The sequence below is a fragment of the Clinocottus analis genome, unplaced genomic scaffold (genome assembly GCF_023055335.1).
Source record: "Clinocottus analis isolate CAN_PGR_092001 unplaced genomic scaffold, fCliAna1.0.p SCAF_1, whole genome shotgun sequence".
Lineage (NCBI taxonomy): Eukaryota > Metazoa > Chordata > Actinopteri > Perciformes > Cottidae > Clinocottus > Clinocottus analis.
Window position 1 is genome coordinate 5,352 of NW_027175820.1, and position 72,089 is coordinate 77,440.

At 47.5% G+C, this 72,089-nt stretch overlaps 1 protein-coding gene and 1 long non-coding RNA gene across 4 annotated transcripts; both read left to right on the plus strand.

Annotated features, from left to right (window-relative positions):
* Positions 1-630: 630 nt before the first annotated feature.
* On the plus strand, positions 631-17,685 carry mtss1lb (MTSS I-BAR domain containing 2b). 3 transcript variants are annotated; one of them, XM_068576006.1, is made up of 11 exons: positions 631-711; positions 1,306-1,397; positions 2,129-2,203; positions 5,628-5,785; positions 6,241-6,348; positions 6,564-6,661; positions 7,649-7,934; positions 8,062-8,136; positions 11,246-11,428; positions 12,568-12,733; positions 13,679-17,685. In XM_068576006.1, exons 1-11 carry the CDS (start codon positions 662-664, stop codon positions 14,566-14,568), a joined length of 2,181 nt encoding a protein of 726 aa, XP_068432107.1. In that variant the 5' UTR covers positions 631-661; the 3' UTR covers positions 14,569-17,685. The 3 variants fall into 3 exon arrangements, with proteins under 3 accessions (XP_068432107.1, XP_068432113.1, XP_068432119.1); XM_068576012.1 differs by having other exon boundaries at positions 7,787-7,934; XM_068576018.1 differs by having other exon boundaries at positions 7,790-7,934.
* Positions 17,686-19,817: 2,132 nt separating this feature from the next.
* Positions 19,818-22,003, plus strand: LOC137785680 (uncharacterized). Its single transcript, XR_011077528.1, has 2 exons — positions 19,818-20,640; positions 20,682-22,003. It is a non-coding gene; the product is annotated as an uncharacterized lncRNA (long non-coding RNA).
* Positions 22,004-72,089: the final 50,086 nt, after the last annotated feature.

Consider the following 72,089-nt stretch of genomic DNA (forward strand, 5'->3'; position numbering starts at 1 on the left):
GTCAGCGCTGATTATGGTTTCCACACGATGTAAACCAACCTCTGCTGGAAAGTCTCAAAGCTTGAGGCTGAAGCTCTAATCCCATCTTCTCCTTGTCCCCCCTCCACCTGCGCTGCGAGCGGCGACCGGCGAGCGCCTTGTTTGGCGTTAGCGCTCCTGCCATCAGTTAAACTGACTTTAACTCCTGCGGGTCAGCTTTTTCCACACGGACCTCCTCGGCCTTAAAATAGCTCGGTGTTTACAGTCGCAGGTTGGCGTCTGGGTCCCCGAGCGCTCGGCTCTCGCACTAACACACACTCACCAGGCGCTGCTTTATTTGGACCGGGCTGCGAGTGTGTGGAGGATCTGCGAGAGGCAGATCGGGGTCTTGTGTAAATACTGAATGTAAAAGGATACAACAAAACCCTGGGCTCTGTTTGAGGAACACAACGCTCCCACCAGCGTTTACATTACGCAGCGCACTAATAGCCGTAATGTAAATATTGATCACAGCTCCGTGTGGTTTCTGTGGAGGACAAAAGGGCCTTCGGTGTTACATGTGCAATGAGACTCTGGTAACATCTGCATGTGTGTGTGTGTGTGTGTGTGTGCTTCGTCATATGAACCTGGCTGCTTTCTTCCTCCAGGGGCGACCAGAGACATCGGCTCAGCTCTGACCAGGATGTGCATGAGGCATCGCAGCATTGAGGCCAAACTTCGCCAGTTCACCAAGTAAGACACGAGTCCTCACTTCCTTTTCTTCCTCACTCACTTCCTTTCTGCCCGTCCTTTCCTTTCCTTCGTTGACTCTCCCTCTGCAGCCTGCCAGGGTTTGAGCTTCACAGGGTGCGACGCTGCGTCACACGCCCCTCGGCTGCACGGACGCCATTAGAGAGCGTTGCTTTGTCTGAACGTAGCGCTGCGTCTGTAAGTGGAGGCGACCGTCGGCGCACAACACGCGCCGCTCTGGAAACCTCTCCGAGAGTCGGCTTTCAACCGCCGCTCGCCCGCCGCTTCATTCCCCACGCTCTCATGACTTTTCCACGGAACAGACTATTACATGATGATGATGATGATGATGATGAAGATCTACGACCGTGGTAATGACGGGTCCCTCTGAAGGCCGAGGTGTTTGTGTGTATGTGCAGTGTGTAGGGAGCGGGGCACAGCTCCAGAAACTACAACGACCAAGTGGAACAACTCTGTGTGTCGGTCTCTTTTCAACCGCACAATGAAAACATTTGTCCTGGGATCGAATTTGGAATGAAACAAAGCGGTAGTTGTCTCATAATTGTGTGTGCCTTCCCTCTTAAATCTCTCCCGCAGTGCTCTGATGGAGAGTCTGATCACTCCTCTCCAGGACAAGATTGAGGACTGGAAGAAGACCGCCAACCAGCTGGATAAGGATCACGCCAAAGGTACACACATTCATAACAAAACCTCTGCATTAGTAAGTTGGAGCGCCACGTCGGGCCGGCTGAAGAAGCTTTGAAAGACCCAACGTTGTGCGGCGCTGTGGCTAATTTATCACTGTGAAGGCCAGTTGATCCCTTAACTGTCAATCATCTGGAACAATCGCCTCCACTAAACTCAAAAGAACTATTTGCATCAAACCTCCTGACGTGTTAAAACAAAGGAAAGAATTGCATGTCGCTACAAAGACCAGTGACACAAAGGGATTGTACACAGGTTTGATTCATATGCTCATGACTTCAAGGCCTAGCCTTCCCACGCTGCAGTGTGAGAGAGGCTTCACGAGTCAATAAGTTATCCACCAGGAAGGTGCACTGGCCAAGTATTCACTGCACCAATGCAGGGTCCTGGATGACATGGCAAAACATAATCAGACAGGGCTTTCTGGGTGGAGCTCATTGTGTCTGATCCTTTGAGGTGCCGGCCTGTAGCGGCTGAAACGATCAACAAAAGACCCGACAGCGAACTCATTCATCGGACAGTCCCCATCACATGGGGGGTCAGGTCCTGCTCTCTGTACCGCAGGTCATGCTGCACGTTGTCGACGCTGTGTGGTGTTCAGTCTTCATCAGCGAGCTCTTGGTTTCACAGCTTCCCGTCGCGTTTCCACTGAAGTCAACATTATAAATGTAACGCGACGTGAGCTTCACGTCCCTGTTGCTAAACCTGTTTGCAGAGTACAAGAGGTCCCGCCATGAGATCAAGAAGAAGTCCTCTGACACCATGAAACTACAGAAGAAGGCTCGCAAAGGTAACGGGCAGCGGGCGGGGTCACAAACAAGTCACAATGTAGAGGTCAAATAGTGATGCAAGGTCACAGAGACGGCGTCACCCTCATGCTCCTTTTGATCAATGCTGCTGATAAATAGTCAAACAAACACCAACAACTCTATTCCTGGATCAGACGTTGATCTCATTGGTGATCTTTAGAAAACAGATTCACACACACACACACACACACACACACACACACACACACACACACACACAGTCTCATCTACTGAGGTCAAGAAGGCCTTCATACAGACTCGGGCAGAGGAGCCGGTGGGGTTAGACCGCCATCTAGTGGAGCTGACGTGTTCTGCAGGTCTCTTTCTCATTTGTCCACAAACACTTCGCTCAGTGATGCAGCGACCAATAATTAGCTGTCTTTCTGGGGCAGCCTCTGCTCAGTTGCCGGGCAGATTGATGCATACGTGCGAGACGTCAGTAAAGGAAAGATAAAACAATTACGTTCTCTTTTTTAATATGTTATTTCATTATTCTTTGTAAAAGACTGCAAATGATGTACTTACAATGATTATTGACTCACTTGAATGACATATTAGTAATACATGAAATGTGATCCATACATTGAATTAAACAATATTAAGTGAAGCATTTTGGGTAAACGGGTTCCTTCCCCGTTTCGGTGCTGATGCTTTTTTGTTTTTGGGTTGTTTCGCTCTAACCTGTGGCGGCCTGGCTGTCTTGAGATGGCTTCCTTGTACTAACCCTAACAATGAGTTCTGCTATGTCTGCCCCCCCTCCCTCTTCTTTTGTCTCCTTATTTTGCTTCCTTTTCCGTGGCCTTCCCTTCTCCCCCGTCCTCCCCTCCTGTTGGCATTTGCGTCCTTTAATAGAGATCCAGGGTGAGTATCGGCCTCTCGCTGCGCCTGTCATCACTTCCTCTTCCTGCCGCTCGCAGCGCTCAAGCTTCTCCTGCAGACGACCAAACGTGCATGTGTGTCTCAGTTCATCCCGCATGCCGCTGAGGAGTGGTTGCAACATTTGTGACCCTGAGGTCATGGGAAAGTTTATTTAGTGAAATGAGCTGCACCCTGCAGGTTCCCTCTAACTCCTGATTCACCTCTTTAGAAATCTGGTATTAGATTGAGGTAAATAATAACATGTTGGTGAAATGCACCACAAAAGCACACCATGAACCAACTTAACAACATTTGCAAACCTAGATTTGATCCCAGCGTCGGGTAACAGAGCCACGCAGGGCCACGTTGCAGCTGTTTGAATCCTTCATTTGACTCAGTGAAGCTGTCGAGTAAAGCCCTGCAGGCTGAATCGTGTTCTTTCACCAAGAAAAACAATGTTTTCTTGTTTGGCCTCGGCCTTGGATCCCATCTTCTATCGGCCCCATGACGGATGGGCCTCTTGGGGCAGAAGCAGCTATTTTTCTGGGGTTCGAGGCTGGAGCTGGAGTCCTGGGACAAAGTGTACAACGGGCTTGTTTTACAAGCTCATTTTAAACCAATAAAACAACAACATAACTTATTTGTTTACCTGCATTCAGCCAAAGCTCAATAAATCTCGGCCTACAAACAGAAACCAGGCCGCCGTCCCGTGTGCCTCATTCTGTGTCACTCATACTGAACAATATATATGGATGCAGACAAAATGGTGGACGTTTCTTCATGTTACATAACTCCTGGTCCACTGCAGAGCAGCACTTTATTCGATGTCTCTAAACATAAAGAGGTGCCTGAAGCCATGGATATATAACGAGGATCCTATTTTTATGCCGGCTGGTCACTCACAGGAGTTTCAGGAGTAGAAGCACGAGTCGACAACAGAAGCTCGGCTGTGAAACTGAGGGCAAGCCGTGCGTTGCAGGCGGCCATGTTGGAAGACAGAGGGTTAGGGTTAAGTGTGAACATCTGAAGTAAGAGCAAGTCCTCGAGCGATGACAGTAGGAACAAAGGTTTTGGATTCTGATTAGGGGAAAGAAAAGATTTTTAGGAATCAAGATAATTTAACATTTCAGGGTTGGGATGTGCTTTTGGGGTGAAACAACAATTATTGATGTTACCCCAAACTTTTTGAACATGCAGCTTCCATGAGCTCCATAACTGACGGAGTCTCAAGTCAAAGAAATCCAAACGCTGCTGTTTTAAAGAAGCGCCATGCACCGGCTTGCTGCCTCTGCAGCGGCTTGAGAGGTTGGAGTGGTGTTGCATGATGGAACAAGACTTCCTCCCTGACTCCTGCATGACTCCTGCATGGCTCCTGCATGACTCATGCATGACTCCTGCATGACTCCTGCATGACTCCTGCATGACTCCTGCATGGCTCCTGCATGGCTCCTGCATGACTCCTGCATGACTCCTGCATGGCTCCCGTTCTCTCCTCCATCTTTCCTGCAGACTACGTTGACCTGCGTGCATGCTGCAACAGTAGAAGAATACTTCATTCATGTCTGGCCTTTCCATCCATTGCATTCCATGTTTTCTTGATAGTAGCTGTTCTTCTCCATCGTGCACACCTACGTGCACCTTTTGTCATCGAGCGGTCGCAGTGCATTGAGGTTTTAGTGCAGAAAGACTTTGTTTGTGTCTTGGCTCTGTGCCGTCATTACCTCGTGACAGAAAGAGGAAACTCAATGTTTGATGCACGAGTCTGAGCTGAAACAGATGTATGGAGTTTACATCTGTAAGTATCCACAAGTCATGTTGTACAATTTAACTGCAGCGTCAGAAAATGTAAAATCTGCACAAAAAAAAGTATATAAACTACGTCGTCATAGTTCCTGCGTCAACACTGATTCAGAGGATAAAGGAAATAACTTTTAATAACTTCAGCGTTAGACATTATAAGTTGTAGGTCAACAAGACACAGGCACACGAGAGAGGTGGAGGAGGAGCGATGCTCGATGATGAGCTGCTGAAGGGACGCGTGAGGGAGATGGGACCCGGACCGATAGCAGGACGGGAAGACACACACACACACACACACACACACACACACACACACACACACACACACACACACACACACACACACGCACACACCTGCGTGCACACACAGGGACAATCTGGGGACATGGAGGACAAGCGGAGACAAGCTGTTTGTTGTGTGCAGGACATATGAAAATATAATATGACGTATAAATTATAACGAGTACGGAGCTGAAACATCAAACAAAGTGCCGCCGCTGACTTCCGCCTCCTTTCATAATGAATGCCAGTGGTTTGATGGAGCAGTGCATTATGGGAAAGCAGAGTTACACATCCCATCAAGTCCTCTTAATGTCACACACTCTGCACCTCCCATCCTTCTTCATACTTGACTCCCATCGACTTTTCCCTCGACCGGACTCTCTCTCTCTCTCTCTCTCTCTCTCTCTCTCTCTCTCTCTCTCTCTCTCCACCTCTAATGTGTCCCCCCCCCCCCCCCCCCCTCAGGGCGAGTGGACCTGCAGCCCCAGGTGGACAGCGCCATGCAGGATGTGACGGACTTGTGTCTGCTGATGGAGGAGACGGAGAAGCAGGCGGTGCGCCGCGCCCTGGTGGAGGAGAGGGGTCGCTTCTGCACCGTCATCGGCTTCCTGCAGCCCGTTGTGGTGAGGAGGCGACTTCCTGCTGGCCGACACACACTCACCGCCTTTTATTAACCCGCAACAAAAAAAGAATAGAAAGAGCGACAACTTCAGTGCACATGAGCTCCACCAGGAGGCGACACGCTGCAGTGGAGCTGACGGAGGGACGATTCATTATTATATCACATCAAGGTTGAAATGAAATGTAAAGTCACCTCACACCGTTTCTGCCTTGGACTTTATTCCACCAAGAAAAGGCAGAATACTGTTTAAATGACAAAAAAATGAAAATTCATATATACATACATCTTTTTTTGCTCAATTTCATCCTGAGACTTTGAGATTCTCTCTCTTGATTGACACGTCGTGTCATTAGTACCATTTAGTAACGAGTCCAGTAACATGTCCCACCTCGTCGCAGTGTTGTGTGACTCTGATCGGTCAGCGGCAAAAGAGTTGTTGCTTTTTGTTGTCGTCAGAAAGGAGAGATCGCCATGCTGGGAGAGATCACCCACCTGCAGGCCATCATCGATGACCTCACCGTGCTGACGACCGACCCCCACAAGCTGCCCCCAGCGAGTGAACAGGTGAGACACACACACACACACACACACACACACACACACACACACACACACACACACACAAGACAAAAAAAAGAACAAAAGAGAGAAAAAACATATCTCTCTCAATGAAATAAAATGAAATTCTAACTCTCTCTCTCTCTCTCTCTCTCTCTCTCTCTCTCTCTCTCTCTCTCTCTCTCTCTCTCTCTCTCTCTCTCTCTCTCTCTCTCTCTCAGGTGATTAAGGACCTGAAGGGGTCTGATTACAGCTGGTCCTATCAGACTCCTCCTTCGTCCCCGAATAGCTCCGGCTCCCGCAAGAGCAGCATGTGCAGGTACACACACACACACACACACACACACACACACACACACACACACACACACACACACACACCTCACACTCTTTCCATTGGTTTAAGAAAGAGGAGCCTTCACTGATGTGTGTGTCTGTCTGCGTGTCCGTCACCATCACCGTGTCTCACCTTCAGGAAAGAAAACCAAAGATATTATATTTTTTTGCATAAATGAGCGTCAGCGTTGTCTAAAATAATATTTACTATATAATATCTGTGAACACAGTGAACGCTACAGCAATAGATTGTAAACTAGAAGTGTATTTCTGTAGATCTCACCGTCAGTGTTTGCATGTCGTCGCCCTCGAGGCGACGCTCCACAGCATGCAGGATCACAGCCTCTAGCCTGCAGTGGTGTGTGTGTGTGTGTGTGTGTGTGTGTGTGTGTGTGTGTGTGTGTGTTCTGGATCCTCATAAGCTCACACACTCTTTGTCTCCCCTCCCGCCCTCTTCTCCCCCTTCTCCCTTCACCATGACCATCATTCTCTGTACTTGTTTCTTTCTCGCCTGTCTGTCTTTTATTTCCTCTCATCTCGTCTGTGATTGGTCGATTTGCCCTCTTTCGCTCGGTCATGTGATTTGCCCTCTTTCTCTCGGTTTCTTTGGTTACCTGGTTTCCTTTCCTCCCTCCCTTCCTCTCGGGGGTCTCTGCTTTCTAACCGTGTGCCTCTAACTGCTGAACCAACAACCTGCTGTGAACTCCTCCTGAAACTCACCTCATCACGTGGACCAATCACAACGCCCCTCCACCGCATCCTCCAATCACCACCTTCATCATCCTCGCCAAAAAACAACGACCCGTCACACAAATGTTGTGCCAACGTCCTCCTGCTACATGGAACCACACGCCCCTGTAACCATGCTCCATCCCCCTGAATACTGACGGGAATCATCACCTTCATCCTCCCCTCGCCCTCCTCACCCTCCCATCCCTCCTCCACCCCCCCCCCCCCCCCCCCCCTGCAGCAGCGTCAACAGCGCCCACAGTAGCGCCTCCCGTTCATCGGGGGGATGCGGCGGCGTCGGTGTTGGCGGAGGTGGTGGAGGCTCGCAGCCCCACTCACCCACCTCCTCCTCCTCCTCCTCCTCCTATCGCCACCGCAGCAGCCTGCCGCACCAGCCTCTGCCACCGGGGGGCATCGCCGCGCACCGCCTCAGCAGCGTCTCCTCCCACGATTCGGGCTTCGTGTCGCAGGACGCCAACATCTACTCCAAGCCGCCCTCGCCCATGCCCTCGGACATCACCAGCCAGGTAAGTGGTTTACCTGTTTAAAAATATATATATTTAAATGTGTCACACGTGATGCTCACACACACACACACACACACACACACACACACACACACACACACGTGGGTTTTCTGTTTCCCCGCTGTAGAAGTCCTCCAGCTCGGCGTCGTCAGAGGCCTCAGAAACATGCCAGTCCGTCAGCGAGTGCAGCTCCCCCACCACGGTAAGTCTCCTGCACACGAGAGCCACACAAATAGAAGAATGAGTATCAGTTAATCTACTTGGAGCTTTAATTAAATATGTATTTCATAACAGAGGCCAATAACTCTTAAAATGATAATTTATTACGTTCATACTCGATGCCGTTTGTTTTAGTTTTTCATAAGTTGAACCCCATTAGCAACAGAAGGAGGTCATTGTGATTAGGTGTAATTTGTAATTATTATTTTTTGCTCTGCAACACGATGTTATCCTCTGGATATCCTCTGGATGTCGCTTTGTGGAGCAACGCAAAGGTTGAGCAATGTATCAAAACCAGTGTTGCTGCAAATCTTTAACAGATGCCAAAACTGTAATAATTAATTTTTCTTGCCTTTAATATACAGAAAATAATACTTTTTAAACAGTAAGACCAGTGGTATGACGTAAACCAACTGGCGTTAAAGTAAATGAAGCGGTGCTGATGATGGAGACTGAAGTTGGTTCAAATATTTGAGCAAAATGAAAACATAATTTGATAATATTTGTTTTGAGAGCTATATTAAGGTTAAGTTGAGACTTTTGATTTGTGTCCAAACTCAACAGAGTTTCATTCGGGCAACAAAGGAAAATGAATTTGACGAGACGGTCGCTCGTAACGGGCCTGAAGGTCCTCCATCGCTCCGTCAGCGGCCATTAAAAGTCTGAAGCCTCTGATGTCGCTGCCGGTCAGAGGATGCCGCCATCTGTTCGGCAGCAAGTTTGCTCATCATAACAAATTGGTCTCTTAGTGATTTCAGGAATCCATTAAAACAGCTTGCAGATTCAACTTTACTCAACAACTTTTAACATTTCTTCTCACCGACACGTTTCCGTGTTTTTCCATTGCGACGTTCTGCCGGCTTCACTTTTAGTAATAAAAATACACATAAAAGACTGGACTATTGTTGAAAGAGCTGTGATGATTGTGGTGGTATGAAACCATTATGGAACAGAACGACACCACACATGCTGCTTCAAATGATCCGGTACGGGCGCCAAAGGTAGCAGGAGTCTCTGTGTTAGGACTTTAATGGCTGTGTGGAAACAGTGGGAGGCATCTGGATGTGCAGCATCGCTCCAGCAGAGAACACGCCATCGACCCGCGATGACTAAACAATGCCTCAAAGAAACGCTCCTCAGACCAGAGCTTTTTGTTGAAAACATGTATTGTTTATGCTTCTCCATAAACAATATTTTATTGCATGAATTAGACTCAGAGCGCCGCGGTTGATGAGCACGTTTAGCAACATCTTGCAGCCGCGTGCGACCCCCGTCCTCTCAGACCAGACGCTTGTTTTCTCTTCCCACCACTTCAGCTGCTCACATGAAGCCTCTCCAGAGCCGCAGGTTGCTCTTTATTCACGCTGCAGAGCGCGTCTCCTTCCCGTTTCATTATGCATCCTTTGACCAGCGAGCACATCTGTCGGCACACACAAATACAATTCAAATGACGCTCGCGAGGCAAAGTAAATATTCATATCAGATTTTTTTCCTCTTCTTCTTTTCGAGGCAGCGTCTGTCATCCGCAGCAGCTTGCACGTACGACTGCCTTCGCTTTCGTGTTGATTAACGCCCTCACAACCATCTGATGGTGTGCGGTGCATGGAGATGTGATGGGAGATGGATTCCCCCGGTTACCTTGATCACATCTTGCACCACAACAACGATGCAAACTGCTCTGCACATGAAACTAGTTGCGTGTATCTGTTTCTTTTAGGGTCTGTACGAGTAACATAATGGAAACGGCTCTTTGGAGTTTGTAAACGGCGTCCATCTCTGTGTGTGTGCGCCGAGCAGCTCGGCCTGCGACGAGCACGGAGCTAGCGGTGGCTAACCGGTCGTGGTCCGTGTCGCTTTAAGGTTCATTCATTTAACTGTAAAAAACAAATCAGCAATTAGACTGAAGATTGGGGAAAAGAAGACGCAGCAATCAGAAACTCACAGTTTACATTGAGACACTTTGGATCGCAGACAGGGCGTCACTGCTATTAAAACCAACCGCTTTGTGCTTACATCCAAAAGAAAAAGACTTCTTCAAGTCCTCTTCGTCTAGTTTAGTGCTTCAGTGATGCAGAATTACGGCACGAACCGTCAAATGAAAGGTTGTTTTAAATGCATGCTGCTTCAACGGCACCACATGGCTTCGCTAACAGAGATGAAGAGTCGCTGTGACCTGGAGGCTCTTCTAGAAACACAGACCTGCTTCTCCTCATGGTTTGGGTGCATGGACAGCAGCCACTAGTTGTATCTTCAAGGCGCTTTCCATCCTCAACCTTCTTATCTCTTCCGCTCATCAGTTTGTGTGTGTGCGTGCAGTAGGTGTGTGTGTGTGTGTGTGTGTTCTCTCGCGTTGGCGTCCGCCTCTCGGTCGTCCTCTGACGGCGTGACTGTGTCTCTCGTCCCGCAGTTTGGCTCGTCCTTCGCTACCTTCCGCCCCGCTCTCTCTCTCCCTGGCTCCACCAGGCCTCTCTCTGTCATTCTTCCTGTTGCTGGGTCCCCACCCTATAACTGCCCCCCCGGATCCAGCTCCTCCTCTCCCACATCCAAGGTTCCTATGTGGAAGGTTTGTTTCTCCATTCGCTTCCATTTCCTCAGTTGCTCTTTTTCCTCTCTTTCTGTTTCCGTTTCAAACTTTTCAGTTCATGCATGTTTTTTATTTATTTTTCGTTTTCATTTTCAATACGGATGAATTGATTCATAACCTCATTGCGTTGCTTCCTCAAGGTGTTCGTCCTCACCTGCTGTGTGTGCATGCATCCTTTCCCCCCCGGCCTCGCCGGCTCACTCGCTGGTTTTGCAATCTACCGACTGGAGATTGGCCAAAACTCAGCAGGGTGCGACCCTGACCGATCAATCTCATCCACATAAACACATTCAAACGCTCCGAAAGGCCCCAGCCCACACACACCCACGCACACACACACTCACACAGACACACACCCTTTTCCAAGCACCCCCCCCCCCCCCCCCCGTGAAGGCCACCTCTCTCTGCACTCAGATGAAGGGCTTCAAACTGCTGGATAGTGGACAAGTCTCTCCCGTTCATCCCTCCTCGCCACTTCCTGTTTCACTAACTTGACTCGCCCCTCCAGGATTGGTCCAAAGCAGGTCAGTACGAGCAGCCGGCGGCCGCGGCGGCCGTTCAGAGGAGGAAGGAACCGCTCGACAGGCTGAGGGAGAACGAGATGTCGCCGAGCTCCCAGGGACACGCCGGGCCGTCGCACCCCGATGACGCGCAGAGACACCGGATGACGCCGGCCAACATCGCCGCCAAGGTAGGAGGAGAATAACACGAGGAGATAGATGAGGACACACACCTGGAGGGACACTGGGACATTTGTAATGTCCGACATGTAGCATCGTGGGTCGAGCGGCTGCAACAGCAGAGCATCTTGGGAAAAGTTTTCTATACATAGTTACAGTGTGGTAAATAAAAATGTCCATTCTAGAAACACACCAACAGATATCAGTGCGCTTTCCGTCCTCAGGGTGCGACCCACAATGCACCTAAACCAATTAGCAGTGGAGACGCCACATGCCTGAAGAAGAAGGAGAATACAAGCACTCACTGAACGCTCAGGGTTCATGAACGTGAAATGAAATACTAATTAGTGCCTCACATGAGAGACAACATGGACATGGACAGCAGTCCCAACATTAAAGGTGTTGGAGGTGGACACAGGTGAGCTGAAGACATTATTAAGAGAAGCGGCTGCATGGAAGAGCAGCTCTGACTCGTGTGCACGACATCACACGCCTGAGAAGCTTCTCTGATTATTTTTTATTTCCTCATTGGAACTGTGATAGTAACTGAATTAAATAAACTCAGCTTTGGTTTCTTTATCAGCTTTATTATAGCGCTTTATCGCAGTGCAAAAAACTGAATAGAATCATAAATAATTATGATAAATGTATATATTTCATCCAGAGGGAGTAACCTGTGGATTATTAGCACATTTATTTCCTGTCATTGTGCTCATCGATGTCTGAGCTGAAGCATTTCTAACACATCATGTCAATGTATTTTTCTTCAATGTTGAGACGTTTATTGAATCCAGTACATGAGACATTTTAAGGATCATTAAAAAAAAAAGCAGAGCAAAATACATTTGTCAGGTTTCTGTTATTAATGTGAAGAATATTTTCCTAAATCATTTCTCCCACTTCAACAGATTGTTTATTCTCAGTACAAAGAGGTTTGAGGGACTCTCCACTGGGACATTTTGATCATATTTTCTGTTCATAATCAGTAGAAATGTTCAACATATCTCCATGAGGGATGCAGTATTGTCTCCTAACCGTCCATGTCTTGCCTCGCACAGACTCCTTGACACAGTAATAAGTCGCTCAGCGCTTCATTATCGCACCTGGTGGGCCGGCAGAGATTGAAGCGCGTTGTTCTCTCCGCCTGCAGCACGGGGAGGAGGTGTCTCCGGCCGCCAGCGACCTGGCCATGGTGCTGACCAGAGGACTGAGCATGGAGCAGCAGAAGAGCAACAGAGACTCTCTGCAGTACTCCAGCGGCTACAGCACAGAGACCACCACGCCGTCCTGCTCCGAGGACACCATCCCGTCACAAGGTGAGGCTCCAACCCGCCGTCACCTCCGTTTGGGAAGGCCCAACGTTAGCGTTCACGCTAGCTGTCTCGTGTCCATGGCAAAAGATTACAGAATTACAAAAGCACACAAGCAAACCTTAATGTACCTGCTTGGTGAGGAAATGATTAGCGCACGGTCCAAGAAACAGCAGCAGATCCAGACTGTCAATCAAGCTGAACACACGGCTGTGGGAGAGGCAGCGGGACGCTCGCGTCGTCGTGTCGTCACGCAGCAAACGTGTCCTCTCTACACAAACACTGATGGTTTAATTCCAGTGAGGACACATGCATATGTTTATGCAATGTCGACAGCAAGCAGAGAAATGATGAAGATACTAATAAGTCCATCGTTGCCGGAGTAGGATGCAGTGGTCAGAGGTCAGAGCAAACACAGTGAAGCTACGATGGAAGTTCATTTTTCAGTAGCAAGTGTTAGCTCCTGTCATGGCCTCTGAGGAAACTCTACCTCTGCTCGGTCCCTCTGCTTCCTCCTCGGGGTGAAGGTTCATTCATCACGTCTCTTCTGGCTGCATTCATCATCTTCTGTTTTGTAAAAACTCAGCAAGGCCAACCTGTCAAAGGATGATATCATGCTTTTTCTTGAAGAGAAAAATCAATGTTTACAAGCGCTGTCAACTTTTGACTTCATTCAGTTACCAAAACCCAACAAAGTGCATCACCTCTAATCCTCCGAGCAGCTTTCACACCAGAGAGTTCTCACAGAGTCCTTGATAACCGCTGAGAGGGGGCAATAACCCCATGACTTGATATTAAGTCTAATTTCATAACATTAGATGCACAATGCACAACACAATGCTTCCGTCATGAAGGATGCTCATGTGCTAATCAATACCACGACCACAGCACATCTACTCTTTCCTGTTGTGCCAGTTCTCTCCTCAATCTCTTGTGTTTTACTCCCATCAGGCTCAGACTACGACTGCTACTCAGTGAACGGTGACGCCGAAGGACCAGACGGACAGACAGAGTTCGACAAGTCCTCCACGATTCCCCGACACTCCAACATCGCCCAGAACTACCGCCGCATGATCCAGACCAAGAGGCCGGCCAGCACGGCCGGCCTCCCCAGCGGGGTTCTCGGTCCCGGGGGTCATGGGATACCGGGGCAACCCGGCGGCCCCGGTGGAGGTGGAGCGGGCACTCCGGGCACCGCCACCATACGGCGAACCCCGTCTACCAAACCGGGCGTGAGGCGCACGCTGTCCAGCGCGGGGCCCATCCCCATTCGACCGCCCATCGTGCCCGTCAAGACGCCCACAGTACCCGGGGACTCGCACTCGCCCGGCGCGGCCGGCGGCGGCGGGTACGCGGGCGGAGGCCACTCGGGCGGCGTGCCCGTGCGCGTGGGCAGCGAGGAGTGCGTGTTCTTCACCGGAGTGGAGGACGGGCACGGAGCGCTCGACTACGTGAAGGCGTCGCCGAAGCGGCACAGCCTGCCGAACACCGCGTGGGGCTCGGGGGCGGCGCTGGAGGTCTACGCCCAGCAGCACGGAGGCCTCGCGGCGGCCGCCGGCTCGGCCGCCGGCTCAGAGGAGGATCAGATGATCGCGGCCAATCGGCACAGCCTCGTGGAGAAGATCGGCGAGTTGGTGGCCAGCGCGCACGCCCTCGGGGAGGGCCAGTTCCCGTTCCCCGCCCTGCCCGACGACCCGGCCTCGCCGCCGACCGGCCCCGCCCACGCTGCGTCAGGGACGGAGGGGGCCGACGGGTCCGGTGACATGTTGACCACCATCAGGAGAGGAGTCCGCCTCCGCAAGACCGTCTCCAATGACCGCTCGGCGCCGCGGATTTTGTGATTGGAGGAGAAGCAACGAGAGGATGATACGTGTCAGCCAATAGGGAGCCAGGTGTTGGCGTGGTGCAACCCAACCGCCTAGTACATACACAGACACTTAACTACGTAGGGAGAGCTATAATATAATAGAAGACGATTAAAACAAACACAAAAAATATGTTTAAAGACACCATTAGAGTAAATGATATATAATATAATGATAATAATAACATTAATAATGTTAACTCATGCTGACAATTACAAGTTACATACTGAATATTGACAGGCTCCTAGCAGGCCACTATAACTAGTGTGTGTTGGACGCATGTTTGTCTTCTCTACACCTTCACCCAGGGCGAAAAGACTGGCAGGAAGAACATACGATTAAAAAAATAGAAAAGGCAAAAGAGAGAGAGAGAGACTGGGTTTCTGTTCGTCGACCCTTCCCCATCCTCTTCTCCAACTGACCGGCTGTCTGATCCCAGATGAAGGACTGAAGGAGGCCCTGTGGGGGGGGGGGGGAACCCCGGCTGTCTCAGCAGCAACATACTGTACTTATTACTCCACTGGAAGCGGTGGCATTAGCACGGGGAGCTAACAAGCCAGAGGGATTCTCTGGTTCATCCTAATGTAAAAAAAAAAAAAAAAAAAAGCTGTTGGCATTGAACCGTGCTAGTGCCCCTCCCCCCCTGTGTGTGTGTGTGTGTGTGTCCTGTGTGTGGGGATTCATGTGTAGGCATGTGAAAACGTAAGTGTGTGTGTGTGTGTGTGGGGGGGGGGTAGAGCTCTGCTGCAGGACAGCTGGTGACCCGACGGGGGCGGGGCTTGTGTTCTCCTCGTGTCGTACGCGTCTCTCTCGTTCCTCTCGTCGCGTCGTTTCCTCGTTGCAGCCGCACGACAAGCGAGAAGTAACCCAGGCGCATAGATATATTCATATATATTTTCTAGAACCAGAGAGAAGATGCTGAATCAGAAATGGAGCAATAAATGTGTTTTATTTTTCTTGTTTCCGAGAGGAAGAGCGATGGGAGGGAAGGGGGGAGGAGGGGGGAGGGGCAATCATCAGGCAATCATCAGGAAAGTTAAATTACACATCGACTGTGAATCCACGCCTCGTTGTTTTTGTGTTTTTGGGCGTGTGTCTCTCTCCCCGTCTCTTCCTGGAGGGGAAACGGACGACAAAAATGCTGAAAAAAAGTAACTGTAAAGCACTTTGATGGAAGCGCAGCGTGTACAGAAGCCAGCGGTGTCGCGGGACTCAGACTGAATGAGAGGGAGCGTGAAAGTGAGAGAGACGGTCGCCAACCAGGGGGAAGCAAATCATCCAGCTCGTAGAAGGAGCAACGACGGCAGAGGGACAAAGAGGAAGTGATGAAGACGAGTGTTGGAGCGATTGGTCGAATGAGAGAAGGGAAAAGAACGTAGAGCAACAGCATGTAACCCAAACATGGATTGGATGTCAGGACGAGTACTGAAGCTCTCAAAAGGAATAAAACTACACTGTACACAGACTGAAGGTTCTGTGAGACTCACCTCCACTGTATCAGGATCAACTCACGTATTCGTTGGATATAGATAAATATAAAAAGGCCGTGGGACTGGAAATGTCCAAAAACACTCTGTGTTGCAAAGTCATCACCCATCAGCTCACCTGCAGAGACCTCACCTACTGAACATGTTGGCATTACGGGAACGTCAAACCTCAAACAAAGCAGAAGAAGGTTTCTGATGAGCGCTGTCACCTGAAGCAGAACACAAACTACTTCAAACCAGCGTGGGTTCAAGTCCCCGAAAGCAAGCGTCGTTCCAGTAACGAGAGGACTGTTCAGGACGCCCGGGTGTGAGGAGCGCAAAGACGAATTTAGACTGTTGAAGCTGACCGAGAGAGGGAGGTGTGTGTGTGTGTGTGTGTGTGTGTGTGTGTGTGTGTGTGTGTGAGGAGTGAGCGTTTCACTGCCCGTTCATACAATACGTACTGTTTGTGCTCTACTTGTAAATGGGAATCAGGCGCACAGATTTAAAAAGTTTGTGAGAAAATATGACGTGGAATATATTCAGTTTCAGTATTTTTTTTCGTCTTTTTTTCATTCTGCAGTATTTTTGAATATTTAGTCTTACTTTTAATTAATTAATGTAAAAAAAAAGCAGAAGAAGAAACCTCCAGTTGAGACAACTCGCTGCGTGGCGTGGATGTCGGCGCCGTGCGGACCGAGTGAGCGTGAACGCGTCATCAACATGGCCGCAGTGACCTGAACACAGCTGGTCATCGGCGCCCTCACGAGCTCCTTTTCAAGACAATTATGTTGAGAATTAATGAAAGAAAAAGAGGAGGAATGTTTTGCAACCTGCAGACATCGTCGCCCTCCTGCCAGCACACGTTTCTTCTTTGTTGAACTTTATAAAACGGTGCTTCGGCCAGCGGGAATGTTTTTGTTTTGTTGTTTTTTTTTTTGGGGGGGGCTACTGTATGTGTGTTGTCACATGTGGATGCTGTGTGTCGTATCCGCTGAATCTGATTGGTCGAGAGGGTGGAAGGGGAGAGCAGTGGCTCCGTAACCGAAAAAAAACAAACATTTCTTGTGAGGAAATGTTCATCTGAAGAGTGTGTGAAGACGCCCATTGAGGTCCCACTGTACATGAATATAATACTCTGTCTGCTGAATGTACTGCAAGGTGAAGGTAGAGGAGGCTGTGCAGGCTGGACTCGGCCGAACCGTCAGAACTTTGTTCTTGTACAACTGAATGAAGTTGAAAACAGTAGGAAAGCAATACAGCCGCAGTGTGCATGCACGTACAGTCACCATGATGCTCCAGTGTGGGCGCCTTAAAGGAAAATACCACCGCTGGTCCGCCTCAGACGGCTCTGATTCAGACTTCAGAGGCACTTTTACGTCCGAGGAGAGCCGACCTCGCTCTCCTCGGTGTGCGTGTGTGACGAGAGGACGATGCAGCTGCTATTTTCCTTTAAAATGCTCAGTTAACAGCACAAAAGATAATCTAACGAAACAATAATGTCTTTCTTTTCTTTCTTTTTTAAAATGCTGAATTAACTGTGTACTGAACTAACCGCTCTGCTGCAGATGTGTCCGTGTGCCCTTTTGTACGAGTGTGCTTGTTTGTGGGTAGAAGCAAAGTGGGCGGGGCAAGGGGCGGGGCAGCAGGCAGTGGGCGGGGCAGGGGGCGGGGCAGCAGGCAGGGGGCGGGGCAGGGGGCGGGGCAGCGGCTGCACGGCAACACGGCAACACGGCGCTCTGTGGGAACATACATGGCCAGCTTCACATGCGTGCAGGCATGCGTGCGTACACACAAAACACACACACGTCATAGTACACACACACACACACACACACACACAGTCCTGACTAACGAGTGTGCAGCACGTCCAACTCGCACCGTAAAACGTGACATTAAACATTCATTTCAGGGTTTTCTTGAGTTAAAAGGTTGAACGTATCCCATCTGAACTCTCAGTGACGTCATTTTAAATTCTTTTCGCCGTTAGCGGCGTTGTTGGTCGAGCGGGCGACATCTGGGTTGGACCATGATGCACTTCTTTCATGTTCCAGTCACACACAGGAAGCACACTCCATTCACACTGCGCTGACCACGCTGCGTCTCCACTGCTGTTGAGTCTAGTGTTTGTACCTTGGACTCATATGCGCTCACACAGACCGTCAAGTGTTGACAGAATTGTTTGACATTTTGGGAAATACCTGCCAGCACATGGTTAGCTTAGCTTAGCATAACAAACTGGAAGCACAGGGAAACAGCTCGCTGGCTCTGTCCAAAGTTAAAGTGGCAATACACATGTTGTTGTTGTTGTTGTTTTGCTTTAACTTATCACTACAAAGTAAATGTTGATCGCACAATGTAACGGCAACACAATTATGAAACATTGGCATTTAGATCGGTTCCCTGTAGACTTTGCTTTCACTATGCAACCCTCTCTGCCCTGGGCGCCATCTTGTGGGAAAACTAAAGCTACACTTTGGGCACAAAGGAAGTGCGTCAGGAAGAGGTTAGCGCTTCAGTTGTTTAGCTGGAAGCTATCGGAAGCTAACCCGAGTCACCGGAGCGAAGACTGTGACGTCTTCGCCGCTAGCTCGCGGCGCAGTGAAGAAACTAAAGCGGGCGGGTCCACTTTGCGACAGCGACGTCGACAATAACTTGATCCTCCTCTAAAGATGAAGGCAGAGTTACTAACGTGTCGTCTATGGGATGGAGGAAGAGGAGGAGGAGGAGGAGGAGGAGGAGGAGGAGGAGGAGGAGGAGGAGGGGCAATGTCCAGAGACAAGAATCCAGGAACGGAGAAAACAAATAGCGCAGGCTAAAAAGCTAATTTTCCAAAATGTTGAGCTTTTTCTTTACTCGTGGGACAGAGACTGAAACACTCGACGTGAATCTGCCAATTAAATAACTTTCAAATGTGTGTTTCAGCACTCAAGTAGGGAGACTTTTTCTATCCTTCCCTCCTCGTTCCTCCAGCATCTCCTCCTTTTCTCACCTCCATCCGCTGGCGCCGAACACCCGGGGACGCCATCCAGCTGACATGTTGGAAAACAGCACGCGTCATGACGAGAGACCCATCGGCGCTCTCGGCCTCTCTTGAGCCTCACAGCCCATCGAAGCTGATGAAACATAACTCTGATGAAGTCTTTATTCACTGCACAGTTAATAATAGCTCCTCTCTCTCTCTCTCTCTCTCTCTCTCTCTCTCTCTCTCTCTCTCTCTCTCTCTCTCTCTCTCTCTCTCTCTCTCTCTCTCTCTCTCCCCTCCCCATGTGTCTCTGTATTTAAGGTATGAGTGTGTGTCACGGTCCAGATGTGTGTGTGTGTGTGTGTGTGTGTGTGTGTGTGTGGTAATGGCTAACGGGTGGTAGCATAATGTGTCCGTGGTGTGTTGTACACAGGAACACGAGCTTCAAGGCAGCAGATGGAGCTCTGACACTCAATCTCAGCGCTAGATTACGTTTTAATTAATTTTGATCAGGCTTTTTAAAGACATCTTTTTCTTGGCATCGCCTCACAGGAGGCTTATACTGCTTTGATGGTTTATTGGCGAGCTGCTGTCAAAGAAAGCTAAAGATGCAAATGTGAGCAGTGATTCAACATGCAGAGGGTTTGTTGCCCGCGCTGGCATCACAACCCATCCGCCGCTGTGTACCGCACGAGGTGGGGGAGACCATGAAGACCATCAAGAACATGAAGACCATGAAGACCATGAAGACCATCAAGAACATGAAGACCATGAAGACCATCAAGAACATGAAGACCATGAAGACCATCAAGAACATGAAGACCATGAAGACCGTCAAGACCATGAAGACCATGAAGACCGTCAAGACCATGAAGACCATCAAGACCATCAAGACCATCAAGACCATCAAGACCATCAAGAACATGAAGACCATCAAGACCATCAAGACCATGAAGACCCGGTCTGCTGCTCGCCTCCGTCCCATCAAACTGCAACGGCGTTTCAAGGGAAACATGTTTTCTCCCCAAGATCAAACTTTTGCGTTATTTAACTTAAATATAAGTCAATATTGACGTTCGGTTTCACGCGTTACTCAAATAGCAAAAAAACTTAGTTGACAATACAGTTTTTTTCAAGATAATGCAGTTTTTTTCAAAATTCAGCTGATCTGCTCTCAGGGAAATGATGCTCACATGTAATGGAGCATTAGTCGATAATAGGAGACTGGATCAGCAGCTGGCTGCCATTAATTATTAGTAAAACCAGACTAAACAAGACTAGACTCTATAGAACTGAAACTTTCCATGAGGAGGAGGTGATCCCGTCACACATGAAGTAGACGTTAAACACAAGATGACAACGTCAAAGTCTTGATTTAAAGCCTGAACTCTCTCTGGAGCTTCTGGCCCGATGAGCAGCCTCTTCCCTCAGGAGCTGAGTGCAGCATGGAGGATGCTCGCTAACTGCTGGCACCGCTCTGCTGAGTCCAGAACTTGCATAATAGTCGTCGCCAGCCAGTAAAACCTCGTGTCAGAGCTCCGTTCTCTTCCAACCGCAGTGAGCTTTCACTTCAGTGGACCCCGTGGCGTGGAGACCAAGGGACGGTCCAGGCAGCAGGTCCGCGTCCTGCGGAGACCAAGGGACGGTCCAGGCAGCAGGTCCGCGTCCTGCGGCGGCCAGATGCGACGCTGCCGGAGCGAAAGGTCCGCCTGCGCGTCCGGGCTGATGGACATGCGGCTGCAGCCAACTTCTGTCAGCCAAGAAACTTGTTGACCGTCCGCACCTCGGCTGAGTTTCCCTGGTTACTCAGATTCGTGGGAAACTGGCAGACTGGCTCGCTCGCAGCACGAACACACCGCCACAAACCCACGAGGAAGCGCAGCGCCGCCTTGTCGCTGGAGCGCGCGAGTTCCCTGCAAGCGCGTCCGCGCTGGAAACCTCGCGCTTACCTGCACGGCCACGTCACCTATTCAAAGCATCTTCATCGGCCCCGCGATGTGCCCGCTGGAGGACGGTGGTGAGCGGTGTTGTGGCTTTGCGTGGACGTCCAACCCACGCCTTCAGCCATCTGCCATGTGCCCAGGTTACAGGGAGTGTGTTACAGGGAGTGTGTTACAGGGAGTGTGTTACAGGGAGTGTGTGCGGCTGCATGAATGTGTGTTGCACATGGACACGTGGTTAAGACCCCTACTGTTCCTCCCTTCCTCCCACACGCAATCTGTCAATCCTTCCTGCTGTCTCATATTGAAGAAACCCAGTACACACACACACACACACACACACACACACACACACACACACACACACACACACACACACACACACACACACACACACACTCCAATGAAGCAAACAGGACAAAGGTAGATTCTCCAAAGCTTCGTGGAGTCCTCCAGGGGGATCATGACGAAACGCGTTGCAACGTCCGCAGTGGCCTCCTGGAGCCGCCGTGACCGACCCAATGTCCCGCCGTCAATACCCCACTTCTCAGTGGTGTCGTCGTCTTCTTCTTCTTCTTCTTCTTCTTCTTCTTCTTCTTCTTCTTCTTCTTCTTCTTCTTCTTCATCTTCTTCTTCTTCTTGTTCTCTGCGGCCTCAAAGTGAAGTCCACCACGAAATCTCACCAGTGAGTCGTCGACGTCAAGCCAATTCAGTTCAAAGCATCACATTGTGACAGCATCTGCTTTACGTCTGTACAAACCGATATCTTGCTCCTCCTCCTCCTCCTCCTCTTCTTCCTCCTTCTGCTCCTCCTCCTCCCCCTCCTCCTCTTCCTCCTCTTCTTCCTCTGCTCTTCTTTAATTTATTGTGACTTGAGTTCTGCGGTTGTTTGGCCTCCGTCGCTGATGATAAGGTTTTTTCTTTTTTCTGTCTTCCTTTTTGTAAAATTGACCCTTTTTTTTGTTAACTTTAGTCACTGCTAATGTAACAAAACGCACTGTGATGATTCCAGTATTAATAAAAGTTGTACTTAAACTGTGCGCTGCCGTGTGAAGCCGTCTCATTGTCAGGAGAGTCAGTCAGCGAGAGATGGACATGAGTCAGAGGAGGTGGAGGAGTCACAGAGGCGATTCATAACAGTGTCATGCTGCTATTTCACAGTCTGATTAATGTATGAGGGAGAGATCATATATGAGCTGAACTTCCATCAGCAACAATATTTACTTAAATCACTTTGAGAGTAAAAGACGACACGTCGTCTCTGCTCTGTTGTAGCAGGACTTCCAGCTAAAAATAAATCAATAATAAACTCAGAAATCAATTCATTGCTTTATTTCTGAGTACATAATCGTTTAGTGTCAAATGCTGTGAGAGATTCAGTTTCCCTGATGAGTCACACTATAATATTATCGTCATATGAATGCATAATAAGTAATAACACTGAGCTATATCTATCCTTTCAACTCATTTTCATACGTTTCCAGTTATTGGATTCTATCTTCATCTTCAAGAGGAACGGACACCAGCAGTGAAAACATTGACATCTTCTCTTCCAGAGTTTGAGAAGTTACACACAATGAACTGTTCCACCATTTCATGAGCACATGCATCTGGATTCAATCCATAACTCAACGTGAAGTTCAGCTCCTAACCTGCAGGTCGGCCCGAAACCTGAAGGTCACAGGATGATGTAACAATTTATGCAAATGTCTCTGACTTTTCTCCCATTTTCATGATGGAATACTGAATAGATTAACCCCTTCAGGTCACTAAACACTAAACTATGCATGAAGTGAACATGACTGGTTGAACTTATGCAACGCGAGACCGACAGCTGAAGGTTGGGAACAGATGTGTTCAATTATACATATATATATATATATATATATATATATATATATATATATATATATATATATATATATATGAATGATATAAATGATTACATGGGTTTATCACATTGTCGGGATGTAAAGATCATTTTAACAAATATAACACAACGTTGTGATAACAGACTGTTTAAAAGCTCGATCTAATAATCGAATAAAGAAGAATAAAGTAATAATACTATGAGAGTAAAATGTTGTAATTTGAGGAGAATAAAGTTATTTGATTCATAGAAGAAAAACTGCAAAGTCATCACCTATTGAGGGAAAAAGTGTTATTATACGAACATAACTTTAACATAAATGTTTGAGTAAAGAGTCAAAGCTCTACAAAGAAGAATCTGTGACTCTTTCTTCAGACTGAGACATCTGACGGATACTTTCTCTCCCTGGAGAACCACAAATGAAGTCAAACACCCATCACAGCCTTCATTCTCAAAATAAGCATTTCCCCTCACTGCGGCGCCGTGTCCAGGTCACTTCCTGTGACAGAGTCGTGCAGCACTCAGAGAGGTGGACGTGTTTCTCTGTGTGCTGCAAGGGGGCGCTCAAGACCTTCCACTTGCACCTGCACAAGCAAAGTCTGAGGCAGCGAGCGGCGATGCTGCCCACCGCTTTTAAACAGGCCATTTACATGCAGATATGTCAGAGCAGCAGCCAGAGTACACTTCATTTATATTTTATCTGACAGCAGGAAGATGGGTGAATGTGACAAAAACATTAATAAAATAAAAAATGAGTTAAAGGACGAACAGAATCGTTTGGATTCTCATCATTTTATATCTCGAAAATCTAACTAAAAAAAACAACAAAAAGGTCAAAGCCATCATCTTCTGAGAACCAGTGAATAGTCTCTTGGTGAACTGAAGCACATTTTTTCAGCCTGTCTTGATTAAACAACGCCGCCGGAGCGAGGACGTCTTTTCCTGAACGCCTCCCTCTTTACCCGCAGGAACCACACAAAGACTTTAATTAAGAATGTGTGGGCCACAATTAATGTGAGGGAGGTGCACTTCATTCAAACTTGCAGCAGCTTGAGACCGTAAAGCTGATGTATTGTGTGTGTGTGTGTGTGTGTGTGTGTGTGTGTGTGTGTGTGTGTGTGTGTGTTCGGCTGAAGCGATAGAGAAGGGAGTGGGAGTGTGTCTCAGCCTCTCTGTCCTCCTCACGTTGGCTCTCTAATTAAACGTTGCAGTGATGTGCCTCAGCCTCAGCACCACGAGCAGCCGGCTGCAGGATGACGCTCTGGAAGGACTCACTTGAGTCGCAGCGCGGACGAAGTGGCAGACGAAGTGGCAGACGAAGTGGCAGACAAAGTGGCAGACGAAGCTTCCCAATGCTCAGACCCTGAGCCGCCTCGTACTCAACCTCTGCACACGTTAAAGCACCGTCGAATAACGCACTTTATGACTTAAATGCATCCAAACTGCAAAATAAAATGTCTGAGTGTGAACAAAGTCCTGCAGTCAGAAGCAGATGAATGATGGTTATTATGTTTGGTGATAACAAAACATTCAATAAGCTCTTGTTGTGTGAGAGAGAGCATTCCTCACTCTTTATCTCTGGGAAGTTTTCATTTTAATTTATTTCTTCAAATATTCAACAAAGGATTTAAACACTGAATACGTGTGGACAAGGACTGCATGATGCCATATGAATATGAAAAATGCATGAAAATCAAAGAGCCATACTTAATATTTCTTCATCCATGACCACTGCACATTATCTTATCCTGCCGACGTCACTAAGCATGCTGGGAGATGTGGTTCATTTATTTACAGATGGTGTTATGTTATCAGAGGGCAAATAGACCAATTCCACCAAATATTACCTCTCATTTCACGATGTTTTATGACCACAATGGTTTACTGGCAGCTTGTGTTTTAAGTTGTCGTTCGACACCCGACACCAGCAGTGGTGCTCTGCTGTGATCCCTGAAGTCATCGTTTCTCCTGTCGTCTGAATAAATGCCCGTTGAATCACCGTCTATCGAGGAAGGAGGAAACATTCGCAGCATCACGACGTGGGCGTCCGTGGCTTCGCTCCCAGAAAAGACTCACAAGCAGCAGTGAGTGACACCTCTTCATCACCGCCGTGAGGAGGGCGGAGCTGGAGCAACAGATTCAAACCCAATCCCAACCTCCACACCGACAGATGTAAATCAGCATTATAAGGGAATTACCCACAATGCATTGCAATGTGACGGAGTACCAGCGGAAGTACGGAGACGTAAAAACAAAGGACCGTGTTGCTGGTTTTAAAGTAGCGCCGCTGGTTAATCCGGTTTATCTCCTTCAGAGATCACACCTGAGACATCTGACTCTGGGACATCAAGGCAAAGAGAGTTCATATTTACGGCTGCATTTTCTTAAAAATTTAGCTTGTGTGTAATGTATTCATGTGTTTGCTTCTTCTCTTCTGCCCACATTGTTTCCTCCAGTTTGGATTTTGCACTTTGAAGAGCGGAGTGGCTGAAATATCTGGTGGAAATAACCGTCATCATGCGCCTTTCCACTCAGCTCATTGTCCTAGAGATGGTAAGTATAGTGAAGTAGGTGTGTATAGTGTGTGTGTGTGTGTGTGTGTGTGTGTGTGTCTTTGAAGATAAAAGCCGCTTTAACGGCGTCTCTTTACCTGGCACCATACAACGACAAGTGAGGATGAAACCAGAGGAAGAGAACTTGTGAATAATGGCGGCGAGCTTTCTCCATGCGACACGCGGCGGCCATGGAACCGGTGACATCATCTGTAACGGACTCTTCACGTCGTAGTCTGAGCCTTTCCCACCGCCGTCGCATCGGTTGCGTGTGATTTCACACACAGTGTGTGTCCTAAGTCCATGAGCACAAAAAGACCGATTCACACACATCTCGCCTCACACGGTTTAGTCACACTAATGATTTTGCAATTATCAAAGCAGCACCTATTTTCCAGGTTGTTGAGCATAATTGTATTACCTGCTGCTGCGCCACAATATACAATAAAGTATTTGTATTATTAATGAGAAAAAAAACAAATACTGAAAAGACTTTTCAGAGAATTTGGGTCAGTTAACTTTATGAACCTCTGCAGCTAAAGCAACAGAGCCCGACCAGAACAAACGTAGATGTAGAAACACAGGAAAAGTCCATCAGAACTCAGGTGTTCAGTCTGGCATGTCGGGTCCACACAGAAAGATTAACATTCATAACTTAAGTTAGTAAAACAAATCTGTAGAAGGGAAGCATCTGGAATATTATTGAATATCACCCGATGCCCTGCGATGGTTTCTGAAGGCTGGACTGTGTTGCATCGTGTTGAAGTTCTGCCTCTGGAGGATTTTTATTGGTTTGTTTTTAGGTTATTTAATCAGGTTTCGTGCTTTTATTTTGTAAGGTCACTCTTCCCTTGAGCCCGACTGGTTTTCCTTCTTTGTCTTCTTGTGTTTTTTTCTCCCGCCTTGCTGAGAGTCCGGACCTTCTGCTCACCTGTTCCACGGCCCCATCAGTCCGGTCCCAGCACAGTGCTTTTGTTATTTGTCTTCATTTATGTTGGGAGTCCTGTACCAGTTGTCCTCGGCCTCCCCCTCCCCGGTCTGCTGTGTGTTTTCAAAGTAAATCGCGGCTTCGTTTCCGTGGCCTTCCTCCTCTTCTCTGCATGTGGCTCCATCTCATGCTGACCGTACCGACCGACCAATTATCAACCCAGCAGATGTTTTTGAGGATGACCTTTGTGAACTGCTATATTTCCTCGCATGCTAGCGGGGGAACAGAAGCTGGCATGACGCAGGTTTCTGCTGCGAGCCGTGTTGAGGAGGCGTTTACATGAGAGGCTTCTGGACTCAATCAACACCTCTGACTCCCAGTTGGCTAACCTCCAGCCTGCAGCCAGCTGACCTGCACCCAGTCTGCTAGCACCCAGTCTGCTAGCACCCAGTCTGCTGTAGCATCCAGTCTGCTAGCACCCAGTCTGCTAGCATCCAGTCTGCTGTAGCATCCAGTCTGCTAGCACCCAGTCTGCTAGCACCCAGTCTGCTGTAGCATCCAGTCTGCTGTAGCATCCAGTCTGCTAGCACCCAGTCTGCTAGCATCCAGTCTGCTGTAGCATCCAGTCTGCTAGCACCCAGTCTGCTAGCATCCAGTCTGCTGTAGCATCCAGTCTGCTAGCACCCAGTCTGCTAGCACCCAGTCTGCTGTAGCATCCAGTCTGCTGTAGCATCCAGTCTGCTAGCACCCAGTCTGCTAGCATCCAGTCTGCTGTAGCATCCAGTCTGCTAGCACCCAGTCTGCTAGCATCCAGTCTGCTGTAGCATCCAGACTGCTGTAGCATCCAGTCTGCTGTAGCATCCAGTCTGCTAGCACCCAGTCTGCTAGCATCCAGTCTGCTGTAGCATCCAGTCTGCTAGCAACCAGTCTGCTAGCATCCAGTCTGCTAGCATCCAGTCTGCTGTAGCATCCAGTCTGCTAGCATCCAGTCTGCTGTAGCATCCAGTCTGCTAGCATCCAGTCTGCTAGCATCCGGTCTGCTGTAGCATCCAGTCTGCTAGCATCCAGTCTGCTAGCATCTAGTCTGCTGTAGCATCCATTCTGCTAGCATCCAGTCTGCTGTAGCATCCAGTCTGCTAGCATCCAGTCTGCTGTAGCATCCAGTCTGCTAGCATCTAGTCTGCTGTAGCATCCATTCTGCTAGCATCCAGTCTGCTGTAGCATCCAGTCTGCTAGCATCTAGTCTGCTGTAGCATCCAGTCTGCTAGCATCCAGTCTGCTGTAGCACCCAGTCTGCTAGCATCTAGTCTGCTGTAGCATCCAGTCTGCTAGCATCCAGTCTGCTGTAGCACCCAGTCTGCTAGCATCCAGTCTGCTGTAGCATCCAGTCTGCTAGCATCCAGCTAGCGAGCCTCCAACCCGCTTGTCCCCAGCTTAACCTTAAAGCTGTCACTGGTCCCTCGTTAGCTTCCTCCTCTCCTTGAGTTTGGATTCTCTGTGCTCCCTTTGTCTTTGATGCTCCTCCTTTTATCCTTTGTCTGCTTTTTTTCTGAGGTCTCAGTTTGTGAGACGTTCTCCGTTAAATCATTCAAGCGGCACTAAGTGCCTACCTGGTCTGACTCGCTCCGTCCCCGCTGCCGGCGCTCCGGTTGTGACAGGAGGAACATAACCCTGAGCGAGGAAGATCACAGAGCATGTCAAACCAACTTCTGGCTCCAGGGAAAGAAACCTGCGAGGTCTGACGCCGTGGTGCAAATACAAAGTGGACATAATTACTGGGACCTCTGTATGAATGTGCAATATGTCCTGCTTTTATGTTTTGTTCATATGTAATAAGGATTTAGGAATATTTACCAAAGTAAACTAAACTATAAAACATATGACATGACAAGCAAATCTCCTGCTTTCACATATGTACGTATGCCTCATTTCAGTAACATATTTCAATGTTATTTGATCTGTATTATTGATGCGTTCTTTATTGTTGGAAGCAACGTATTGATTTAACTCATATGAGTCCACATACTCATGTCCACAAACTCGTCTTTATCTATTTCAGTTATATTAAAATGTTTACCTTAATATTTCTTTGGTTGAATACAGTATGTTTGTTCATGCTTAGTTACTGTCCACTGCATATGGATGTACTATTGTTTGCATGTGTTTTGTGCTCTTTTTTTCCAGTTGCCGACCTCAACAACCTGTCTGCTGCTTAGAGAACATGAAGTCAAGCTGGCTGTGACCTGAAGAATGCGTTTCTTATTTGAACCTTTAGCAAAGACAGAACCGTCACCACTTTATGCTGCCAGGGATTTAATCTAAAACAATTGGATTTATGAAACACATCAAATATATTGTGTGTAAGGATCCTAATCTGCAAAGTAACTTAAAGCAACTAAAACATTGTGCGGTAAAAGAAAACAAGCGCAAGTATGTATTTAAGTGCAGTTCATAAAATGTAGATATTTAGTTAACAACGCTCCTAATGACCCGTCACACAGCAGTACAAGAGGCTAAGCACACACACACACACACACACACACACACACACACACACACACACACACACACACACACACACACACAGGTGTTCTCCATTAACCTGCTAATTGGACCTCCAGTGAGGTGAAGCTTTGCTGGGAATAACGTAGACGCAGTCTAATCAGAGAGGTGAACAGGACGGACCACTACATGCTGCATGTGGACGCATGAGGAACAGGATGGACCACTACATGCTGCATGTGGACGCATGAGGAACAGGATGGACCACTACATGCTACATGTGAACGTATGAGGAACAGGACGGACCACTACATGCTGCATGTGGACGTATGAGGAACAGGACGGACCACTACATGCTGCATGTGGACGTATGAGGAACAGGACGGACCACTACATGCTGCATGTGGACGCATGAGGAACAGGACGGACCACTACATGCTGCATGTGGACGCATGAGGAACAGGACGGACCACTACATGCTGCATGTGGACGTACAGGGAACAGGAAGGACCACTACATGCTGCATGTGGACGTATGAGGAACAGGACGGACCACTACATGCTGCATGTGGACGTACGGGGAACAGGATGGACCACTACATGCTGCATGTGGACGCATGAGGAACAGGACGGACCACTACATGCTGCATGTGGACGTATGAGGAACAGGACGGACCACTACATGCTGCATGTGGACGTACGGGGAACAAGATGGACCACTACATGCTGCATGTGGACGCATGAGGAACAGGACGGACCACTACATGCTGCATGTGGACGCATGAGGAACAGGACGGACCACTACATGCTGCATGTGGACGTATGAGGAACAGGACGGACCACTACATGCTGCATGTGGACGTACGGGGAACAGGATGGACCACTACATGCTGCATGTGGACGCATGAGGAACAGGACGGACCACTACATGCTGCATGTGGACGTATGAGGAACAGGATGGACCACTACATGCTGCATGTGGACGTATGAGGAACAGGACGGACCACTACATGCTGCATGTGGACGCATGAGGAACAGGATGGACCACTACATGCTGCATGTGGACGCATGAGGAACAGGACGGACCACTACATGCTGCATGTGGACGTATGAGGAACAGGACGGACCACTACATGCTGCATGTGGACGTACGGGGAACAGGACGGACCACTACATGCTGCATGTGGACGCATGAGGAACAGGACGGACCACTACATGCTGCATGTGGACGCATGAGGAACAGGACGGACCACTACATGCTGCATGTGGACGTATGAGGAACAGGATGGACCACTACATGCTGCATGTGGACGCATGAGGAACAGGACGGACCACTACATGCTGCATGTGGACGCATGAGGAACAGGACGGACCACTACATGCTGCATGTGGACGCATGAGGAACAGGACGGACCACTACATGCTGCATGTGGACGTACGGGGAACAAGATGGACCACTACATGCTGCATGTGGACGCATGAGGAACAGGACGGACCACTACATGCTGCATGTGGACGCATGAGGAACAGGACGGACCACTACATGCTGCATGTGGACGTATGAGGAACAGGACGGACCACTACATGCTGCATGTGGACGTACGGGGAACAGGATGGACCACTACATGCTGCATGTGGACGCATGAGGAACAGGACGGACCACTACATGCTGCATGTGGACGTATGAGGAACAGGATGGACCACTACATGCTGCATGTGGACGTATGAGGAACAGGACGGACCACTACATGCTGCATGTGGACGCATGAGGAACAGGATGGACCACTACATGCTGCATGTGGACGCATGAGGAACAGGACGGACCACTACATGCTGCATGTGGACGTATGAGGAACAGGACGGACCACTACATGCTGCATGTGGACGTACGGGGAACAGGACGGACCACTACATGCTGCATGTGGACGCATGAGGAACAGGACGGACCACTACATGCTGCATGTGGACGCATGAGGAACAGGACGGACCACTACATGCTGCATGTGGACGTATGAGGAACAGGATGGACCACTACATGCTGCATGTGGACGCATGAGGAACAGGACGGACCACTACATGCTGCATGTGGACGCATGAGGAACAGGACGGACCACTACATGCTGCATGTGGACGTATGAGGAACAGTACGGACCACTACATGCTGCATGTTTACACACTGGTTTATGTCTCGTGGCTCGTTTGTAGATTTAAATCACAACTTGGTGTTTTGTTATTTCAACACAACGTACTCAGACATGTGTACAATGTGTACTTGTACTCGTGTAGCACCTTCCTCGTCGTCTTCCCGCTCAAAGCTCTTTCACGCTGCTGGTCATCCTTCATCATACATGATGGGAGGAGCTACCAGACAAGGCGCCACCTGCCCACGACACCACACGCTGCGGGATGTGTGCAGCTGTCTAGGAGCCGGGGATCGAACCCCCGGTCGCCTGATGGATGGACGCTCCCCCACTGAGCTCTAATGTACGGCGGCAATTATTTTTCCGCTTCGTTGAGTTATTTAACGACTGATACATAGATTATTCTAAAGCGTATCTTTCAAATTCCTGAAGAAAATAACAACGCATTTTAAATAGAAAATGTTTAATCATCTTCTCTGGAGAGCAAACGAGAGCAACGCGATAACAGAGTCACATCCCCGATGTGCAATCAGACGCCTGATCAGTGAAATACTGGAGCTCAGTTTCCCAGCGATTGCTGTGACACTTAAATTAATTGAATCACTATTTTTGTATTTATGTCAAAACAAGCCTTTCCCCAAACTGAGAACACGGATCTTTATTAAGTATGTGACGTAAAACCTTAACATGTTATGACATGGATTCATTAATTGTAATAAGATAATGAAATAGATTTCAACAAACTTGAAACATTATTTCAAGCTTTTTTTTACAGACATGACCAGAAAAGTAAACAGAAAATATAAAACTGCAGAATAACAAATGTACACATGGTGCCACTTTACTACAACCACAACGGTTACTTTAGACTCAGTGAGGGAAAATAATGTATTTCAAGTGACTTCTACTAACTTAAACATGTTCTCTGTGTTGATATTAACCTTTTGGAAACCTGTGAAAATCCTCCTGCGTCCATTTTAAGTCACAGCATGCCCCATTCAGACAATCTTTTTTCCATTTTTGAACCGAATGACACGTTTTTTTGACTGAAACTTCTTCCTAACAGGACAAGACTTTGTTTTATTGTGATTTTTGTTGCAGATTCTGATTCTTTAGGTCCTAATCTTTCCAAAAATGTGTCTTATTGACGCTCCAGGAGGCTTTTTAGGGGAATCTGGCTCATATCATGCTGGATGTTCATAGTTATTATCAAAATATCTTTTAAAAGTGATTTTTTTTGCAGATATACATTTTTTTCCCAAGACTTTGCTGAACAAACACATACAATAAACACAAGTACTGTAATTAATTTGGGGTTCCTATGAGGACTCAAACACAGTGAGCAGACACTGAAGTAAAGTTGTATAAATCAATGAAACAGTCTGAATGATCATCGTCTCAGGCAGCGCACACGTTGCCACATCGCCTCATCGTGTTCATTACCAACCGTCACAGAGTCGGGCCGTCGGCACGAATCCATCGAGGTCGTTCATCAGAACCTTAACAAGTTGATTTTGCTCTCAGGTAGAACGGTTCTGCAGCGGAAACTCGTTTGGATGGTGCAGCACAAATTGATGATGTGACGGATGAGACGCATGAAGCTAACAGCATCCACATGATCATGCAGTCACACAGCGCGTGTGTGTGTGTGTGTGTGTGTGTGTGTGTGTGTGTGTGTGTGCAGCGCAGTCTGGCAGAAGCAGTGACAGAGCAGGTATCAGCTGCTCGTGGAAACAATGATCTTAAAAGTCTTCAATCTTCATCCATAAAGCAGTTATTGGTATTTCATTTGCTTCCATCCTGCTTCTGCTCCCTTGGCGATTTGATATTGAGAGTATCTGTATCTGACTGAGGGATCATGCGGCTTCACATCTTATCACTTGTAATCTGATACGTCTGGGTATGAATAGGCTTCAAGAAACTATCAGGAGTTTTTTTATGCATTGCTTCTGTTTATTCGATAGCATCTCTGCACCGTCTGACATTTATGTATTTTCTCTCCTCTTGTTTTGTCCTCTGCCTCCTTTCATTCTCTTTCTTTCTTTCCTGCATCTCTGTCATTGAACATTTCACTACAAAGCTCGTCGTTCTTTCTGTCTCCTCACATCTCTGGAGAAGCGCTCGTCTCATCTCCTTCACGCGTGCGGCTGCGCTGCAGGACGCCGTGCAGCGCTTCGCTGAATGCGGCGCAATTTGAACACTTGACACGTTCAATAATGATAAACTGTGACTGTACCGTGGTCTTGCTGAATGCTCCTTTCTGATTGGCTGCAAGGTGTCCATTCATTCCTGATAATGGAGAGCTGCAGAGGAGTTCCTCCCCGTCGTGAGGTCTACACCTTCTTGTTCTCTGTGTGTATATTTAAGTATTTATTGTTTTTACAACACTTTTTAACATCCAGCATGATGAACAAGATGTGCCAACAACCCCTGCTCCCTCCAGGCAACATCCCACATACTAACAACACACCTTTTTAGAAAGGTTAGGACCTGAGGATAAGACTCCACAACAAGAAGCAAAACAAAGCTCTGACATATTGGGAAGGTGTTTTAGTAAAAGAACCGCGTTGTGTTATTGCAACAATAACTACAATGTGCAGCGCCTCCTGAACACCTCGGGGTCGCCGCTCTGCACTCTCTGACTCTCAGCGACCGTCTTCCTCGTCCCATTCGCTGTTCAGCGCCATGTCATCAAGACTTATATCATCAAGACTTCATGAACATATGAAGTCGTCTTGTTGGTAAACAGACTGACAAAGTATTGTTACCGGACTCAGTGTGGTTGACTTGGAATCTTGCATAATGTTTGCTTCCTGGCACGCATTCACAAATATCACAAATATCTTCTGTTGTCCAAACAGAAACGTCTTCCAGCTGTTAGAAGGAGTCGGTAACAGCTGTTCACCTGCTGCAGGTATCAGTGATGCTTCAGGGTTCACAGAGTCTCTGGGTTGTGAGAAGAAAACTGAACAAAACACATGAAAATAGACGTTCATGGTCATCATTTCTTTCTTTCTGTACAAGAGACAATGGTTGAAGCGCCGTAATTCCCTTTGAGGCGTAAATTCTAAGAATGAATGACCTTCGTAACGCACATTTGTTTTCCTCCACATCTTCCATGTATCCCTGATAATGGAGCTCTGGTGGGCTTTTGTCCCGGCATACAAACAGCACTCAGCGCTCTGCAGCGGCTCTTTGACGGCACTTCATTCAGTGGATCCTGCAGACGGCGGCTCAGGCTCAATGCGGGAACCTTTCTGCACAGGAACAGTGTCGCTCTGCCATTGCAACTCTCTTAGTTTATGCTTTTGACACATAAATGTATGACTTCACCCCCAGGTTGCATGCATGTATTAAATCCATGCTCTGCAGTGTAACTGTGTGTCAAAGCAAGCAACTAACTACAAACATTACTGCCAGACAATTATTCATCAAACTGATTACTGATTAAATACAGATGCAGCAATTACTAAAGTTTATACAGTTTCACTGGTGTTTTCTCTCAGTAGGTCAGACATGGTTCTGAGGTTTCAGGTCGAATTTAGTGATAAAAGCACGACAAAGTTTTCCTCTGATAAAAAGTACACATTAGTAGTATGCAGTTAGGTTACATATTTAAATACTAGGTACTTTGGGGCATTTATTTATGTAATTTCAGGGGTATGAAGAGGTGGAATAAGAAAATAATGAAATACTTTTGGAGAATGTGTCCAAAAGGCGGTCGTGAGGAGAAAAGCTCAAACTCCAATGAGTTATAATAATAAATGATAATTTCAGCAGATACAATACTTGATCAAGGTCGCTGTCGCATGCGCGTTGACAAAGAGAGGCCGAGCCGAGCTCTGCTCCGTGTTCACTGGCTGGCCTCGAGCTCAGCCTGTCCTCATTTCAACCTGAAGCATTTCCCTCACAAGCCGTCGTCTCGGCGCCGCGTTCAGGGTCGAAGGTTCTTCTAAAACAAACTCCCGGTCATCAAAAACGAGTCCGCGCCCAAAGTCCGTCTTCAGTGTTTTAATGTGAACCGCCGCTCGCTGACCAGCAGCCTCGTAAAGCTCCAGCAACACAAGTCCAACACATTTCTAACACATGCACTCTCATGCATACGGTTACATACCTTTATTAATAATATATTTGAATGTGCACATTAAACGTGTCTTTATTATACGTGTGCAAGTTCAATTCTGACAAACTAAACTATTCCAACTCTACACTCATTATATCAGACTACATCTATACCTGTTAGGGGCCCTGTGGCACACCTGGAGCCATGGAGGATGAACTGTGAGCTGGTTTGTGTTTGTTTTACGCATCGATCTTTGAAAACATTCATTCAATGCTGGATATTTCAAAAGAAAAAGGCAGAAGTGGACGCAGCGAGGTGACAAACTGTTTGCAGACGGAGAGAGGGAGGAGAGGAGGACGATAACGAGCGATAGTTTTGCTTGTGATGAAATCATAATCACGGAGCAACAAGGCTACAGAGTGACATGTTTTGATTATCACACTGATGTGTGGCCCACTGTGAGGCCGCACAATGAACCAGGCTCATGTTTAAATGTATGTATTATTGAGAATAGAGAGGGACGGGGGGGAAGAGAGGGAAGAATCAGCGGAGAGAATAACAAAGCAAGGTTGCTGGAGATGAAAAGGATGTCTGGAAGTTTGGCGTCTGAGAGGATGACAGAAAAACGTCGGTCTTCTCTGCATGTGTGTGTCTCTCATCACGTCCACAAGCCTGTCAGGCTGCAGGGGGAGATGAGAAGAAACCAGATCAGAAATCACAGAGAAGCTCAGGAACCATCCAGAGCGTCTCATCTGCATACCGAGTGGCCTCCACAAGAAAAGTCTGACGGAGGAAAACCTGTCTCGCTAAATTACGGCTGTGTGCGCTCACAGCATGAACGACAAAAAACCCACAACGCCAGAAATGACGTCTGTGAACGAGTAACACTGAGAGATGACAACAGACGCGCGCATAAATCACAACAGAGTATGAAGCGCACACGTGTTCACTGAGACGCACTTGACAGAATCTTTCAAATCAGGAGGGCCAGGATGGTGGCCTTGGTGGGACATCTCAGGGCCAGCCTGTGACACTTCACTTCAGTTGCACTTTGTTTTTCTCCGAGAGAAACGAGGGTTTACTGCAACTGTTGCCCACCCGTCTGCGCGCGGCGGCGGGTTCAGTTCACAGAAAGTTTTAATGAGGGCGCCTGTTCGCTCTCCTCTCGTCTGGCATGACTGTTCTTCTGAGCAACTGTAATAACATCCAAACTACACAATGCAACTGAAAGGAGCACGATTATACAAGAACTGTCACATTAACCAACGGGTTATCTTGTGAGGTTCATGTTTTTGTTTTTTTGAACGCCTCCACTGCGCTCCTCGTCTGGCACGTCTCAGCAAATCTGTCCAAAGTTAATTAAGAGTTTGCACGTTCATCTGTCTCCGAGCTCGACTTGTAGAAGAGGACGTCGTCCTCGTGACGTCACCATCTCTTTGTGGACCGCCGCCATGGAGCCTTGAGTTCACAGGTTTTGGAAAAGACCATCTTTTGAATGTGGGACTCAGGTATCTGTAAAGACCTGTCAATCACAGTGAGCCCGCCCTAAATCCTATTGCTTTATGGTCTATTTGACCCTAAAGGGACCATAATATCATGCAGGAGACTAGAGATTGAGACCATAAACTTGTGTTTACAATATTTACTGAGGAAATAAATAATAAAAAGAGAAGTAGAGTCACTTCCTCATAGACTTCTATACAACCAGATAAGTCGCCCCCTGCTGTCCAGTGGAGAGAATGCAGGTTTAAGACGCGTTGGCTTTACTCGGCAGCACCGGCTTGACGCCTGGTTCCCATGTGAGGAAGCTGCCATTTCCCTCTAGATGACATGCAGGCCTCACACACACAGCAGGAAGCAGCTCCTGGTCCTGCGTTGCTGTTTGGACATTTCGCTCGTGATCCGCTCTCGTCCAGCTGGAAACCTGGTGAGATCAGATTGTGTTGCTCGTGGCGTGATGAAAACGGGCCAGTTATTGACTGGCTTCTTCATCAAAACAATATTTGTTTTGCTGCAGTGTAAATAGACACAACAACAGCTCTTATATTGCATTTCTCAAGAAAAAAACAGCTGCTCAAGGAGTGTTTAATTACTGTTGCACTGCACTGGCAACCTCAGATATTCTTTAACATTGATGCTACAGCTTCACAGTGTTCTGGAAAAGGTGAAGCTCACTCTGCCGAGTACAAACTGCCTGAAAGCGAGTCTGGACCTCCAGCCGGGCCGGCTGCCACCAGACCTCAACATATTCATGTTTAATCAAAGAATTGTTTACAAATTTATGGAGCAGCAAACTTAGGTTTGGTATTCCAGCTTCGCTCCGGGCAAAATATAATGAAGCTTATCATGCTTTGTTTGAGTTGTCTTCGGGGCCTGCAGGTCGCTGGGCAGCTGCATGCAGCATCCACCAGAGAGAGGAATGCAACGCTCTGCCCCGGGGCCCCCGAAGGATTATAGCAGCCATTCATAAAAACACCAGCACACTGAAACACGTCTGCGTTATGGCATCACTCTCTGTAAACCTCCACTGAAACCACTTCACTCTGATAGGAACATTACCAGCATCGCGCCAGAGAAAAGAGCTGAAAATGAGATCCAACGATCACACAGCTGAAAGGCACGTTAGTTCTGTGTATTTATGAAATACTGGATGTGTGTGTATGTATAAATTAGTCAATCTTCATATAACCTGTGTATGTTATTTATTTATGGGACTTGCAGTCTTTTATTTTTTTGCGATGACGTGATGACGATTATGAGAGTTATCGCAGCAGCAACATGCATGGAGTCAAATCGTCTGGACTCTCATCCAGAGACGAGCAGCGCTGGAGCAGCAGGTCGGTCTGGACGGAGTCAAACTGAGGGCACACACACACTTACATGAACCCGGCCCTCCTCCAGTGCATGTGGGACCAGGCACATTGTGCTTGTACTTTGCACTTATTTACGTTTGCAGACGTTGGTGGATGAGACGAGATGGGAAGTCAATAAGTCAAGCGAGTGCACGTAAAGGTCATGCATGAGTGTAAACCAGTAACTCTGCTGGTTCCCAATGGTTCAGTTATGTCTGGATGCCACAGCGTTGAGAGCCACCGGCTTCTGCCATCTAATAACACGGAGCCGTGCTTAATGTGCAAATATGAAGTTGCCCTGCAACAAATGAAACGGAGCCAAGAGCGTGATCGGGTTTTCTATCGACTGGATGAGAGACAATCATGCTTTTTTAGTCTCCACTCTGTCATTCCCTCAAAAAAAATGCAAAATAAATCACTTCTGTTCCTCCTCCCTCCTCGTTCCTACCAGTTTTTCCAATATCGGTCCGTCCTCTTTATTCCCTCTAAACACTTTGCTTGTGATCAACATATATTATATATATTACCTCTCTCTCTCTCTCTCTCTCTCTCTCTCTCTCTCTCTCTCTCTCTCTCTCTCTCTCTCTCTCTCTCTCCTGTCCGATCAGCGGTCTGGTGATGTTGGTTGCATTTAGCCAGAAGCATCATGGCGGCATGCTCTCTAATTAAAGGCGACTAATGAAGGACATCATTAGCATATCAATAACGCCCCCCCCCCCCTCAGATTACTGACGGGAGAAATGTTGACGAATGGAAAACACACAAGTTGTATGAGGCTCACAACACGGATTAGAAAGTAATTGGTTCCTTTATCAAGTATTACAATCTCAACCACAAAGTACACTAAATAGTCCCACGTAGTCAAAGCCGACTGTGAAATTCCCCGAGGTTCTGCAATTATTGTTGGTGGGAGGTGACATGATGTATGACACGAGCGTCCCTAATCGCTCTCTTACATATTGCTGCTTCACACGTTTGAGCACGATTTAAACACCCTGAATATCTTATCTGAGATTATTGCTGTTTCTTGTGGCCATGCTTATTAAAGAATTAAGTCTCGTGTTTCACGCAGATGAAGTCGCACTGAGCTCAGTGAGGTAGCAGAGGAAAGATCTGAAGATCTGGATGATATCTCAACGCTTTCCTCTGCGCGTGGAAAGCATTCTCCATGTCCTGATTTCTGCCTGGATTATAATCTCATTCCAGTAATGTAAAGCAGGTGAGGTGGACGTACTCCTGGTACGCGTGAGGATAACAGGATGCGTCGCTTTGACCTTCGAGGTCGGGGTCACGTGACGGGCCGAGGGCTCCAGAGACGCCGTCCAGAAGTTCTCACATCAGGAGAAGCTCCACGTCGGACGCGTGGACATCCGTTTGTCAGAGGCCAAAGACGGCGCCCGCATGTGCAGGACGCACAACGTTGTAATTGAGTCATCAACCATTTGCCTTTTTTTACTTGTCTGGGGATTTCAGCATCGGCTCAAAATCTATTCATTGCTGCCTGAAAGCAATAAAGTGGTTCTCTCTCAGATGTGTGTATGTGGTCTGGTTACGGTAAACACACTTGTTCTTGTATGGAGCTTCTCCGGTCTGGACGTATGGAGATGTCACCAACACGCTCACATTCTCCCACAATCACCGGCTCTCCCAGCAGGACAGAAGAGGTCGACTTTGCACAGACTCGGTAGCAGGCAGCTGGCGCGGCGAAGTCTTTATTTATAGCCAACCGAGCCGAATATTTGCATTCTCACGGGCCGCTCTGTCGGGCGATGTGGCGATGCGTTCAGGGTTTGCAGTGCACACATGTGTGCAGGGTCCCTGCAGACGTGCGGGAGTTTAGAGAGACTAATTAGCATTATCAATAGAAGACTCCCCTCAGCATCCAGTGTTACATAATTATTACAGCTGGAGATCAAAGGACGCCTCATGAAAATGAAGAGGAAAGGAAGCCTTCACTTGTCTGTCGTTCTTCTTTCCATTGTGGCTTGAAATAAAATAATGCAAGAGCTTGCATCACAGACAGTACAGTCGCTGTGTGATGCAAGCTTTATTTCTTTTTACGATGCTATTTCACAAAGCCACGGAGACTCATTGACTCACTGTGCGATCCGCTCCTCTTCACAACCTAATGTCAAGAGCGCCGCTGACTCTCTGGGGGCCGACACTTTGAACCTGCATTTGTAGCGCGCCGGTTTAGCCTCGGCCGACTGCGAATCCTCCTTCTGATCTGATGTAAGCCGCTTCACAGACTTCTGTCGTCTCAGGCGGAGACGCTTCCTGCTCAGGAGTGTTGGGTTATTATCTCACATGTGCTCTCTGCAGTGACTGTGCAATCACATGCATCTTTATACTCGTCCCATTCAATTTGAACCCACCTCGAGCTGCAGCTGGAACGTTTAAAATAGTCTAAACTGACTCCTCCAGGGCCTCGGGGGCCTCTTCACAAGCACCCAGCATGCTGCTGGTGACCGAACCGTCTGTTGCTGAATCTGTGGAGGCTCAGCAAACAGAGCTGCACTGCTGGAGGAGCCGGAGGCAAATAAATACATCCCATCAGGGACGGATGGAGGATTTATTCTGAGGTAAAGCCAGCAAACATCCCCGTTTGATTCAATGCAAAATAAAGGTCTCACGCATTACTTTGCAGTTAAGTATTGAACATTTATTCCAACAATTTGACATAAGGACATCTAATTAATACAATTATATATATATATATATATATATATATATATATATATATATATATATATATATATATATATATATATACATATATATATATATATATATATATATATATATATATATATATATATATATATATATATATATATATATATATATATATATCCCTTACCGCGACGAAATATAGTCCTGCACTTGACTGATGATTTTAAATGTATTGATAGATTTCCAAAATCAACATAAGAGCTGTGTACAAAGTCACTAAAATGGTAATTATGTTTACACACACACACACACACACACACACACACACACAGAGTTATTAGCACTTTAATAACCTTGTGCCTCCTCCGCGGCGTGCTAACACTGTTACTGTTCATAATTTGTACACAAAAACATATTTTTTGGAGCTTTTGACGCACCAACGGCGCACATAGAGACTTAAAGCTTGTGAGCCGCCTTCAAAATAAAAGCGTTTCATCTTACAGGAAAGCCGTTAGCTTAGCTTCATGCAGGTAAAACACTTACATGACTCGCTGGTTGTTTAAGGCTCTTCACACTGAGACAGAAGGAGACGCAGAGGAGAAGTACACATGGAGATTCAACTCTACACAAAACGACACATTGTCGGGTTTGAGAGGATTTACGGGGACAGAGTCCCTCAAGCCGCCTGGGAGCACTGAAGTGTGTGTGTGTGTGTGTGTGTGTGTGTGTGTGGACAGACGAGCCAGTGAGAGAGTCACTTTGTGCATTTCCCTTCCGCTCGTCCCCGTTTCATGAGCCCACCGAGGCTCACGGCTGCCAGGCCGGTGGACTACAAAGGCTGACCCGACGTCCTGCGGAGGGACGGACGGCTTATTAATCTTTCAGTTGCATGATTCTTGGCGTGAAACAAGAAGGGTAAAAAAAAAGAAGAGAAAAACTGTGATGATAAAACACTGAATTAATTAGGCGCTTTAATTGTGCGTTCTCCAACTCCTATTCTCTGCGGGCGTAATTAAGATGTGTTTATTTGGACACAGTTTGCTCTTCAAGGAGGTAACACAGCTAATTGGTATTATACTCAAGTCACGCGCACATTGCAATTATATCAACGAGCTGCTGCTGCAGAAGCCGCAGTGTGGAGCTGGCATCTCCAATTACTTATTTAAAAGATAAAAATGAGCACATTTTTTAATGGATTTGTAAATGCAATAACATTTAAAACGGAGCGCGGCCTCCTGGGAGGAGGAGGGAGGTGGAAAATTCAATTGGCTCTTTCACCCACAACGTACTCCCCCAATCAGTTCCACTGATTCCTTCAATGAGGACGCTTTGGTGGGAGGGATTAAGGACTGCTTCACTCTCTACCTGATGATGTCATAATTATACCCTTCATTAACAGATTAAGCCCAGAACACCACGAGGCAATTACCCTTTTATGTTCCTCTCCAGCACTAAACCTGAGCTGTGATCACGCAGCCCAGCGTGACACTTCACGTCTGTCCGCAGAGGAAGTTCAGTGAGAAGAGACTTCATTCACTCAGGAGGGAAATAAATGGAGTGAAAGGAAGTTGAGAAGCGTCTTTGGTGATGGGAGCTCATGGCGACGTCAACGTCTCGAGGGCAGCGATGGCGTGACAGGATTATTCCTTCATTCAGTCACAACCTTCAGCCTTTTTCGCCAGGTGACATGTTTTATTTTTCGGAAACGGACTGACGGTCCAGGAAGGAGAGCGTTCACATGGCGGAGGAAGAAAAGAGCAATACGGCAGTGAAGTCACTGTGAAGCAGCGATGAGATGCCGTTAGACAAGTCTGTCATTGAGCTCAAGAGCTAGCATGCAGCGCTACCTCTTCTGCCAAAAAAGATAGAAGCTTCCTGATAAATACATTTGCTGGTTTTATCTGCAGGTTGATATCTCAACTAATCGCGACAACTCATTGGTTTCCACCTTCAGCATCACGTCCCCTTTGTCCCATGTTGGCACATTGTTGTTCCTCCAGAGCGTCAGGCTGAGAGAGAGAGAGAGAGAGAGAGAGAGAGAGAGAGAGAGAGAGAGAGAGGAACGGGATGGAGGAGAAGAGAGAGGAAAGAATGGAGGAGAATAAATACAAATACATGGAGAGAAATCATCCCGCGATGGGCAACTTCAACACGTGTCGTGAGGAAGTGATGAGGAGAGAGAGAGAGAGAGAGAGAGAGAGAGAGAGAGAGAGAGAGAGAGAGAGAGAGAGGACCATCTGTCTGTGTGTTCCTGACATTTTGCCGTGAGGAAACATCTCGGTGAGTTCTTTCTGATCTTTTGGTCCGACATTCTGGTTCAAGAAGGCGTTTTGATTCTGGACCGCCGCCTCAGGAGAAAAACTACTTCCACCAAACATCTACTTGTGACTTGTGCAGTTTTTTCCTTTAAAAATACATGAACAGCAGGTTCTAGACGCCGGTCCGTGCTGTCCTCTCGCTCCCGTCCATCCGCTCATTGTCTGGTGCTTTTGACACCTTCAGCGCATCACACGCTTTCCTCAACACCTCCTGCATGTGCAGGCTGCAGATAGCTTCTGATTTGATGCTATTATTATTCACATTCAGTGGGTTTTATTTATTATCTCATGCATCTTGTGTTTTAGCTCATTGGATCAAGGTTGTTTCATTTTCCATCTCACTTACTGACGTTCTCTTCATTCATACTTTCCAGTTTTGGCTGCATTTCTGTTATCAAAATGCTACACAAATACATTAGTCTGCATCATTTCTGCTGTTTATCTGTTTGTGTATTTAACACACAGTGTTAACAAGAGGGTCAACCCCAAAAACACATGAACACATTCATGTGTTCATCGACTGCAGAACGTGTCCTCATGTTTTTTACAGGTGGAGAAAATTCATTTTGATATGATGATACACATGTTTTATTTTAGCAGAATTGATCGCACACACACACACACACACACACACACACACACACACACACACACACACACACACACACACACACACACACACGCAGCTTCACAATAGTAACTAATTAGAGCATTACATCCCACAGAAATATCTGCAGAAGATAATTTGTCAAAACACAAAACATTTTCTGTGTCTTGGTTTGAAAGCGAGTTGTGTGTCTTTTGTTGGTGAGTGAGATGTGTTCTGACTCTCTCTTGATCGCCCGCTGCTCCGTCTTCAATGGGCGAGCAGTTAAAAGTACAATTAGTCGGAGAGGGGGAACAGGAAGTAGATGCTCTGGGAGGGTTTCTCTCAAAACTGATTACCGGTCGTGAGATTTGATTCCTGAAGGAGAGAAAGCTCAGCAGCCGCCTGCAAAGTGATTGATCCTTTGGTATTTCTAAACAATACTTCCAGCGATACCCTGAAGATTGCACTATGGAAGGAAAACAAGTGAATCAAAGCGCTGCGACGGCGGCAGGAGCTTTAGTACTGCTCCGTCTCTTAAATCTGAGTCATGTGAGAGCTCTAATTTGCTGGTTAGATGTATTTTCTGTTAATGTTCAGACAGTACGGGTAATTTAGTCTTCCGAGACGATGTTAAAGGAGCAACACGCTGATTCATTATGAGGATTGAAGAAAGAGAAAGCTCTCTGGAGTTCAGCCTGTAATGTATTGACAGAATTACAAGGCTTCTTCTTGATGAAGGCGTTTCTGTTTGATGGACCGACGCTTTCAAAAGATCTTCAACACATTTCTCCGAGTTGCACGCTGAAGGCCGGGCGATGAAGTTTTTCCCGAACGAAAAAAACTCTTGTTTCTAATTATTCATGTGCTTGGAAGTTATTTTTTAAACTGGCTCAACGAGACACAGTGCAGGCATCCCACAGAGGTCAAGTGGAGATGTGTTTTAAACACGGTGGGGGCATCACAGCGCCGCGATGCTCACACTTTAAAATGGATCCAGCCCTTCTCTTGAGACAGTTTTAATATTTAATGCAAATTTAATATGAAAGGCTTTTTCTTTTCTTTAATATGGTTCCGAAAAGAAAAAAAAAACACAACCCCAGAGAGCAGATTGAAGATGCTGAAGTGAAACGCCTCCATGGAACGACATCTGGAAAGCCATCGCAACGGTTTAAAGTCTGAACATCACAGCTCTCAGTTTGCTTCCACGTCTTCATCTCCTTTGTCTCCTCATCCTCAGTTCTGCAGTCGATTCTTCTCCCACCAGCGACTCTCGCTTCACTGGGAGCAAGCAGAGATCTCTCCGGCCGATCCGTCTCCACCAGGAAACCCAGACGATGTTTATGACCACGGAGGAGGAGGAAAATCCTGTTGTTGCTATGGGAACTTATTAGCCCTGTAAGACTTAGAAATAGTTTCAAATTAATTTTCAAAAACAATGAAGAGGAGAAGACTCACATGATTTATTTAGTGGCTCTTTCAAAAACGCCTTTTTTTTCTCCTTTTCCCCCTCGTCTTCTTTCATTCGCCGGATGACAGTTGGACATTAATTGTACTTGTGACTAATAAAGTGAACCCGAGCGTGTGTGTGTGTGTGTGTGTGTGTGTGTGTGTTCCCAGAATGCTCTGCTCCTCTTTACACAGAACACCTCTGCTCCTGTTTCAACTCTTCTCCTCCTTTTCCTCTCCTCCCATCTCTCGTAATCTCCTCTCTTCTCCTTCTCCTCTCATCTCTTTTCATCTCTCTCTTCTTTAAACCTTCCTCTCGTCTCTCCATCATCGTGAAACCTTGCCATGCCACATATACACCCTGCTTGTTTTTTTCCTCTTTCGCTGATCTTTTTAATCTTCTTAACCCATTTGCATATTCACGCTGTAATTTTCCTCCCAGGTTGCATTTAAATAATACAAATCCAGTCTATATTTGTCAACTGTGAGACTATCCTATATTTATGAATATAATTGAACACATTCCAGCCGTCAGAAGAAGATGCCAAGGGGGCGTCACAACAAGGCGTCGCATCTGGAGGCCCACTTTCCTCAGCCTCGTTTTCTTTCTCTCGCTCTCTTTCTTCTCCTCCTCCTCTGAAACCGGAGCATCTCAGAGTTCCTCGCCTCACGGCTCGGGCCGACGTTCACGTCTACGCTTTCATTTTGCTTTGTTTCTTTTGAATAAGTGCAAATTTCCATCACCGACGGAGCGCACGCCTCCATTTCCCTCCTTCGACGGCGTTGGAGTGCGACGCGGCCGCCTCGCTTCCTCAAGTTCATTAATGTGGTTTCAAGGGGCTCAAAGCAGCACCCTCTCTCTCTCTCTCTCTCTGTCTCTCTCTCTCTCTCTCTCTCTCTCTCTCCTTCTGTCTCTTCCTCTGTAAGTGGGTCAGATTCATAAACTAATGATGCACTTTTAATACTCCGTCTGCAGTTACGAGTGTCAACATTCATCAGTGGGATTAATCGATCAAATAAAAGCGCCTCGTCTCCGATGACATTAGCGATAGCGAATGCGGAGATGTAAAAATGAGATGTTTTCACACCTCCCATGTGTGTGTGTGTGTGTGTGTGTGCTCTCTCTCTTATGTGTGTTTGTGAAATGTGAGAGGAGGTGGAGAAAGCATAACCCTCAGAGATTGTGATCTGATACGTATCCTTTGAAGCGCTGTTCTTGTAGTAACTGTGGATAATTGATCCGTGCCTTTGATTCCACATCTCGCCGCAGCCCGAGCCGTCGTTTCAGGAGCACGATGTGTGTGAAATCCATGAGCTGAAGTGAGAGCGAGGGAGCGCGAAGGAGAGAGCGGACCTACTAGAAGCGCTGCAGCCGACATGACGATGGCCCTCCACAGAAACTTTTTAATGAATCAATTACGTCTGCTAGCATGCCGCGTCGCTCGTGCACCCGCGTGCCCACAGCGAGGAAGTGAAGGACACAAAGCCGGAGGAGGAAGACGAGGAAGAAGTCCCTCCGGGGTCGACCTCTTGTGCCGGAGCACAAAACTCACAGAGCTCCAGAGATCCCGTCCTCACGCGCAAAACATGTGTCTTCTGGTCCGTGAGGTATTTACTCATGTGAGAGTCCGACTCGGCATTGGAATGGGCATCGATCGAAGGAAAGGAAGTAAACTCCAGCGATCGTCGTGAAACTAGCCCGTTTGTGCGATAGCTGCAGTCGCTCCTGACATAACCATGAGGGAGGTGCTGCTCGGGGTTCTTCGGGGCGGCGCCCCAGCAGCTACGTCGTCGCTGTCGATGCAGCGGCGACAAGCCGGCCACGCCCACATGACGAGCAGCGAATGATCTCTACTGGTCATCGGTTTCCCTTGAAGGGTGCTGCGTTGACGTTGGCGTCATCTGTACGATACACAGCTCATGAAGCTGTGCGACGCTCAGCAGACTGAAAGGTGGCGGTGGAGCCGCGTCTGTTGCAGCACCAGAACACATGAAGAACGGTGCCGTGACAAGAACACAGAGATAATGGTTGGACGTTGACGTTGGATGCCAAACAGCCGAGAGAGTATTACGTCCAGGAGGTGATGCAACGCTGTCCGGCTGCATCGCAGGTTGTTATGGGATGGCAGAGTGCGTCGAGCCCCCGGGCAGCTATCAATGAAGAGTGTGTTTTCTCCTGAGGAGAAACATGATCGCTCGTCCAGTCTGGATCAATGAGGCCGACAGAGACAGCTGATGGAGACACGGCGGAGGAATCAGACGAGCAGTTCTGGGATTGTTCGTCTGACTGTTGTTTGTGTTGAAGAAAATACTTTTAAAATAGATTCATGAAATAAGCTGGACACACAAATAATAAGAAGGAACACGCACATCGAGACATTCATGAGCTGAGACAAAAACTGCAAACACACTGACGTGCACACATATTGACAGAAGACAAATACATCCACAGCAGCACACACACACACACAGACACACACACACACACACATCGATGCAGTGGGCAGACAGAGTGGAGTACCCCCTTGACACTGATCTATAGTCAGCGATTCATTACTCCCTCTAATGAGTGAGGTGAGATGCTCTCAGACGCAGCGCTGCAACGCTGCAACGCTGCAGCAAATCACGTCCAGCGCAGCTTCTCCGGCTCCCTGAGACGCAGACGGAGGCATCAACAAGCCTCTCTCTCTTCCATCACCTCCCACGTTGTTTGCTCGCTTTACATCCAACCCGTTCCTCATCTTTTCACCCTGCAGATGCGCACGTGTGTGTTGCAAATTAGACTTTTTCCACCGTACTGACTCCTGGCTTTTGGGTATCAGCAGACAGCGAGGCTGATCAATAAGCTGTGGGCCCGAGACCGGAATCTCTCTTTCCGATGCGAGAAAACACAAAAACATCGCTAACTCGATGAAATGTGCCGAACTGTTATGTAATAAAACATAACAATGAGAACGGCTTCTGCCGCCGGACCCCGATCCGGCTGTTGGAGTCGCTCATCAGACCGGCGGCGGCGGTGTTTTTGCTCCATTTGCGTGCGTGGCGCTGCGTCACTCGCCCTTGATCAATATGGAGAAGGCAGTTACAGGCGGTTAATCTGGCGAGGGCGAGCGATCCACATCCCCTTCGTCTGCCTGTGATCACTCACGGGGGAAATCAACAGATGGAGACTTGGCGAAGGACAAAAAGAGCACCTCTTCATTCAGTGAATCTCTGAGAGTTAAGCGATCACACACACACACACACACAGTGTTGAAACCCTACTCTACAGTAGCGATGACCTCTTTTCAACACACGGCAGCCATGACTTCCAAGATGAAAGCAGCTGCGTTTATGCAAACGTGGGATTCAGATTCCAGTGAAAATGTATAATTAAGTAACTGTGTGTTTATGTTGGCGGCTGGCTGAACGTCAATATGCTAAATTTATAAATTCGGGCTGTCATGCTTCTGATTACGTGCCGCAATCCCGTGTAAAACAATTGTGACGATGCACACGGACCGCTGGCAGGAGACGGAGGCGCTCGCAGCGGGAGCGCGGCGCGCACGCTAATCACGCAAAGTAATTATGTGTAAACTGGATCTGGCAGCGGAGCGCTGGCAGCGATGTCAGCGCCGCTGACATTTCACAAGAAGTGACGCCGGGACGACACCGGTGCAACGGCGTTAACGAGGATTGTTTCATATGAAACGGGCCGACATGTTACAGCGTTATGGCTCATCCACGATTCACTGGAGAAAGTCACTAAAGAATGTTTAGTTCAGTTCATTTTGTAACACAAATACAACATTATCCTCAGAGGCTTTACAGTCTGTACTCATGACATAACAACATGACAATATGACAGAAACTATTCATATAATGAGTACTGTACACATGGTACACATAATGAGAGGTATACACATGGTACACATAATGAGAGGTATATATATATGGTACATATAATGAGTACTATACACACGGTACACATAATGAGTACTGTACACATGGTACACATAATGAGTAGTATACACATGGTACACATAATGAGTAGTATACACATGTACATATAATGAGTAGTATACACATGGTACACATAATGAGTACTATACACATGGTACACATAATGAGTAGTATACACACGGTACATATAATGAGTAGTATACACATGGTGCACATAATGAGTACTATACACATGTACATATAATGAGAGGTATATATATATGGTACATATAATGAGTAGTATATATATATGGTACATATAATGAGTACTATACACATGGTACATATAATGAGTACTATACACATGGTACACAAAATGAGTACTATACACATGTACATATAATGAGTACTATACACATGGTACACAAAATGAGTACTATACACATGTACATATAATGAGTACTATACACATGGTACACAAAATGAGTACTATACACATGGTACATATAATGAGTACTATACACATGGTACACAAAATGAGTACTATACACATGTACATATAATGAGTACTATACACATGTACATATAATGAGTAGTATACACATGTACATATAATGAGTAGTATACACATGTACATATAATGAGTAGTATACACATGTACATATAATGAGAGGTATATATATGGTACATATAATGAGTAGTATATACACGGTATATATTGTGATTAGTATACATGTGGTTCATATAATAAGTAGTATACATATGGCGCACACAATGAGTAGTATACACATGGTACACATAATGTATAATATCCACATGTGCATATAATGAGTAGTTTATACATGGTATGTATAATGAGTAGTATACATATGGTACATATAGTGAGTGGTATACGCATGGTTCATATAATGAGTAGTATACACTTGGTACACATAATGAGTAGTATACATGTGGTACATATAACGAGTGGTATATACATAGTACATATAATGAGTAGTATATATTGTGAGTAGTATACATGTGGTACATATAGTAGCGGAAGAGGTAGGTAGGTTTTTTCTGAGGGTGCTTTGGTGCATTGGAGTGAGCCCTTGAGGGGGCGTGGCCAGTATAGAAGGGGCGTGGCCAGTATAGAAGGGGCGTGGCCAGTATAGAGGGGGCGTGTCCTGGATACAGCTCTTAAATGAGCGTATTGATTTCCTCTCCGCGTCATCGCTTCATGTGGTATCGGTGCGTTCTCCTCCAGAGGTCCAGCCTCACGAGAGATCAACGAGCCGTGAGGTGCAGAACCTGCTGAGGCCGACAAAAGCACTTTGATCGTAGTTTGGGTTAAAATGAGTTTCTGTCGCGTACAATACGTAAGTTAGGCACGCGGCGTTCGTTGAGTATTTCAGTTGCGTCACGCTGCAGTAGGTCCTGGGTAAAGGTGTGTTAGTCTAATGATCCCTGTAAACAGCAAATAAACATGTCTGAAACGTGAAATGGTCGTTCAGTCTGAAATGCATGAAGCCAATAAAACACCCCGAGCGGCCGGGTCAGGTAATCTCAGCGCGAACAGAAATAAACCTGGACCGAGGAGCAGCGGCGTGTGCACTGCTGGTTCTGTCGGCTGGTTCCCGTTCGTCAACACAGGAACAATGAGAACGAGCCGAAAGCGCCGCGATCGTCTTCTGATCCTCCTCGCGGATATAATAATACTAATAAATTCTTCCACTGCCGAAATGCACGACAGCTAAAATCATATTTCCCCTGATCTGAGCGAGAGCACACCTTCAGCTCGCAAATCCTCATTTAATAAAGCACCCCGAGGTTCTGTCTGTAATGACACTACACAGTAAAGCCTTGTTTTTCGGGTTCATAGCCTCAGGAGAGAAATGTTCAAATTTACAAAACCGATTGAACTGAGATGACAAGAATAAAAGGATCTAAAGCAGAGTTTCTGCTTAAAGGTCTTCATTCTTTTGCATGAGATAAAAAGGGAGCTGAGAAAATGGATTGTGACATTTATTGAAATTAGAGGTGTTCAGGGACCGACGCTGTTAGAGTTGACTAATTACATCCCTCAGTGGGTTCAGATGCATCTGGAAGACGTCTCCTTGTGGCCTCCTGCTCCGAGGACTCGGGTCAGCCTCAGCAGCTCCTCCTGCACATGTTCGCTTCCTTTCTTTCTTCCTTTCTTTCTTTCTGTCTTCCTTTATTGGTGCGAGCTCCACAGAACATTGTTCAGGGTTTGTTTTTGACACCATCACGCAGGTAATTCCCTCCTTTGTTAGGGTTGGTTAGCGGGGAACAAAGGTGAACTCTCCTGTTCTTAATTACTCCTCATTACGCAATTAATTAGTATTTGATAACACGGTTATTGTGTTGTTCACTATTCCACTCTTACGCTGATGATTTCCTCAGCTTGTCTGAGTCTTTTTGGAGCTGCGACTCGCCTCAGTGGTACTTTAGTGAATAGCGGCGGTGTGACTGAGGTTAATGTGGATTCATGAGACAAGCTGCCTGCACGTTGAAAGTCTGCTTCTGAACACCTGAATGAGTGAAGTATTGATCGACCACGTGCACGAGAGCTGATGCAAAGTGATCGTGCATCGCTGAGCTGGTGGTCTGCGAGGTGAGGTTGTAACGCTCCATCGTGAAGCAGATCCAGACCGAGAATCACCTGTTTCCACATATCAATACTTCTGAGCTCTACTAATCTTTCAATAAAAGCAACAGGAACAGAAGCAGCCGTGATGCATGTGGCCTATTTATAGTGTCCTGTGATCATTTATTCATCACATATAGCTTCATGCATTATTTAGTCTTATTGCTCAGATCAGAATAGACAAAAAAAAGATTGATTACACAAACGTAATGGACGTGCTCACGATGTGCGTCTCACCGGCGGCTCAGAGCTCAACAAATTACAGAATTAGTGGAATTGGCAAACAAGCAAAACAAATGTTTGTTTTCTAATATTGAGATTACGTCGCTCAGCTGTTTTCATTTCCACCTGAGAAGCACGAGAGCAGAAATACAACCATGAGGACTCCAGGCAGGGTCTGTGTGTGTGTGTGTGTGTGTGTGTGTGTGTGTGTGTGTGTGTGTGTGTGTGTGTGTGTGTGTGTGTGTGCACATTCACCATTAGAGGACCTTCAAGCCATATGGGGACATTGGAGGTCCTCTGTTGGTCACGCTTTAGATTATGCTAAAATAATTTCTAAAACCCTCTGGCGATTTAAGTAATGTGTGTGTACGTGTGTGTGTGTGTGTGTGTGTGTGTGTGTGTGTGTGTGTGTGTGTGTGTGCGTGTGTGTGCGTGTGTGTGTGTGTGTGTGTGTGTGTGAGTATTATTTATAGGATTTAATGAGCCAGCATCAGGATGAGGAGCGGGGACGCTCGGCTTCGGTTAATGACACGCTAAAAATGGAAGCATCACCTTGTTTGACATATCCAAATGAGATGCCGCTGACAAGACGTTGGATCATTTTTAATTCAGTACGATCGGTGCAAAGCTCGTAATTTAGGATTGTAGGAATTCAGATACAAAAGCATTGCGACCGCATGCATTACACACGCCTCCTTTGGTGAAACAGAATCCCACGGGAAATGAAATGTGAGAAAAATAACTATTAATACAGTACAGTGGAAATGCCCTTTTTAATGTTAAAAGAAGAGGAAGAAAGAGCTGCAGACGAAGAGGAGGATGAGAGACTGACAGTTCCTGTTCTTTAATAAATCATGTCAGAACAAAACATGTGGAAGGAAATCTAAAAATAAATACTTTAGACACACCGGCTCGCTCAAAGATTTAGATACACACCGTGTGACCTTACCCTCTCTGTCACACACACACACACACACACACACACACACACACACACACACACACACACACACACACACACACACACACACACACACACACACACAACAACAACAACACCCAAACTGAGTACACTAAAACATAGATAGAGCTGATATTTAAATAAAGCCGGCCCGTCTCTTCACATTGTGTCTCGTCATCTGAAGCCTCAAAACCAAAAAAACATTCAGAAATCTTGCAGGAACTTATGCCGCGAGTCATGTGCACATATTAATACTTTATTTCACACTCGTCCACTTCGCAGCGGCCGCGGTGGAATCTGATAACAGATGCAGACATCGGGTCTCTCAGATTGAAGCAGCGAGCTTGTTTCTGGGCGTCTGGCGTCTCTCAGCCTCAGCTGCTTCTGCATCTTTACCTCCAGCTGCATCTTTACCTCCCAGCTGCATCTTTACCTCCCAGCTGCATCTTTACCTCCCAGCTGCATCTTTACCTCCCAGCTGCATCTTTACCTCCAGCTGCATCTTTACCTCCCAGCTGCTTCTGCATCTTTACCTCCAGCTGCATCTTTACCTCCCAGCTGCATCTTTACCTCCCAGCTGCTTCTGCATCTTTACCTCCCCGCTGCATCTTTACCTCCCAACTGCATCTTTACCTCCCAGCTGCATCTTTACCTCCCAGTTGCATCTTTACCTCCAGCTGCATCTTTACCTCCAGCTGCATCTTTACCTCCAGCTGCATCTTTACCTCCCAGCTGCATCTTTACCTCCCAGCTGCTTCTGCATCTTTACCTCCAGCTGCATCTTTACCTCCAGCTGCATCTTTACCTCCCCGCTGCATCTTTACCTCCCAACTGCATCTTTACCTCCCAGCTGCATCTTTACCTCCCAGTTGCATCTTTACCTCCAGCTGCATCTTTACCTCCAGCTGCATCTTTACCTCCAGCTGCATCTTTACCTCCCAGCTGCATCTTTACCTCCCAGCTGCTTCTGCATCTTTACCTCCAGCTGCATCTTTACCTCCAGCTGCATCTTTACCTCCAGCTGCATCTTTACCTCCAGCTGCATCTTTACCTCCCAGCTGCATCTTTACCTCCCAGCTGCATCTTTACCTCCAGCTGCATCTTTACCTCCCAGCTGCATCTTTACCTCCAGCTGCATCTTTACCTCCAGCTGCATCTTTACCTCCCAGCTGCATCTTTACCTCCCAGCTGCTTCTGCATCTTTACCTCCAGCTGCATCTTTACCTCCCAGCTGCATCTTTACCTCCAGCTGCATCTTTACCTCCCAGCTGCTTCTGCATCTTTACCTCCCAGCTGCATCGTTACCTCCAGCTGCATCTTTACCTCCAGCTGCATCTTTACCTCCCAGCTGCATCTTTACCTCCAGCTGCATCTTTACCTCCCAGCTGCTTCTGCATCTTTACCTTCCAGCTGCATCTGCATCTTTACCTCCTAGCTGCATCTTTACCTCCCAGCTGCATCTTTACCTCCAGCTGCATCTTTACCTCCCAGCTGCATCTTTACCTCCCAGCTGCATCTCAGGAGCGCTGCAGCGTCTCTGGCGTCCCTCTATCAGCGTCACGAGTCGTCTGCTTCTAACCTGTGAGTCTAACAGGAGCTGTGATGTGCAGCACATGCAGGTCATGTGTTCTGACCCTTTGCTCCGTGTCAGCTACCCTTTGGACTGCATATACTCCTCTACGGCAGGTTGGGGTGTTTTAATATTTGCATGTCCCCATCAGTGATTTTTAATGTCGCCAGGAGTTTGAAACCCTCTCAGGTCGTCTTAAATATAAAGAACTTTCCACAGAGACATGTTTTTTCATGCAGATGCACGCGGCTCTCGTCCAGCGTTCAAAGCTACGACTCACAAAACTAATACATATAATTTAAAGATCAACAAACACTGATTCCAGCCCTTTGGTTGTGAAACGAGAAGTTGGCGTTCATTTATTTTTGTCCTGTAACTTATGTTCTTCTGCAGTTATTTTAACTCTAACAATTATATTTGAGTTCTATCCCTCAACACTAATTCATGTAGTTTCCTGTGGATCTGATGCTACTGTGATGCTCACCATACGAGTGACAGCGTCCCCTGAGGATACGTTGTCTACAAAATAAACATTACATTACTTTAGTTACGCCGGCTCAAGGTAGACTTGGACCTTCACCTTCCTGCAGCTTCACACCGTCATCTGGAGGTGAAGAGCAGCTGCCTCCTGCTTCCTGTGAAGCCTTCAGGTTCCCTGCAGTCGGCTCGGCCCGTCAGGTTTCCAGGCCGCTCCCAGCTCGTCCTGAAGCTGCAGTCGCTCCACTCCTCCTCCCTCGCTCCTCTTCTCTGTTTGAACCTCGCTGCTCGTCTGCTGAAAGGACAACAGGTTTATTCTGTACATGTAATGATCAAACGTGCACGCCAGAGACTTCCCTTTCTTCCTGCTGTTCTTCTGGAGGTTCAATTCCCCCAAAAATCCCAAACCTTAGTAAAGAAAAAAGGAATGTTTCATTTCTCCCAAAATGCAACAAACAGATGGAAATTAATCAGATGTTATGCAGCGCAATGCAAGATTAATGCCTTACTCAAGGGAAAGAGTTGCACCGGGAACAAAATACATCACAGAGATGACAGAAACAGAACAATAAATAAACAGAAGGCTGGCTCAGTTAAACGGCTAAATACGATTAATAAATACATTATTACCTCCATCAGGTCTGGTACCAGCTTCCTGCAGCTTTAACCAATCAACACGTACGCTCTGCTCCATCCTTTCAGCAACGATGCAAGATATCAAAAGCTCTGTAGCAGCCTCCTCATAGTAAACACAGCTTGTTGGTAAATAGACTCACTTTCTAGTCTTCTAAGCACTCGAAGCACGTGAGACTCCATGTCCTCCACGTCCTCGATGTCCTCCATGTCCTCCATGTCCTCCATGTCCTCCATGTCCTCCACATCCTCCACGTCCTCCATGTCCTCCATGTCCTCCACGTCTTCCATGTCCTCCATGTCCTCCATGTCCTCCACGTCTTCCATGTCCTCCATGTCCTCCATGTCCTCCATTTTTTTCCATGTCCTCCATGTTCTCCATCTCCTTCACATCCTCCACGTCCTCCATGTCCTCCATGTCCTCCATGTCCTCCATGTCCTCCACATCCTCCATGTCCTCCACGTCATCCACGTCCTCCATGTCCTCCATGTCCTCCATGTCCTCCATTTTTTTCCCATCTCCTCCATGTCCTCCATGTCCTCCATTTTTTTCCATGTCCTCCATGTTCTCCATCTCCTCCACATCCTCCATGTCCTCCATGTCCTTCACATCCTCCATCTCCTTCACATCCTCCATGTCCTCCACATCCTCCATGTCCTCCATGTGGAGGATTGAACCGCCGCTCTGCCCACTAGAGGAGGTCCATGCTGAGCCGATCTCAGTGATGAACGTCTGCGCTGAATGCAAACAGAGCAGCGTAAGTGTGGAGGCAGCAGTTTGTCCATAAATGAAATCTGCATAATCCAGAACTCCAGAGGAAAAAGTGCTTTAACATCCCTCTTCCCTTAAGAGGAAGCTGCTTGCTTCTGTCTGCAAAAAAAGTTGCCCACAAAGTTTTCTATATGATAATTCAATGTAAATTTCTCATCAAACCAGCAAACAATGTATTATTTATGGGTTGTTACAGTTGAGATAATCTCAATATCTGATGTTGTTGTATTTGTGTTATTACGCACAACAAACGAATAATATGGAACTGTCAGAAATTATGTTTATACACTATTATAACATCAACTAAAATAAACCATATTTGATTTTTTTTAAGGTTGTTAAGCACTCAGTGGGTGTGAAAGGTTACATAAAGGTTGTGGTCTTGTCTGCATTTTGAAAAGTTCAACATTGATTCCAGCGACAGGGAATAAAATCTAAACTTCCTAAACCTGAAACGTTTCTTAAAAGACTCAAAGACTCAAAGAGTCAGATTCATCAGCTTCACAGTTGGATGGCAGCATAACGGACAATCCCACATTCACTTTTATTTTAGAAAGAGTTCACACACACACACACACACACTCTCTCTCCTGGGTTTTACTCGTTCGGCCTTCAATATTCACGCAGAGTATTTTAGCTTCCTGACCACGAGGTCTGATGTCAGTGATCTGCAAACGTTAAACTATCAACAGTGTGTGTGGAGGAAACAACGCACTGCTTTGACATTCCTGCACTTCATTCATTGACTTGGAGACGAGTCTTCTTCATAAAACATTCAGATATTTTCCACAGCGATATTTACCCAGTGAGTCAATACTTTGAGCCAACTTCCCTCCATCTCTGATTTGTCTCTGTGCACGTGTGCGTGCATCGTGCTGTTGTTTGTTGTCTGTGTGTTCGTCCTCGTCAACATGTGTACCTGCGCAGCATCATAAGTTGAGCTCGTGGCTCATCATTGGTCCCTTTTTGGGCCAAACTGAACCCCAGAAAGCCAAAAGCCTGAGCTCCTAATACCATCTGCTCGTGCAACATCCTCTCATTTTGGATCAGTTTGTCAATCTGCCTGAGGGAAGACACTCGTGCTCACACCAGCACCGTCGTCCTGCAACATCCATCGCGTTCATTAATGTACCCAGCTTCAAATTCCTCTTTTCTGTAGAGCCAGATGGCGACAGGTGAGTCATAAAAACAGGTTTACTGCCGACTAGGTTGTCACACGCATGGACGTTGACGTACAGCGCTCACAAGTAACACAAGAATCACATAGAAAACGTGTCAAACATGTATAAATATACATGCACATGCGTGTGTGCATCATTTTATATAAGAAAGTGGAGGAAGTTGTTCTTCAGTCGTTCTGAGTGGAGCGTGTGGTACCAGGCGTGTCGACATGTCACAGATGTGCCAGTAAAGGTCTAACTATTGATCCCATGTTTCATTCATCTGGTACATGTTGCACATGTTTACCGTCCTGCACGATGCTCCTCAACACCAACCGTCTGACTGCTGGCTTTTTATTGAGCAGATAAATCTAGAACCTCAGCCTTTCAGCCCACTTTACCTCTGTGTGTGTTGTTTATGTTTTCTATGGCCTACAGGGGACTCAAATAAAACAATACAAAAAAAAATACGATGGTTCAGGGTAAAAAAAAAACACACATCTGAGCCCAGAACACTGCGGTCAGAGGCACCAGCGAGAGACGCTGAGGTTCAGCGTAGAAAACACGTCCGAGTCGAGCTGCTGGCAGAAAAAACAGGTGAGATTCAAGAAGAAAACATCCAAGTCTGACAACTGCGGGTGAAAAACAGTGAAACAACACATCCATGGTTACCTGCAGTCAGCAGCGCTGCAGAGCGATGGAGACGCAGCGACACACGCAGCGACACGCAGCGACACGCAGCGACACGCAGCGACACGCAGCGACACGCAGCGACACGCACACATCGATTCCTGCTTCATGAAGTGATGCACTTATAGTCTGACTCTTCTGTTGTGATGTCGACTTGGACGCACAACACAACACAATACAACCCTGTGAGGGCTTCTCTACAACACAACACAACCCTGTGAGGGCTTCTCGACAACACAACACAACACAACCCTCATTCCATGTCACACGAGCCGGTCGTATTGTTCATATCTTCTTTCGCAGCATTAAACTGCTGCTTTGTGAGGTCTTTGTGTTGTGATCACTTTGTAATATTGTCACATGAGCATTCTTCCATTTGTTCAGGATCGGCCTTAAATATTAAAGAACACAACACCCGAGATGTGCAGCAATAACTGTTTTAATATCGGTTGTCGTGTCAAAGCTGGTGAATTACACAAAGTCCAACAAATGTTTCTTGGACGGAGCATAAAAACACAAATGTAAATTATGAAGTTTTAACAAAAGAGCTCGCTGGGATTGTGCAGGTGAGGCTGCAGAGCGCCGTCCGTCTGAGAGGCCGCAGAAATGTGTGTGTGCTTGTGTGTGTGTGTGCTTGTGTGTGTGTGTGCTTGTGTGTGTGTGTGTGTGTGTGTGTGTGCTCGTGCGTGTGTGTGTGTTTGCTCGTGTGTGTGCTATCCTTGTGTCTCTTCCTCGTCATATCGTTATTGTTTCTAATTTGTATGAATAAATTTCCATATCTTCAGTAGCTTTTGACACACAGTGAGACTTCCTTTTTAACTGCGCGGGCCGCCTTCAAAATAAAAGCATCTCACCTAAACAGGTAAAACAACAGCAGGAGGACAAGCAGGAAAAGCAGATATTCCTGTTTACAAATATTACTGCGTCTATTCCATCGCTCAAAAACACAAATATTGACAATTTGTATAATGTATTAATATTATTATAAATCTTTTGTTCTCTTAGTTGCTGAAGGCCCTGTCTGTCTGTCTGTCTGTCTGTCTGTCTGTCTGTCTGTCTGTCTGTCTGCCTGTCTGCCTGTCTGTCTGTCTGTCTGTCTGCCTGTCTGCCTGTCTGTCTGTCTGTCTGTCTGTCTGTCTGCCTGTCTCTCTCTCTCTCTACCTGTCTGTCTGTCAGAGTTTGTGTTGGTGAATGATGTGCGTCTGCAAACACGGCAGTGCGTTTGCTTCCCGACTCCAACGAGTAAGAACATAATCTACATATTTATAACTCTGTTTGATATCATTAATTTTATCTTTGATATACACATTGGTGTGTCTGTGTGTGTGTGTGTCTCTGTGTGTGTGTGTGTGTGTGTGTGTGTGTGTGTGTGTGTGTGTGTGTGTGCGTGTGTTTCTGATTGATGTGCATTATGCTTCATCCCGGCAGAAACTGCGAGTGAAGATTAAAGGAAAACGGGGATTCAGCAGAACACGCTTGGAGTTGGTTTGCGCGTAAGCAGAGATAAGTGAAAACAAAAATGATGCACACACACACACACGCACACGCACACGCACACACACGCACACGCACACACGCACACGCGCGTGCAGTGACTGAATCTTTTTCCACATTTGTTTCATGTGGCTGATCAGTTGATCTGTGTTTGTTGGGGGGAATAATGCGCGGCGCTGCAGATGTCAGATAACCCTTTGGCTTCTGTCCCGCGCTCGCTGCTCAAATTCAAATGAACCTCATCAGCATGAAATATCTCAGCATCTGTTTGCCAAAGAGCACGCTGACAGTCTTGAGGAAGGATAAATCGTTGAGCGAAAAATAAGGCCGGCGCAAAATTACAATCAATGAATCAACAAGCAATTTTGTGGTTATTTGTCTCCCCCGCCCGGCGCGCTGTCTCCGGTTAAGAATAGAGGTTATTTATCTCCGTGTTCCCGCTCTACCTCTCTCTGTCGCTGCTCGTCTTGTTGAAATCTGCATGCGGCGGTATCCATCATGCGTAATCATCGTATGAAATCCTGACTCCGGGGGTGGCGGGGCGCGTGTGAGTCTTATCTCGACACAAACACAAACACAAATTGCATTTTAAATCACTCTCCCGGCCGGTGTGCTGTTGGTGAATGAGGATGAGGCCCAGGCAGCAGCTCCATCAGCTGATTCTTACCAGCAGCTTCCAGCGGCCTCCAGCAGCCTCAAGCAACCTCCTGCAGCCTCAAGCAACCTCCAGCAACCTCCTGCAGCCTCCAGCGGCCTCCAGCGGCCTCCAGCGGCCTCCAGCAACCTCCAGCGACCTCCTACAGCCTCCAGCGGCCTCCAGCAACCTCCAGCGACCTCCTGCAGCCTCAAGCGGCCTCCATCAGCCTCCAGCAGCTTCCAGCGGCCTCCAGCAACCACAAGCAACCTCCAGCAACCACAAGCAACCTCCAGCAACCTCCAGCAACCTCCAGCAACCTCCTGCAGCCTCAAGCGGCCTCCAGCAGCCTCCAGCAGCTCCAGCAGCCTCCAGCGGCAACGAGGTCTTTAATGTAAACGCTGAAAGCTCAGTTCGGGAATCTTTTTTGAGAGACTCTGAGATAAATAACATGACAATAAATCTATCTATCTATCTATCTATCTATCTATCTATCTATCTATCTATCTATCTATCTATCTATCTATCTATCTATCTATCTATCTATCTATCTATCCATCTATCTAATATAGTTAAGCTGGAATCTATATTTAGTTTCAGAAGACTACTTAGTTTTTTAAATGCTTTTGAAACAGCAGATCATAAACATCTTCATTTGAGTTAAATTGTCAGATTTTACACCTTTTCTTTCCCTGTAAATGATGTAATACTTGATGTTGTTTCTTTACAGGGCTTGTACAAACGTAATAAAGTAGTCCATGAATATGAGATATGACTTCACAGGTAATACAATCCCTCCTCGTGTCGGTGGAGGTTGGTTTATGGCTGTTTGCCGTGCTGTTTGCACGCCCTCTGGCATTTAGGAGAATGATGCAGCGTAGAAAGCGTGAACGCCTCCATGCGCTGGGATCCGTCTGCAGAGTAAACAACGCTTTGCAAAGTCAACTCGGGTTCAGGAGAAGAGCCACGGCCCCGACCACGGCCCGGACCACGGCCCCGACCACGGCCCCGACCACAGCCCGGACCACGGCCCCGACCTCAGCCCCGACCACGGCCCGACCACGGCCCCGACCACGGCCCCAACCACGGCCCCGACCACGGCCCGACACCGGCCTGGACCACGGCCCCGACCACGGCCCCGACCATGGCCTCCACCACGGCCCCGACCACGGCCCGACCACGGCCCCGACCACGGCCCGACACCGGCCTGGACCACGGCCCCGACCACGGCCCGACCACGGCCTCAACCACGGCCCCGACCACGGCCCGACCACGGTCCCGACCACAGCCTGGACCACGGTCCCGACCACGGCCCCAACCACAGCCCCGAATACGGCCCCGACCACGGCCTCGACTACGGCCTCAACCCCACCTCCAACCTCCAGCCGACCTCCACCTGCCCCACCCCGTCTCACCTCAGGTTTCCTCCTCCTCTTCCTCGCAGACACCTCTCAGCTCTTCTCACCAGAACCGATGATGGGACACAGACTGGACCTGGACTGTGTCTCAAACCTTCATCCTCTTCCTCACGTTCACTCTCAACTTCCCATCCTGGAATCAAAACGTTGGCCTCGATCATTATTGGACTCACAACAGTTTGTGAAATGGTGGATGAACACCACCCGGCGTGTTGAACAGAGGGAACGCGCTTCTTCCTTCTTGCTCGGCTTCATGTTCCTCTGGAGGCTCTTTGTGATCGTTTCATCATGACGTACAGTGTGAGGTTCGTCCTTATGGAGACAAAAACAACGATAAGCAACGGGTTTCTTGTCAAGGAGAGCGGATCAATCAGGCGTTTTGTGCCGCGCATGTTGAAAATGCATTTGGACTTTACTCATATTCTGCAGCAACTTCCAGATTTCCCATGTGGTGAAGAACGCTGCCTTTCAATTTTAGCTAAAATATCATCGTTTAACTGGATTGTGCAGCTCCATGGCCAAGGTTTCATGCAGGTGAACACACACACACACACACACACACACACACACACACACACACATTGATGCAATGTACTCAAACTGCTCAAATGTTTCGGTCTTATTTATTAATTTAATGGTTTTAATTATGTTTTCAGTAAATGCTTTATTTAGTTTTAGGCCTTTATGTACAAAAGTCTCGCATCTTTTCTCGAGTTGGTGTACTCGTCTAAACGCTCATATCAGCTGATCAAAACCCAAAGGATTACGTCATAAACGCAATTCATGATTCAGCTCTTTTACTCACACATTGTTTCCTCCCAACACCAGAAACATTGCCCTCTTGGGTTGTAAACTAAACACTTCCCCGGACCGAATGCACAAAATACCACATTAGCATAACCTGAATATTTCTGCATCGCTGGTGTAATATCACACACACACACACACACACACACACACACGCGCGCACGGCTTTGGGCTCAGGTTAAGGTTAAGCGGGGTTTACATGTAAATGAGGCGTTTCAGCGTCTCTCACCTCTCCTCGTAGCTGCTGCACCTCCACGCTCATTTGTGTTTCATGAGAAGGAATCCATTTTGTTTATTTGAGAACAATAATGTACATATCATGTTTCACATCTCTTAAGGATGAGTGTTTCTAAGCTTTAGTGCGCGCGTCATGCCAGGGTTTGAAGCGAGAGCTCCAAAAAGCCGTCACAGGAAGTGGAACCTCGTTTGACGCCGAGCGGCTGCCGACCTGCGAGACGCCGACCGGCTGATCGATATCTTTCTGAGGCGCCTCGTGACCGCCTGGATCCGCCTCACATGACATGTTGGCCGCTCACACTCACGTGTGAGCGAGTGAAGTCGCTCCAAACTGGAACTCTGGCAGATGTGTGTGTGTGTGTGTGTGTGTGTGTGTGTGTGTGTGTGTGTGTGTGTTTGAGGTGGAAACCATCTGCTGCTGATATATTTCCTTTCCCAGGAGCCATGAAATGTTTGGGCTCTACTTACCACTTCCAAAAACGACTGTTTGCTGATAGATTGAAGCGCTCTGCATGGACGCCGTAGGTTTGAGGTCTAAGGTGTGAGGTGTGAGGTTTGAGATTTAAGGTGTGAGGTGTAAGGTGTGATGTGTGAGGTGTGATGTGTGAGGTGTGATGTGTGAGGTGTGTGGTGTGAGGTGTGAGGTTTGAGATTTGATGTTTGAGGTGTGGGGTGTAAGGTGTGAGGTGTGATGCTTGAGGTGTGATGTTTGATGTTTGATGTTTGATGCTTGAGGTGTGAGGTGTGATGTTTGAGGTGTGATGTTTGAGGTGTGATGTTTGATGTTTGATGTTTGATGCTTGAGGTGTGATGCTTGAGGTGTGAGGTGTGATGCTTGAGGTGTGAGGTGTGATGCTTGAGGTGTGATGCTTGAGGTGTGAGGTGTGATACTTGAGGTGTGATGCTTGAGGTGTGAGGTGTGATGCTTGAGGTGTGATGCTTGAGGTGTGAGGTGTGATACTTGAGGTGTGATGCTTGAGGTGTGAGGTGTGATGCTTGAGGTGTGATGCTTGAGGTGTGAGGTGTGATACTTGAGGTGTGATGCTTGAGGTGTGAGGTGTGATGCTTGAGGTGTGATGCTTGAGGTGTGAGGTGTGATGCTTGAGGTGTGGTGCTAGAGGTGTGAGGTGTGATGTTTGATGTTTGATGTGTGATGTGTGAGGTGTGATGTGTGATGTGTGATGTGTGAGGTGTGATGCTTGAGGTGTGATGCTTGAGGTGTGATGCTTGAGGTGTGATGCTTGAGGTGTGATGCTTGAGGTGTGAGGTGTGAGGTGTGAGGTGTGAGGTGTGATGTGTGAGGTGTGAGGTGTGAGGTGTGAGGTGTGATGCTTGAGGTGTGAGGTGTGAGGTGTGATGTGTGAGGTGTGAGGTGTGAGGTGTGATGCTTGAGGTGTGAGGTGTGAGGTGTGATGTGTGAGGTGTGAGGTGTGAGGTGTGAGGTGTGATGCTTGAGGTGTGAGGTGTGAGGTGTGATGTGTGAGGTGTGAGGTGTGATGTGTGAGGTGTGAGGTGTGAGGTGTGATGCTTGAGGTGTGAGGTGTGAGGTGTGATGTGTGAGGTGTGAGGTGTGATGCTTGAGGTGTGAGGTGTGATGCTTGAGGTGTGAGGTGTGAGGTGTGATGTGTGATGCTTGAGGTGTGAGGTGTGAGGTGTGATGTGTGAGGTGTGAGGTGTGAGGTGTGAGGTGTGATGTGTGAGGTGTGAGGTGTGAGGTGTGAGGTGTGATGCTTGAGGTGTGAGGTGTGAGGTGTGATGTGTGAGGTGTGAGGTGTGAGGTGTGAGGTGTGATGTGTGAGGTGTGAGGTGTGAGGTGTGAGGTGTGATGCTTGAGGTGTGAGGTGTGAGGTGTGATGTGTGAGGTGTGAGGTGTGAGGTGTGATGTGTGAGGTGTGAGGTGTGATGCTTGAGGTGTGAGGTGTGAGGTGTGATGTGTGAGGTGTGAGGTGTGAGGTGTGAGGTGTGATGCTTGAGGTGTGAGGTGTGAGGTGTGATGTGTGAGGTGTGATGTGTGAGGTGTGAGGTGTGAGGTGTGAGGTGTGAGGTGTGATGCTTGAGGTGTGAGGTGTGAGGTGTGATGTGTGAGGTGTGAGGTGTGAGGTGTGAGGTGTGATGTTTGATGTTTGATGTGTGATGTGTGATGCTTGAGGTGTGATGCTTGAGGTGTGAGGTTTGAGGTGTGAGGTGTGAGGTGTGATGCTTGAGGTGTGAGGTGTGAGGTGTGAGGTCCAGGGCAGCAGAGCAACATGTTCCTCCTGCAGCCTGAAGGTTCATGGAGCTCATTAACTTCCAGTGAGGCTCATGCAGGTTTGTTCCTCTCATGCAGAGTGATAGATAGAAGCATGTGAGATTAATTGTTAACCTCATTTACTGTTAATGGCGTCTGCTGCTGACGGCCTGCTGCCTGTGTCCTGCAACTGATATTATACCTGACGCAGCAGAAAATGTTGCTGTCTCACACACACACACACACACACACACACACACACACACACACACACACACAAGTGAAGGTGCGTCACGGTGACGCTCCGCATGGAAATAGCTCAACTTGATAATTAACCGGCGCCGCAGAGGGAGCGGCGATGGAGTTTTTTTTTATCGTTGTGACTCGCAACGCTTATGTTTTATCAGTAATAAACACCTTCCTGTGTGTGGACCCGATAGCGGCGTGAACGGCGGCGCGCTCCTCCCTCAGGCGCTCACGCCCGCTCTGGAGGCAATTAGTCACTGTGTGTTTACCACTGCTATTAGGAACACTAATGAAACCGGCATTCAGAAGTGTACCTGCTCTGTGTGTGTGTGTGTGTGTGTGTGTGTGTGTGAGTGTGTGTGTACACACGTGTGTGGGAGCCTGTCTCGGTTTTATCCTAATGCAAGTAGACTGGTGGTCTGAAGGGAGGGATCTGTAAAAACAAAGAGATTAATGAATAATGGAGGAGTTGTGCTCACACACACACAGACACACACACACACACATGCACACTACAAAAAGCACACACAGGCTCTGCAATAGCACAAAGGCATGGGGTGACCCGCTGAGGGTCGGTAAGTGAAGGTACGCGTGCGAGGCCGCGGGGCCACGAGGCCCCTGAAGGTCGGCGTTCGCCCAAAAGTGCCTCGGGAATGTTTTGTGTTACCATGGCAATAAAAAGGGTGTTTTGTCTTTCGAGTGTGTGTGCGGCGGAGAGGAGTCTCTCGGCTGAATATTAATGACATATCATACGGCGCGCAGCCGTGCGTCTCTGCGTCTGTGACTTTGTCAAACATCGGTGTGATGTTCGCGGCGCGGCGGGGATACTGGGCTCTGTGAGGAAGAGGAGCGCTTCTGTCTTCTGTGTTCATTTGTGTCGGTGAAGGATCCATTTTCAGGCGTTCACACCAACGCCACGGAACGTTTTGCGGCAATATCTGAGGAGGAAAATGTCACTATGAACACGGTGCTGCAGCTGAAGTCATGTGTTTAGAGCTCTGTCAGCAGGATGTGGCTGATGAAGCTGAGGTGTTGCCTCTGCACCTGCAAGCGCTTCATTCCTGGTCTGCAGACTCGTGTGTTCCACCACATGCAATCTGCTGATGATGCCGTGAGTCTTTTGGCAAATCTTTTGATCAAAGTACCCCGAGGCAATATTTCAAATGTAGTTTTTCTCGAGACGGACTTTTTAAAAGGATCAATCATATCTGTATTATCCTTGAAGTGAAATTTGTAATACAGCAAGCAGTAAACAACAGAAAATCAAACAACAATAAACCTCCCGATGCAGATCACATGGAGTTATTTAACATACGAATCCTGAATCTTTGCAGATTGTGTCTGCGGCCATTTAAAAAAAAAAACATCACAGAACCCGACCCGTCCAGGTCCACGGCCCATCGACTGAGAGATGAAGGTGCCTCTCCTCCAAGGAGAAGAGGGAAGGTCTGCTGGGAACGACTCCATGTGACGTATTGCCAACAAAGACATACATAAAGCCGCGTTAAGGTGGATTTACGTCACGGTAATGTTCCTACAAAGCCATGGAGAGTGACTTTTGGTTGTGAAACCAGACGCTCTATCCACGAGGGAAACCCTGAATGTTGGATTCAATCGCACGATTCCACGATTAATCTCTTAGTGGAATCTTTGCAGAGGCAGAAAAACTTTTGGAACAAAGGATCATTTCATTCTGGAGAAGTTGCACGATCCTAATGTGCAGTGAAGTAGCAGCACTCCGCCTTAGAGAGATGGATGTGAGGAACGAGGAGGAAGAAGCGGAGGCTGAGAGCCTTAAAACGGGAACGCCAGCCTCGTGTCGCTCCCCGGTCACATGACACAAATCAAACCAACGCTCGGCCTGGATGTGGGCGGTGCCTCGCCGCGGCTCTGACCGCTTGTTGTGGGGAATTAAAGTGAGTGGAGTTGAACGCAGAGACTCTCTCCTCCGCCCGGTGCCAGCTGCCGGGAGAGGTCGGCCACCCATCGCAGGGATTGATCCCATTCCAATGATCGAGCTGGGGTTCAAGTTTTTCCTCCACGTGACTGTAAAACATCCGTGTGATGCGTCTGCAGTCAGCCCACTTTGAGCCGCTCACTGCGCATGTTTCCAGCCTGTGTTGTGAAACGTCCACTCGTGAAGCTTCCTGATGCGTCTGGGAGCAGATCTGAAGACGTGGGCTACCGCTCCTGGGGAAAAATACCAATAATTTGTGTTTGGCAGAAGAGTAAAGTCAGTTTATCAGCATTCAACAAGTTTGTCGGCGGCTCAGGAACAGAAAAGTGAGGCAAAGGCTGCGGCTTCAGTGCTTGATGAGATGATGAGGGTCTTGTTGTGTAGATGGCTGCCGGGGGCGGCGGCGGCGTGTGAGGAGGTCACACAGGTCGTCTTCCCAAAAGAGGTATAAACTTTAGCACGTGACCATTTTGTTGAGCTTGTGTTATGCCGACTCAAAGTGAAACCCAGGTTCTTCCTGCAGCTCCTGCACATCCGATGCTTGATGGTTGAACCCTGAGAGCTTGTCAGAGGAGACGTGGAGGTTCACCTGTGATGTTCACTCTCCACTGAGCAGCTCAGCTGCTTTCAAGTAAAACAGGAGAGAAAGTCGTGTTTTGTCCTTTTGTTCTGTTGGATTGTTGAACACTTTCAAACTGGACACGGTCTGACTTCATGTCCAACAAGTGTGAGTTGTGTGTTAAGCTGCAAGTGATCTCTAAGTATTCTGCTGCGTCCCAGCATGCACTGGGAGGAGGGCTGCGTCCCAGCATGCACTGGGAGGAGGGCTGTGTCCCAGCATGCACTGGGAGGAGGGCTGTGTCCCAGCATGCACTGGGAGGAGGGCTGTGTCCCAGCATGCACTGGGAGGAGGGCTGCGTCCCAACATGCACTGGGAGGAGGGCTGCGTCCCAGCATGCACTGGGAGGAGGGCTGCGTCCCAGCATGCACTGGGAGGAGGGCTGCGTCCCAGCATGCACTGGGAGGAGGGCTGCGTCCCAGCATGCACTGGGAGGAGGGCTGTGTCCCAGCATGCACTGGGAGGAGGGCTGTGTAACAGCATGCACTGGGAGGAGGGCTGCATCCCAGCATGCACTGGGAGGAGGGCTGTGTAACAGCATGCACTGGGAGGAGGGCTGCATCCCAGCATGCACTGGGAGGAGAGCTGCGTCCCAGCAGGAAGGAAAGAAAGACACCTGAACTTTCTTTTGCTTCCTTTGTGTTTTGGAAAAGCTTTTTGTGAAGATTGTTCTGCTTATTGTTTCAGTCCAGACTCACTCTGATGATGATGATGATGATGATGATGATGATGATGATGATGATGATGATGATGCCACCGTCACATTAAATGAACATGGATCGTATCATCGTCATCGTCTCAGGTTTCCCTCCACTGGGCGTCACGAGCAGCGTCTTCGGTCTGAAGCCTAAAAAAAGACTAAATCACGAAAACAAAATGCTGCTGGTTCAAAATCAAGGAATATATTTATTAATCAGTACATTCACAAATAAACAGAGGCCAATCAGAGCGCCAGATATTCTTTGAATCCATGAATGATTGTCTAAAAACAGCAGGGGGAGGAGTCTCTCTCTCTCTCTCTCTCTCTCTCTCTCTCTCTCTCTCTCTCTCTCTCTCTCTCTCCTTCCCTTGATTGCTGCGATGGGGTGAAAATGGATCTAAAGTCGTATTTACCACCATGAAAAAAGCAGTCATTGTTTCAGTCCTGTGGTCTGCTCCTTACAGCCTCTTCCTTCATTCAGTAGCAACAACACGTGATGAGCAAACAAAAAAAGAAAACACATGATTCAACAATCAGTCCTTGACAGACAAGACCAACCAATCAGATCGGACCAATCTGACTCCTCCAATCTGCAGCGGCGTGCGCTGCAGTTGACCCGAGCTGAACCAACAACCCGCCGCGCTGCAGACGAGACGTTTCTTAACTTCATGGCCGCGCTGGGAGAGAAGTTCTCCGGCTCAGATCTAACGGCTGCTTCGTGCCTTCGTGGGGCTGTCGGCCGCCGAGCGGCTCCGCTGGAGCGTTCAGGGGAGTTCAGCCTTCTCAGAGGAAGTTATTTGAGTTTGATTGTTCCTCCTCCATTTCCCTGTCGGTCCCGCAAGTTTAGGATACGTTTTTTTCGAAGAACTAAAACTGTATTATCTGAATTACAGCAGCAACCGGGCTGACATGAGCCCACACAGTAAAGTCCACAGTTAAATATGCAGTGTCAAAGTCCAGTGACTCTTTCAGAGTTATTTCAACAAGTACGATGCCGCTTAGTGTTGGTGGTAATTTACGGAGTTAAATCAGGCGCGGTTGTTTGGGTGAGTTAACACAACGCACTCCTGACTGAGTTATCTACACCTACGTTTGTTCAGCAATCTTTCTTTGTTAACTACATCCTGTGAGATCCTGTCTGATAGAGTTTGACAGGACGACCCAGCATGCAGTTCAGCGGTGTAACTTTATGAATGTGGAACCCTGAATTAAGTTCTTATCCCTGTTGTGTATTCAGACTTTCATGCATCATAAGACAAGACTGTGAGAGTTGGATATTAACATTATGAAAGAGTTACAATATTCACACTATCCAAAGTGTAAATTTAACTCTGAACCCGAGTGGATTAAATAAACACTGGCATAGTGTTGATTTTAACACTAATTAAATTTCACACTTCCGATCTTGCTGTGGACGACACATCCATCAATATACCCACAGCATCCGCCTTCATGACCTCACCGGAAGAACCCTGACACACACACACACACACACACACACACACACCCACACAGCAGCGTGCATCCATTGACCCGGTCCATCTGTTCCACGTCTCTCCCTCGTGTCTCTCGGCCTCACTGATCCTTCCAGAAATGGAGACATGGGCGCTGGCATGGCGGCCCGGTCGTCTGGACTCGGTGCCACGGCCGCGACGAGCCAACAGGAACCCGTTATCGTTGAGAGAGCAGCCACGACGGGACGCTGCCCTGAAGAGCCGCTGATACCGGAAACACGCCGGATTGCTTTCCAATACGCTGCGTCCACGTGCGAGCGGCGAGCGTCTCGGCCGCCGCTTCACATGCATCCGTCCCAAAAGCCTCCTGACTGTCTGATAAACTTTGTTACCGAAAGAGGAAGAAAACAATGGAGCCATCTTGTCCATTCATTACATCCCCGATGTCCTATAATAAAGCAGAGAAATAATCACCGACAGAACAAACAGAGGATATAATGAACAAAAGCACAGACATGTCGGTGGTATTGTATTTGGAGTCTGCAGCCGGAGCCGAGCGACAGCTCTCACACTGACGACAAGGCTTTCTCTTAATTTATCTGAGGAACAGAAAAGTCATTTTCTGTGTGTCTCTCTCCGTCTCTTCCTCTGTGATTAAAACAGGTGTCAGTCTCTCTGTACGAGCAACCGGCTCGTGGATATTGGTTTTACTTCCTCGCGTCTTGTTTGTTTGGCCGGTGGATCCTGGACAGCTGCAGATGCTCTTTGGAGCGATTATCAATCTGAGAAATGGCTCTCGCACTGATCCCTTTTCAAACATTCTCGAAATGAGCCTTCTGCCCGGCTTACCATACATTAGACCGCCTCATTATTTCAAAAGCTCCTCGCTTTGTATTCTCCACTTCCACGTCGGGCGGGGGAACCAGTGCAGGAGGAAAAAGACTGAAGAGCAGCAAGTCTTTGATTCTGTTGCACGCAACCATTTACATTTCCAGATCGCTGGTTCCAAGTTATTTGGTTATTGTCACACATACCTCACTCGACATCATCACAACGTTGGAGCAGTCTTCTTTGAGTGGATTATAACGACACAGACGGGTTTACATTGCAGCCGCTTGAAGGCCTGCTGTGACTCTGAAGGGAAGCTGAGGGCATGACAGAGCGTCAGCATGGCGGAGAAGACGGTCATGAACGGTGAGAGGGCTGAACATCGTTTATGGAGATCTTCATTAAGCAACAAGGTGAAAGCAGCATCCTTCACACGGGTAAAACAGACCGGAGGAGACGCATCATTGTGACTTTCCTAAACTTTGACATGAAGGAACGAGCGCTCACAGCAACACGAGGTTACACAAGCTCTGGATCAGAGTGGATGGTTTTATCTCTCGAGCGAGGCTTCACGTCCAGAACGAGACCGCAGAGATCTCTGTCTGGACCAATCAGGAGCTCCTACGTGTTGCATGAAGGAGGAACAGACTGTAACCCAGCAGAGGCCCGTCGCCAGCGTTCAGAGCGGCTGCAGCTCACAGGATGTGGATGTGAAAGCACAAGGCAGTCGGTTTGATCCCCGGTCTCCTCATATTCAGCATGTCAAAGTGCCCTTGAGCAACACTCTGCTGCTTCATGGCTTAAATGCAGGGAATCATTTCCCCAAAGGCATCGTGAAGGAAACTTTCTTCTTAAAATCAGAAGCACATGGCTCATTATGTTGCTGGTGCTTTTATTTAGCTGACTCAATGCTTCCCAGCATGCACTCACTCCTCAAAACAACTCAAACTGACATCCAGAACATTTCTACACAGAAGACATGACAACGTTAAAAGAAAACCTCATTAAACGTTGAAGAGCTAAATAACCAAGAGAAGAGGAAGATCAGTTGAAGACGTCCAACGAGACGGTCCTTTGTTTCAAGAAACTCCTCTGAGGTAAAAGCAGAAGGTAAGACGACGAAGGGACTCATTTACTGGTTCATATGGAGGAAAACAGACGAGGTCTATAATTATACTAAAGAGGAACATGACATTGTTCATGAGGAGGGCGGGTGGGTTTGAAGTGAAAGAAAGAGTCAATTATGTTTCTTCTCTGGAGATGTACGACCAGAAATAGGCAACGTAATTGAACTGCTAATCACAAAATGTGAAGGAATTACGGTAATTAGGGAAAGTGAATCTTTTATTAAGTCCTTGAATAATAAAACACAAAGCAGATAAAGCATCATCGATATTAATGGGAGCGCAGATCTTTGTCTTCACGTGAGAAAAACGATGTCGAGGAAAGTGAAAAAGAGAAAAAGAGTTCATCAGGTTGGAGTGACGACGAATTTGTAGGAAAGATCCATAAGCAGTCG

Coding starts and splice junctions, on each gene's coding strand:
- mtss1lb (XM_068576006.1), top strand. CDS start 662: ATGTGCATGAGGCATCGCAGCATTGAGGCCAAACTTCGCCAGTTCACC. Junction 1,398..2,128: donor GGATAAGGATCACGCCAAAG/GTACACACATTC, acceptor ACCTGTTTGCAG/AGTACAAGAGGTCCCGCCAT. Junction 12,734..13,678: donor GGACACCATCCCGTCACAAG/GTGAGGCTCCAA, acceptor TACTCCCATCAG/GCTCAGACTACGACTGCTAC.